The 69,030-nt window shown below is 52.8% G+C and overlaps 2 protein-coding genes across 2 annotated transcripts; both read left to right on the plus strand.

The window, feature by feature from the left end:
- Positions 1–1,601: 1,601 nt before the first annotated feature.
- On the plus strand, positions 1,602–29,661 carry LOC140657665 (uncharacterized). The gene is made up of 10 exons (XM_072875000.1): positions 1,602–1,721; positions 5,970–6,157; positions 17,691–17,809; positions 21,516–21,605; positions 23,456–23,570; positions 24,052–24,194; positions 24,334–24,524; positions 24,931–25,040; positions 25,387–25,528; positions 25,970–29,661. The coding sequence occupies exons 1-10, from the start codon at positions 1,681–1,683 to the stop codon at positions 27,819–27,821; spliced, it is 2,991 nt and encodes a 996-aa protein (XP_072731101.1). The 5' UTR covers positions 1,602–1,680; the 3' UTR covers positions 27,822–29,661.
- A 1,638-nt stretch (positions 29,662–31,299) lies between these two features.
- Positions 31,300–56,839, plus strand: LOC140657312 (aryl hydrocarbon receptor-like). The gene is made up of 11 exons (XM_072874137.1): positions 31,300–31,340; positions 31,436–31,623; positions 44,265–44,371; positions 49,174–49,263; positions 50,228–50,351; positions 50,634–50,764; positions 51,600–51,802; positions 51,928–52,037; positions 52,379–52,520; positions 53,202–54,828; positions 56,387–56,839. The coding sequence occupies exons 1-11, from the start codon at positions 31,300–31,302 to the stop codon at positions 56,540–56,542; spliced, it is 2,919 nt and encodes a 972-aa protein (XP_072730238.1). The 3' UTR covers positions 56,543–56,839.
- The last annotated feature ends 12,191 nt before the right edge of the window (positions 56,840–69,030 follow it).

A 69,030-nucleotide genomic window follows, 5' to 3' on the forward strand; every position in this document is an offset into this window, starting at 1 on the left:
TGAGCCGTGCAACTCGTTGCTCAACGGTGTTAAACGTTTACAGGGATTCAAGAGGAGCCTGGAAGAGCATTACTAGGTAGGAGCCATGTCTGGCTGAGGAAACCTCCTGGGCTGAAAGCAGTTGGAGGCCAGGAAAGTCCTCAGGAGAAGTATCAAATTTACTTGCACCATCCTTAGTCTTCCTGGGGCTTCTGCTTGTGCTGAATACAGGACAGACTCGCCTCTCACCGTACCACCACTCTGTGCTGTGGCTCATAGCTCCCTATACCACCACCGCAGCCATGAAAGCTCACGGTTGTTTACCATGCTTTCCTCCCACTGGGACATAAACAGGCTTGATTTTTAAGACAAACTATTTATGATAAAAAACAAACCATGGTTAGATGTGATGTCTCTGTGTCTGTTTTAACAGTCTTTCCTTTGTGTTCATGGTTGCCTGTCTCTGTCACCCCTGTTTTCACAAAAGCAGCTGAAGGTGGCTCTTGGGTGGAAGAGCAAAAGCTTTGGGCACCATTAACGCGAGGAAATGCAAAGCGAAAGGCAGCAGGCTGGCTGTTCCTGGATGGGGACCAGCAGGGAGATCAGGCTCTGGGAGGTGGGGAGGCTTATCTTGCAAAGCCCTGGAGTCGTGGCACGCAGGGGTACCTGCAGGGTTAAGAAAAAGTGGAGGTTTATTCCATGGAGCGGGACAATGAAGGATTTCATTGCATCTTTCTGCTCAGTTTTTCATTTTTCCCTGGTGACTGCATGACAAAACATCTCAGTGTTGAAACAGAGCAGTAATTCAGGTGCCTCCAGTTCCGCCTTGCCTCTCTTGCTGTGGCTGTCGGGCAGGACGACGTCTTCTGGGCTACACCGGCCTGGCTACCCTGGGAGGGACTGGGGCTGGCGGGTGTGCCACAGCCACACAGCCACCAAGCACGATGCGTGGAGACCGGCAACATGAGCCTGCGGGTGAACGTCATCCTGCAGGCACTGCAGCAGGAGAGAAGCATGGAAACTGCTCTGAAGCGGTCATCTTTTGCAGGAATAAGAGGTGGCCTGTAGGCATGGTGGCTCCCGGGATTTGGTGGCCCCCTGCACGCGGTGGCTAACAGGCACAGTGGCCCATAGGCACAGTGAGCTGTGAGCACGGTGACTTTTGGCGCACAGTGGCTCCCCAGGCACCGTGACGTTCTGGGAACAGTGACTTTCAGGGCACAGTGACCCTCTGGCAATGCTGGCCCACAGGCACAGTAGCTCCCTGGGCAGGGTGGCCTGTGGGCATGGTGGTTCCCGGGATCTGGTGGCCCCCTGGAGACAGCAGCCCGTGGGTGGGCACGGTGTTTCCCAGGGTTTGGTGGCTCCCTGTGGACGGTGACCCTCAGGACACGTGGTCCCTGCCCACGGTGGCAGCTGTCCCCTGCCCGCGGCGGCTCCCGCACGCGGTGACCCACGCACCGGGGGCCTCGGGTCCGCCCTCCCCCGGCCGGCGCATCGCCGGGGGCCGCCCCGAGGGCCCCGGGGGGGCGGGGCGGGGGCCGCGGCGGGGGAGGGACGGGACCGGGGCCGCCCCGCCGCCACCCTCCTTAAACCCCCCTTAAACCCCGCCTGCGGGTGCGGCTGCCCGCTGCTCCCCGCCTGCCGCCGGCTGCGGGCTGCGCGCCCGCCCGGTGCCCGGTTCCCGGTGCCGCCGGCGGGATGTACGCCGGGAGGAAGAGGAAGAAGCCGGTGCCGAAGAGGTGGGTGCAGCCGGGGCGCGTCGGGGTTCCCCCCGGTAGCAGCCGGGGTCGGCAGCTCGGCAGCCGCCGGGAAGGTGGAGGAGGCTGGGGCAGGGGTGTGGGACCGGGGAGGGCGGCGGAAAACCGGGCTGTGAGAGCCGAGTTGGTTGGGGGGAACCGCGTTAAGCTGCTCTGGTGTGAGCGTTGAAGAGGCAAAAGAGGTGGGGAGACAGCATGCTTGGGCTACTCTCTGTTTTAATTGGGGTTGATTGGGGCTACTGCTTTGTGGGCTCTGGCATGCTGGAGGGAAAATACAAATCCTGCTGCTGATTGTCCTGCATCCCCAGTGCTCCTGTGGGGAAGCTCTTCGGGGAGTTTGAGGTGCTTGGCTGCCCTCTGGGTTGAGTTGCAGGCTGGCTTGAGTTTCAGTGCCTGCGTAAATCAAATGTACAGCAATTGCTGTGTTCCAAAAGATCCCCTGCTTCTCAGTAATTAATTAGCGTGATGATCAATAGTTGTTACGTTACATGCTGCCCTGACGTGTCGCTGGAGTTGCCTGACTTTGGGACCCTTGTGCCTCCCCCCATACCAGCTCTGAAGTCACATCAGCCTGTTGATCTCAGGTTACCAGGTGTATAGGAAATAAAGGTATAGATATTTCTGGGAGCCACTGGGGGAGACAGATGAGCTGAGCCCAAACCTGGGATGGAGGAGGAAACATCAGTGTTATAAATGCATGGTGAGATGTTAAGCTGAGCCTGAACCTGGGATGGAGGAGGGAGCATCGATGTTGTAAATCTATGGTGAGAAGGTGAGCCAGAGCCTCTCTTCGTTGTTTATTAGGGAGTCTTAAAGAAGCGTGAAGATGCGATGGGTAGTTGCTCTGCCTCAAACCTTTCTCTTGCTCACCTCGGAGCAGCGATTCCAGCCCTGTGGTGGGGCTGGCGTGGCCAGACTGAGGGTTTGTGTAGGCTGGATTTGTGTGGCTCAGGGTGTGGGAGAAGGTGTCTCTTTGGAGCAGAGGGGACCTCATTCCCTGGTTACTGCAGGGCCAACCCTGGGAATCAGAAGAGATTATTTTCCTCTGTGACTGGGCAAATCTTGCAGCAGGGCCCTGCTGGGAGAGGCCAGGCAGAGCAGGGCTGGGAGCAGCGGGATGTGCAGCCAACCGGGTGGGGAGGGAAGGATGGGGTTAGGGAGTTCTCTGGTCCCTCTGCATTTTGCTCAGGGCTTTTTACGTATTAAAAAAATTAATAAATTTAGGAGACAATATATCAGCTTGGGCAACCTCAGCTGTTGCTAATAGTTAATATCACTTGGTACTTGCCAGCTTGCAAAAGTGGTGAACTTCCTGCTGGGCTCCCTGTTCAAAGGGCAGCTGGGGAAAAACAACGCTGCAGCAGTGGCACAGCCTTTGCCCTGCGGGGAGCAGAGCTTGCCCTGCGGCTCTGCTCCAGCCTGTCTACGCGGGGGTTAGCAGCTTTTCTCAGCAGCTTCACCATGAACTCTGTGGCACAGCCACGCTGAGCTTTGCACCATATCCATTTCATAACTGTGCCGCATCAGGGCTCTTGCAAACAGGATGGGGGCTCAGACCTCTTTAAAATGCCTTTTTCTTGCTTGTTGCATAGACGTTGAGCTGCTTCATTGACCACCGAGGTCTGGTGTGTTGTGCTCGGGTAGCAGCGCTTGCCGGGACAGCCTTGCACGGTGCCCGGGGCTGGCAGAGGCAGCCAGAGCTTTGCCCTGCAAAGAGGGGGCAGCTAGGCAATGGGGACAGGCCTAAGGGCAGGGTATTTAACCAGGTTTTGAACATCTAGACCAAGCTTCACTGTTTCTGTGAGTGGGGGGGAAACGTAGTTTCCTGTGGTGCTCACCTGTGCAGATTCTCTGGTGGCTAATAATGTGATTGTGCCTCAAGCCAATGCCTTTCCCTTGGTAATTATGTGTGATGGGGGCTGGTGGTTTTTCTGGCCCTGCCTGCTGGCTTGCACAGGGCTCAAGGGAGCTTCATGACTGCCTGGCAGAGAGTGAACAGATTTGTCAGCAATGAGCACTTGGAAGCTGTTTCCCTGTGGCATCCCTAAGGATGGAGAACTGTGAAGCCTCTGGCCCTGGGAGTTCCTGGGTGCAGGGTGCAGCATTTGCCAAAAGAGCTGCCCGGCATCACCAGGGCCCTTTTCCTCTTGGTCATCCTTCCCCTCGAGGGTGGCCGTGAAGCACCTTGTGTGCTGCAGCTGGGGACATGCAGGAACAGAGATGTCCTTTAGCCTTCTGGTGCTTTGTTGCTGGCTGGGTCACCCCATGTGTCTCAGCCAGAGCACTGTCAGTGCTTGGCCAGACTACCCAAGAGACCCTGTTACGCCTCTGCTTTTACCCATTCCCATAAAGAACAGCACTTCTTGCTCCTCTCCAGTCTCATTTTCTCTTCTTTCTGGCTGTTTGTGGGCTAGATCTGGATAGTGAGTGGGCAAAGGACTTTCCTTTAAAGGATATCTGAGGAAACTCAGAATAATTTTCTTCACCTCTCTCTTTTTTTTTAATCAGAGACAGAGCCAAAGGAAAACTATTTCCTTTTTTTCCTTCCTGATGAGTGACTGCGATTTCAAAAGTGTTTAAGCCACTGGCTAATGGAGTACGTAAAAGCACCGGTGCTAGTGTGTTTTGCCCAGCTTGTATGGACAAGTTTGGTGATCAGTTGCACCCAGCCTCTCTGAGAAGCAGGGTATATCCCTCCTGATGCTTATGTTACAAAACAGCATGATTGAGCTTTTCTGGAGAAATGCTGCAATTTTCCACCTGTGCTTAGAAGACCCCTTGGTAGCTCTCTGCAATGAAAATTCAACAGGCACCTCACTTCATCTCATTTAATACTCATTTCCTCTCTTGTCACACATGCAAGCAGTCCTGCCAGACAAGATTCGAGAGTGGTAGTAGAGGGGAGACCTTAGATTGCTGCTAAATACTGGCAGATCCTGTTATCCGAAGCTGCTTTATGAAGCCAGGATGCCTGTGGAGAGGGAGTTTGTGGTTAGACAAATTACATCAAAACAATATGAGTTGCATGTTAGGGGATGCAATCTAACCAAATACAGAGGGGAAGTCTGAAGGGTTTTTCTTCAAGCTAGAAAATTCAAATTGACATTAAAAACCAAAGGAGACAAGGTGACATCTCAAACTCATTAAAGTAATTAATTAACCTCTTACTGCTATGGCTGGGACTTCAGTTGTAGCTTGTGAAATAACTGCAGCTGATGGAGATGGGTCCCCATATGAGCTTAAGACAGACAAGAGCTGCTCTTGTGGACCCTACTTGTTCTGCAGACTCAGGGTTGGTCTTGGAGCCAAAGTTTGGCATCAGATGTTGTTTTAGGTTGGAAATGCCCATCTGAAAGGATCAGAAATCGGAAGAATAGAAGAAAACAAATTTTAAAAATCTACTGTTCTAAGTGCTGTTCCCTAAACCACCCTACGTAGTATCTCTTTGTCCAAGTGCTGTCATTGACTTTCACACGTGCTTCTTTTTGTAATATTGGGAAGTAAAGAAAAGGATTCAGGCTCTGAGCAGTCAGAGGAAACTTAGAAGCAGCTAACTGAAATAAATGCAAATAAACAAATCTTTTTGGACCTTCCCACTTTCCATTCTTGCTGTTTGTTAGTGTGCTCATTGCCAAGGGCTACTTGGTCCTGGGCAGGCAGAACAGCTGATCTGAACCCTCTGAGTGACTCAAGGTACTGCTTGCCATGGTGAGGACCTGGTGTGAGCATGTGGAGCGTGGCCAGTGAGCGACCTGCTGCGTGGGAAGAGTATGGGATGAGGAAGAAGAGGAGAAAGGGTGGAGAGAGCAGAGTGCAGGTGGAAAAGTCTAACTGGACCTCCAAGAGATGCTCTGATGGCTTGTAGGTCTCTGCCCTCGGTGTCCCTTTCCCTGCCAGGGCCCAGTGGTGGGAGCAGGGATGGGAGCAAGGCTGTAGTATCCAGCTGAGCTGCCTCAGCCAGGCTGCATGTTAAGGTGCCTGCCTGAGGATCACCCCACACTCCAGCTGGAGAGCATCATGCCTGTGGCTGCACAAGATGGCCAGCTGGGATGGCCATGTCTCCTCCACCCATTGCCTTGTGGGCTTGCTGTAGCTTGCTCTTGCTGCTGCGTGGCCTTACCTCGGCCACCTGATGTTTTACTGTTGTGGCTGTACTAAAGTCAATGCTGGGTTTGGAAAGAGCCTGTCAGACAGGCCCAATTTAATCAAACTCTCCTTTGCCTCTTCCAGCCCCAAACCACCACCCCCTGAGGGCGTGAAGTCCAATCCCTCCAAGCGGCACAGAGACAGACTCAACCAGGAGCTGAACAAGCTGACTGGCTTGCTGCCCTTCCCTGAAGATGTGCGTGCCAGGCTTGATAAACTCTCCATCCTCCGGCTGGCTGTCGGATACCTGAAGGTGAAGAGCTACTTGATGGGTGAGTGTCCGTGTCGCAAGGGGTGAAAAGCTCCTGGGGTCAGTCCCCACTGCATGGCTCACATGCCACCCCGAGCCATGTTTGCCTTGGGATGGAGAGTTGTGTCTCCTGAAGGTAGGACGATGATGAGTTGTGGTATCAGACCCTTGTTTGTTCAGTGTTGGATCTTTAGCTGAGGTACTGACCTGAAAATGCCCTGGAAAACTGGGGAGGAAAGTGCCATGTCTCTAGAAATGTGGAGGAGTTGGCGATGGTTGCTGAGAGGTGCTATGCTCATGGGACTTCTACCCCTCAGGCCTTTTGCTGCCACGACAAAGGTTTTATCCATGTCCCCTCTGGGAGGAGTCCCCTTCATTTTTGGGTGCTGCACACCCAAATCTAATCCTCTTGAGTCAGTTATGGGTGCTTGGTGTCTTGGAAAAGCAACATCCTTGGGAAAGTGAGACCACCTAGTTCGGTGTTGGAAACTGAGTCGCGGAGGTGGAGAGCAGGCAGACGAGCGGTTCAGGAGGGGCTGGGGGGGGTCAGGAGCAGCGCAGGGAGCAGAGGACCTTGGCCCCATCACTTTTGGAGGGGGTGTCTGACAGAGAAATGGCACTGTGGGAGGAGGGGAGCAGCTTGGGTGCCTGCCCAGCAGTTGAGACCTCCCGCAAAGCTCCTCCATCTACTTCTCATTAGCAGCCATGCCACCGCTCCTTTATGTCCAAAAACTGTCCTGTGTCTCGCTCTTGCCAGCCTGTGGTCAAGGGAGCAATAGGTAAAACAGTATGTGTCTTGCTGAATAGCCATGTTTCCCTCATCTAATTGGAACTGTGGCTTATAATTAAATTAAATTTAAAATCCCCAGGATCTGTGGGCTGCTGTCTCCTGGGCAGGCAGCAGTAGGAGGTGTTGCTGTGTTCGTTGAGGATGGCAGGCTAGACAAGGCTGCTCCTAAGGCCCTTGTTCAGTTTGGCATCTTGTCAGCTCATTTTTTGTCCTCTTTCCTCCCTGTGGGGGGGTCTCATGTTGGTGGTTTTCTGCTGTGCTTGCCACCCTGGCCCGGTCGGGCTCAGCTGTGGTGGGTCTATTATACTTCTCTAATGAGCGTTTCTGTGAGATTGAGGGTGATGCCTCATACCCAGAGACCCCAGTTTGTTCTTGCAGGATGGAGGGTTGAGCTGATGTGCCTGGAAAACTGATCTCCTCGTGTTTGCCTCTCTGCAGCCCTGCTACTGCGGAGACCTTGGGACAGGGCAGCAACCACATTGGGAGTGATTGTGGCTGGATATTGCTGCTTTTCTGCTTCTGCTCTTGGCACCAGGGACTTTTTGGTGTGTTTCTGCCTCCATGTGCGTGTAGCTCCCTTCCTCCTGCTCGCAGGTCACAGCTGCGGTTGCCCTCGATTTTCAGCAGTCATTGATGTATCTGAGATAGTTACTGCTGGTGAAAATACTTGTGCTGCGGGCTCCAGTGTTATTCTGCAGACCTTGGGTTTGAGGAGCAGGGATTCCTTGTACGCACTACACATCACCTGATATGGTGTTGCCTTTATAAGCAAGAAAAATACTGCAAAGAGGAGGCCAGCCGAGCTACCCTGGGTGCACAGACCTGCTGGCTGCCCTCTCAACCCAGCCATGGCCTGAGGAACTTTTGTGCTGATGTGCTCACACCATACCCTGCTGAGGAGCCTCTCCCAGGCCCAGGAGTTGTGGATGGTTCAGCTCCTACTCCTGAAGCTGTAGCTCACACATGGGGCTGCAATGGTCAAATCTGTCTGGCAGAGCCAGTTTCTCAGGTGGGAACCAGAGCAGCTCCCTCCTGCTCCTCCAACTTCCATCCCTGGGGCAGTCTTGGAGCATCACAACAGTGTGTTGCCTGTGCAAAGGACTTGAGGGTGGCTGGCGGACCACTCGGTGGGGCTGAGTGTGATGGACCCTTGTTCTTGCTCTGGAGATGCTGGCTGTTTGGCCCCAGACGCTGGCCTGACCTCTCTTGTAGTGTTAGCTGTTCCCTGAGCACCTCTGGCATGTCTTCCTAAGCATTGCTGGCTGCTGAAGGCTTTGCCGAGCCTGTGCTGGTACTGGCTAGGTCAGAAAGGCTGTGACCCAGGAGGTCCTTCCTTGGAGCAGGGTCCCAAAGGTTATGATGGGGGCATGAAGGGGCACCTTGCTGCGGAGGGAAAATGTCTTGAGCCGGCTGCCTTTGCATAAGAGGGGTGATTGCTGCATGTGCAGCATTGGATGTGTTTTGGATGCTGTTGGGCTCCTCAAAGGCAAGGTGGGACTGAGAGCGAGCCTTGCTGAGTGTCTTTTCCTCCATTGTCTGCTTTTTGGGGGACATACCTGGGAAATAAGATTCATTCCCTGCCTGAGATGCAGGGTGGGTAGCTGGGTAGGCAGCCTAATGCCATGATGGCAAGATGTGATGATTGGGGATGCAACAGGTCCTTCTATCCAAGGCAGTGCTGGCATAACATTAACCTGCATTGCTTTCTCCGTTGACATTCAAAGAAAGGCAGCAATCAGCCCTCCTTACTGATACGGCTGCACTCTGCGGCACCCAGCACATGTCTGGGCTCAGAGGGAAAATGGGGGTGCAGAGCCTGGCTGGAGGGGAGTCACCATGCCTGTGAAGCGCCACGCTCCCCTGCCTGCCAGCAGGACATAAAATGCAGGCTGCAGTGCAAATAAAGCCTGAAAGGCTGCCAGGGATTGCTTTCACAACCCACTTAAAAGCTGCTGCTGCAACACTGTGGAGCAGTGCTGGCTCCTGCAGCTGGGGGAGGCACAGACTGGTGTGTGCGCGCGTGGCACGGCATGGAGCGGGGTCAGGACGTATGGACAGGGACATGTTCCATCTCCAGTGCCTTGGGCTGGATGGACCCTGGTGAAGGCAGAGCGTGTGGAGGGCAGGAAGCCATCAGCATCTTTCTATACTTAGAGGCTCCCATTGCATCTTCCCCCCCCCCCCCCCCCCCCCCCCCAGACTGAATGAATTTGGCTCCCTTAGCTTTTGCCCTGTGCCCAGTCCCCTGGGGGGACTCCGCCAGGGCCCTTTCCAGCTGGGGATGCTGGTCCCCAGGAGGTGGCACCTATGCCAAGTTCTCCAGCTGGGACCCCTGCCTCTGAGCAGGAGCGGTTCCCACTGGATGTGCTCAGCACATGCTTCCCTGTGTCAGAGCTGCTTTGGAAAAGTAATCATCAATGAACAGGTTCATGTTCGGTGGCAGCCTTGCCCCTCCTTGGAGACCTGTTCTGCCAGGCCAATTACTCCCATTTGGTCACTGTGCCTGTGATTTCCAGCTCCCTTCCCTTGCTTTGTCTGTGTCTGCCCTGAAGTTCATCTTGTTTGACTTCAGATCATCCCACCGATTCATCAAGGTCGACCTCGGTTCGACCCCTGCCTGATGAAGACCTGTGTCATCCACAAGTCACAGCAGCCTGCTCGTGGTGTATCGCATCAGGCGTTTTGGGGGGGAGATGGTGAAAGCCCTTGTGCCGTGCTTTCTGGTTCACTTTTGCTATCATCTGCTTTGTGCAGGTTCTTCTGCAGCAGGAGAGTGTGGCATTGCCTGGCGAGCATCCCTGTCCTCTGCTGCCTCGACCTCTCTCTGTCAGCAGCCCAAGCCCATTGCCTTGCCTCCAGGCAGCTTTAATTGGTGCCTTATTGATAAAGAGTTGCTCTTTTCAAGCATTTCTATTGAGTCCGGGTACTTGCCCTTTCTCCTAGGCAAAGGGTTAATAGACTCTACCGAGCCAAAGTGCGTGGTTATAACCAGTCTGGCAGGGAGGCGGATGCCAGCAGGTGACCCTGGACATATGCCTGCCCAAGCTATGTCACAGGTTAAAAGCAAAAATCCCATGTACTGCTAGAGATGGTTCTTGCAAGAAAAGCAGCGTGTGCCAAAAAGCCCATCCAAGGCTCTGCCTCCTCTTGGCTTTGTGTCTTTGGAGCAGACATCCAACTCTTTGGGGCAGGAGGCAGACCGATTGTTTGTGAAAGGCAGGAGGAATTAGCTGCTGCCTGCTGTTTGGTGTCCTCCTGCTAGCTCTCCCTCCCTGCTTCAGGTCTCCTGTACAGCCTACCCTGTGGCAGTGCTTCTGGGAGTAGAGACGAACCAAACTGGGTTTGGCTTTTTGTTGCTGGTGGTGGGTTTCTTGGCTTTTTTTTTAACTTTCAGTTTAAATGTTTGGGGAGAGATTGATAACAGATGAGAAATGGACGATGCTTCTTCTGAACCTCTGCTCTTCCCCAACATGTCTGCATCAGCTGGTGTTTCCTCCTGCTGCCCCTGATACGGCATTTGCTGGTTTGGAAACTATCTCAGGAAGACTCTGCAGAGGTGACAGGTCTTTGGCTGGTTTCTTCTTGGCGGTGGTGGTGGAAGGATCCACACGCCTTCCTCTCCAGATGGAGAGGGTTAAACTGTCCTGCAGGGTGTGCAACACCCACTCGAGTTATCAGTGAAACTTCACTGGTATTTGGCCTAGGTTGAGCTGGCCAGGCTTTGTGCTGGTGTCCAGAAACTCGCTTTGGCTGTGCCAGATCTGCGTGTGGGCTGAGTTTGTCTGACTGCAGCCCTCAGTCAGATCTGTTGAGTTATTGCCTTTTGACCTGCTGCAAGGCCACCTGAAGCAGGAAAACCAGCGCACAGGCTTACTTGGACAGCTTCAGAGACCTGTGTAGGTCCAGCATGGAAGTTTTGCTGATGACTTCCCAGGAACTTCAGGTTTTCCTGGAGCCCTCCCCTCTGATGCCAGTGGACAGGGGACAGGGCTGCAGTAACCAGCAGGCTCAAAGATGCATGTGGCACCTGTGACACTGGCCCAGGTCAATAGAAATCTGCCACACAGATGCCATCAACAAGCAGCAGCTGGTGGAGAAGGATCTGTTTTAGAAATCTTTTATAAGACCTCCTCTAAGCAGGACAGAAATGGTATCAACTTCTGTGGATGGACTGAAAGCTCAGCAGGGATGGTTAGTGTTTTCTGACAAGCTTTTCTACAGCTCTTCTGATCCTTTTCTGATCTTGTGCTGGTTTGGGGGTTGACTACTCTTCATGGAAAAAATTACCAATTCCTGCTGTTTCCACCAGTTTGCATCTCAGACCGAGCATGGCTCTTGCTTTGAGCCCAGCTCCCCTTTTGCCTGGTGGATTCAGAGCTGGGTTTGCACTGATTTTCTTTTTGTGCATCCTGTAAATGTTTGCACAGTAACTCTTGTAAGGTTGCTTTATCTGATGGACAAAGCAAACAGGGTGATGGGTTAATATTAAAAACTCGGTGACCTAGAGTGAGGTTTGCAGCACCACGCAACTGAATTGGTCATCCTTCAGGAAACCATGCTCTGGGCTGGCTGTGTTGGCCTCTAAATCTGTGTGCAGGCTTGAGTTTATACCCAGCGTCCAAACTCGCCTTTCAGAAAGGAAATTGCAAGTGGGCTCAGGGTGATGCCCTGAGGATCCTTGTTTTATTACACTGCATTTCTCATGCTCACTCCGGCCATAGGACTGAGCTTCCCTGTGCTGTCTGCAACTTGCCTGGCTGCTTACACAAGCAAAAATGTGAGGAAGGGGTTTCCAACCTTCTCCATCTTCTCTGATATTTCCGATACGTGGGTGCTATGTGCCTGTGGCTGGGGGACAGACCCATTTAATGGGGTTTAGGAAGTCAGGCAGCAGGGTCTGGGGCAGTGTCCTGGGTGGGGCAGAGTGGAAGGCAACCCATAGTGGGTTTGGATGCTGGTATTGGTGCCTGCTTACACGGTGCATACTAGGGAAAGGGACTTGTCTCACGTCATCTGGGTGGGATCAGACCCAGGTCACCTGGGGCCTGTGCTGGATCTCTGCCTGCCCGGCCACCCTGCATAGTGGACTGGTGCTGAGCAGGGTGTGTTGGCTGGGGTACCCCTTCCTGCTGGTGTTTGCCCATCTCCATCAACAAACTCAAAGCAGAAAAGGAATCAATGGCCAAACTGTCCAGGAAATTTGCTCCCAAAGCTCAGGCTTTCTTGTGCCTGCCTGGTGTGAAACTTGCGTGTCCCCTCCTAGATATCCCTGTGTTACTCCTCCATAATGCTGTTTTTAGCTCACCATCACCTTCCTCGGGGGATGAGGAAGAGCTGGTTGGTGGGCACAGTGAGAGCAGTGGCCAAGGCCACAGGAGCCATGGGTCAGCAGCAGATGCACAGGAGCTTCTGCATCCTCCCCTCTCCCACCTGGGGAAGATCATGGTTAGCATGATTTATGCTTGGTGTCTTCAGTTGGATAAGCAGGCAGCAAGACTGCAGCTGGAAGCTCATGAGGATTTAATTTTTGAAAGTTGAGAGAAAGTGATTTTGGGATTTGTACTTGGTTCTGGAGCACAAGAGTGTTTGGAAACCAGGAGATGCTGTTGCAGGGCAGTGACTCACTGGATCATCTTTTAAATCTGCTTTACTTTTAAATGTTCTCTCTCTTCTGTCTGTGCTTTAACAAGAAACCAGAAAAACTTGTAGTTCGCTGGAAATGGCAACTTCAGGCACTGACAGGAAAGCTCTCAAAGCTCCATGCCTCTGTAGGCTCGTCTGGGGCATACACACATCTGCTGTAACTTTGTCCCCTGGTGCAAGTGCTGCAGATGTTGCACAGCTCTCTTCTGCCTGTTATCAGTCTTCCCTGTGCAAATAAAAAAATAAATGGAAATTTGGCATGCAAGTTTGGAGTCGGGTGTTCAGGGAAATCATCTGGACTGGCAATGCTTGTCAGCTCCTGAACCACTCCTTCCCCTGGGGTTGGGTGGGACTGGACTTTGAGATTGGTTGCTAAAATCTCAGCATATTTTAGCCAAGCTCTTCTACAGTATGGAAGTCAGCAGGATTGGTCTTCCTGCTCTCCTAGGAGTAGCATGGTGGTTGCATAAACCACTGCTGGTGAAGCTGAAGGCAGCACTCTCAGGCTTGGCGTATGGCAGATGTGTGTCTCAAGCCATGGTGGCCCTCCAGTGATGTGTGCCAAGTGCCAGCAGGATCAGAATCACAGAATCGTGTAGGTTGGAAAAGACCTTTAAGATCAAGTCTAACCATTAACCTAGCACTGCCAAGTTCACCACTAAACCCTGTCCCTCAGCACCACATCTACATGGCTTTTAAATACCTCCAGGGATGGTGACTCAGCCACTTCCCTGGGCAGCCTGTTCCAGTGCTTGACAACCCTTTTGGTGAAGAAATTTTTCCTGATATCCAATCTAAACCTCCCCTGGTGCAACTGGAGGCCATTTCCTCTTGTCCTATGGCTTCTTATTTGGGAGAAGAGACTGACCCCCACCTCACTACAAGGTTTTAATCTTGCATTAATTCATGTTAATTATCAAAGATGCACAGCAGGAAACTGAAAAAGCTGGACACAAACAGCAAATGTCCATCATCCTTCTCTCTATAGTTATTTCTTTTACTGTGGGTATATTATAGCTTGTATACACATTGGACCTGTTTCTTTTAATCCCATTAACTTTGTGGTCTCAGCTGCTTCATGTGGAAGTGAGTCTCAACATGTCATGGTCCATTACAATGAGTATCTTAACCAGGGGGTCAATTAGCCAGCTTTTACTATGGCTTGCCACCTGCTTTTTCCTGCCTTGCAGCAGACGGAGATCTCCCCTTCTTCCTGCCGTCAGTTACTTTCAGTGCATCTTCGCCATCGGCCCCTTGGAGATGTGACTTCATCATGCTGAGGGACCCAGGGCTCTCGGTGGGATTCCAGGGGGTGGCATCTCCCCATCACGTAGCCTGCTCTGCTGGGGTGGAGAACCCTGCCTGTCAGTCCTCCCCGCTCCTGGTAGCGCCGCCTCCAGCTTGACCTTGCTGCAAGCTCTGCTCCAGAGCTGCAGCGTGGCCCGGAGATGCTCTCTGCACCGCCTTCACCCAGCTGTGTTGGGGAGCCAGCAGGAGGGGAAGGAGGCTCCAAGCCACCACCCCATGTCATCGGGAGACAGAGCCAGCATTGCCTGTCATGGGGTGATCAGCCTGCAAGTTGTTTCTGGTGAGCATGGATTTATGTACTGGTGAAATCCCCCAGAGACTAATAACTTGTCTCGAGCAGATGGGGGATGTTTCAGGAGTGATCCCTCCCTCCCATGAGGTTACCTGTGTTGCAGATGGGGTGGGGAGGGGGTTTCTGCACTTTGATAAAAAGGATTTTTTTTACTGTTCCAAGTCAAAAAGTGACTGGGAATAGCCTCTGTACCCATGGTGGTTACATGGGCCTGGAGTCCTCTATCTGGATGTGCTCAGGCGTCTCTTGGGATTGCTCCCAGCCCCTGCGGTTCTTGGCAGTTTGAGCGAGGATGAGTTCAGAGACCTGTTTGGAGGGGGAGAGCCACAGGGGCACTTTGCTCCCGACGTGTTTGTTGAGGAGGACACCCAGTCGTGACGTGTTTGAACATGAAGAGGGTCACCACCTGAAAATGGGTACAGGAGGTCTCCAGATCATCTAGACCACTGAGGAATGGCTGTGGCTTCTGAGAGCAACCTCAGCCCTGCCTGTCTGCTGGATGCTCACTCCACCGTTGGCCATCCCCAGCAGGGTGGCTGTCTCTTGAAGCAGGGAGGCCCTCTGAGAACAAGACTGGGCCGCGGGTGTTGAAGTGATGATGAAAGTAAGGGGAGCTCATGTCACAAGTTCCTGGATTATTTTTGTGGGAGAGTGCCATGTGTTTTGCCTCATGCACTGCCCTCAGCATCTCCTTGGCCTCTGGCCGTGGATGGTGAGGACTGGGCTGCATGGGAACACCAGCTGCTCTATGCCACCAATGCTTAGAAGCACCACTTACAATCTATGCCCTGCAGTTAGGATCTTGCAACCCCAGTGCAGTGATGCTTGGTGGCAAAGCAGTTGGCAGACACATCACTTTGGGTTTCCTACCCTCTCTCTGTGCTCCAGGCCTTCTCCCCAAGCCAGGTCATCATAGTGTGTCCCATGGAAGATAGATTCTGCAGGATTTTCTAGCTCAGCCATGCAGAAATGGACCACTGAGATTAAGGGAAGTGAGCATCTCTGGGAGATTAAAAGCCCCTTGTAAGATTGGTGGGAGAATTGGAAGAAATAATTTTGCTGGAAGGCACAAAGTGAGCAAATAGGTGTTTCGTGTTGGATTCTGTAAGCCCACAGCATCTCTCCCCAGCTTGTTGCAGCTTTCCCTGCAGATGCTGCAGGTGGACACTGGAAGAGAGCTGGAGACCATGTGCCCTTGGGACATGCATCCTCTCAAAACATTCACTGCCCTTTTGGAGCTCTGTTTTAGAATAACTTGATTTCTTTTTGAATTTCCCTGCCAACTTGCCTCATTTCAATGCTTTAGAGAGGAGTCAGCCCTTCAAAAGAATTAAAATTTAAAAAAAGAATCAATGTTTCATTTTGAAACTATTCTGCTCCATCATGTGCAAATTGAAGCCATATCCATGATCCAGATGGGCTTTGGATGTTTTTCCTTGGGGATCGCTTGGCAGTCATGCGAGGAGCCTTTTTGCTTGGTGACTGCCTCAGACCTGCCTTTTGAAACTCCTGGGGACGTGCCTTCCCTTGACTGATGAGCAAACTGAGCACAGTGACTGCTTTCCTGGCGTTGAACCTCATCTTTCCCAACCTTTCCCAGAGGTCTTGCATCCCCTGGCCCGGCTGATCCGCCTCTTGCCGATTTGGGAAGTGTCTACGCAGAGGGTCATCCCCTGCGGGAACGGGAATGTGAGCTTACGCGGGGGGCAATGCAGGCTTGTGGCGTGGGCTAAAGTGACCCACAGGGAGCTGTTGGGGAGGGGAAGGCATGTCCCGTGAGAGTTGCCTACAAGCTGGGCTTTCCTCCGGTGAGTGAGGGCACAGGATGGAAAGGGCAGAAGATGCAACCGCTGCCTGAGCATCTGCAAGGAGCACTCAAGGTTTGGGGGAGGCTGAAGTAGCCCAGTTCTATCAGTGATAGCCATCAAGGCTAATTCTGCTTAATGGGCCCCGAGCATCCTCTCCACTTTTATTTAAACCTGTGTGGTTCCTCTGTGTCACCTTATGCAAGACCTTCAGCTAATTATCTTAACTACGCGCCTGGTTGCTGAAAGCCTGCATGGGTGGGTGCTTGTTGTCACCCAGGCTCCACATGTAAATAGATCTAAGTGATGTTTTGACCTCGAACTGGCTTTTAATACAAAAATGCAGATCTGTCAGGGAAAATCTTGTTGCATATTGATGGTTTGATGGAAAGCAAAATGTCTCGTATCAGCAGTTTCAGATTAAACTTTTTTTAGGTTTGGAATTATTTTGGCTTTGAACTTGGTGCTACTGGGGGGAAAAAGCAAAACCTTTAAAACAAACCAAACCTTTAAAACCTTTCAATGGTGAGGTGAGAGCTTCTACCATGGAGAAAATTAAATGTGTGGTCAGACTTGGGATGTTTAGGGGTTTTTCCTCATTTCCTGCCACTCATCCAAATTCAGAAGACATTTTGCCTTTGGATCGATCCACCCAAGGTCACGCAGCACCATCAGAAACCCAGGGCTCAGACGGGGCAGGCAGTGGTGCTCTGTCGGGATGTGGCTGTGCACGGGGCGTGTGAGTTCAGTCCGACCTTGGATGCTGCAGGAGCTCGTGGCAGCAGCAGAGGTGGGGTGGTTCCTACACAAGGGCTGCTTTGAGGTTTTCCTGCAGGTTTTTGGTCAAGTTGGTGCAAAAACATGCCTTGAAAATTGTCCTTTTGTGGAAGCTGAGTTTAGACTGAGGTTTTTCAAGGATAATTCCGCAGCAGACTAAGTACCACACTGGGGATGTCCCCAGAAGCCGCTGTCCTCGTTCCTGTTCCCTGAACAACTGGTTTTCTGTGTCCTGTAATGCTTGAGGTCCTGCGACCAGGGCAGAAGGTTTCATGTTGGCTGCACCCATGAGTGTTGCCTTGAAGGCATCTAGCGAGGAAGCATGAGGCAGCATGTGTATCAGCCTGGGGAGGTCACGGCAGCAAGTCCTTGGAGCAGAGAGCTGCTCAGGTGTCTCACGGAGTGCTGTGTCCACCAACCCTCTGATCTGCTTCCGAGCTGCCAAAGGCAGAACGGAGAAAAAAATATGGGTGCTTTGATGTCTTCTCAGATGGTTTGGGAAGGTTTGCTACTGTCTTTCGTCAGCCCTGAAGGGCAGGAAAGCAGGCATTGTGGCATCTTGAAGCCAACTCCAGCTCTAGCAGGCTCTAACCTGAAGACTTCTCGCTGTGTTGGGGGGTGTTTCCAAGCCTGGGGAGCCCAAAAATGCTCACCACCTCTCTATCCTTTGCATGTCTGCCTCAGACCTTGGCAGAAGCAAGGTCTCCCAGAAATGGGACCAAGCAGGGGCTATTATCTCTTGGAGGAAGTATTGGACAAGTTAGGGATGGCTCTGCAAAGGGTCTCTGCTCCAGCTCCCACTAGTCTTATCTTCCTCCGAGCTGGGTTCACGTGCATTGGGTAGCGTGGTGCAGCAGTGAGCAGTACTGGGGTGGGGAGGAGGAGGGAGAGGCTCCTGGCTTGCCCCTTCCATGCTGATTTCTTGCCTTCTCACTCACAGCTGCAGCTACAGATGTTGATGACTGTGTGCTGGATCAGCCCAGAACCCCAGGAGGGAATGGACGGATGGACCAGCATGCTGACAAGGAGCTGTTTCCTGAGGGGGAACTGCTGCTCCAGGTATCGTGCTGTAGCTCAGTTGTTCGGGGTCTTCCCTTGGCTCCTGCCATGCGCTCGGCACGACGGCTGGTCCCTGTCTGCTGAACCATACAGCAGCTATGGGGCATGGGGTCCCACCTGTGGAGCAAGAGGAGACCCTGCCTTGCCAGGAGCTGCTTTGCTGTGATTGCTGCAGGCACTGAGCACCTTGGGACAGGGCCCAGTGCCTACCGTTCCCTCCTACCCCCCACCGCAGTTTGCTGCCACTTTGGTTACGCTGCAGCGGCTGTAGGGGCTGTACCATAAACTGCATCCGTGAACAGAGCAGGGCTTGGGGTGGTGGGTTGTGTCATCCTTGCAAAGGCATTGGGTGATGTCTGCATCTGTAGCTTGCAGGTATTAGCTGTCACTGAGCCCAAACCTGGCACTTTTCCTTGGGACCCACTACAGCTCACAGACCCAATGTCCACAAGCTCATCCATCCCAACCAAGAGGTGCAAGGGTAGTATAGGGATTGATCCCTGATTAGTCTCGGAGGTGGTGGATTCCTTGTGCTCTAGGAAATGCTAAGAGGAGAATGGTGATAGCTGCAGGATAAAACATCCTTCAAGAACTGTTTGCCCTACCTGGGGCATTGCATGAGCTCCCTAGGATGAGTTCACAGCCTGCCTGGGATGGAAAAAGCCCAGGCTCAGTTGTAGGTTGTGGGTGGGGAAAGAAGGGAAGATGGATCCTGGAAGGCAGTGGTGGACAGAATCAGTGGGCGGTGGGAGCTTTGCTTTGTAGAAAGGCCAGTGTGTGTCTAATGAAATAGTTCTCAATGAACTTCAGAGAACAATGAGCTGGTGAATCAGCTGGCCAGAATGCTGTTTGTTTGGGCTGCAACTTATAAATGTAAGCTGGAAAGAAACAGGGTGGAAGGTCACATGGAAAGGCTGGTTGCTGTGTAAACATCTGGGCATGTCAGCTTCAAATGTGCTACTCCTTAGGGCTGCAGGGCAAGTCTGTGCAAGACCTTTAATCTTTCCATGGCTGTGTTCCTGACATCGCATGTGTCTCTGCTTTCTGGGCCTTCAGTCCTCTTCTCCCTTCTTCCACCTCTCCAAACACTAGCAGACGGATGCTTGGCTCTTCTTAAAGTCTGACTTTGGTGCCTTCAACCCTGCTCCTGCACAGCCGTACATGAATGCTCACCGTTATGGACAGGCAGGCAGGTGCGAGCAGAGCCCCAGCAAGAGCCCCCACCGGAGATTTTGCTGAGGTGGTGACTCCTGGGAGCCCAGCATGACTTTTGGTGATGAAGCCTGGACTGTATGAAGTCTCCCATGTGAGTTTCACTCTCAGGAGCGGTCTCAGCTGGCTGCAAGTGTGATAGTAGCAGAGGAACAGCTGGAATAATGTGATAGCCAGGAGGGAGACCACAGTTGCCCCAGTCCCATGATGGAGCTGCTCCTGAGTGCTCTCTGGGGGTTTGAGCTGGGCCATATGATGGCAATTTGTTGAGGCATCAGAGCATTGGCAGCCTTGGGTGATTGAAGGCATCTGGAGAGCTTGTGAGGTGTTAATGTGACAGAAATCCCCCAGCTGAGCTGCCCAACTTTTTATTCCCTCAAAGAGCATTTTAATCTGATACTGTAATTTGCAGAAAACTCTGACTCAGAGCCCCTCAGGGGGCTGCACTGCACAAAGGAAAGGGACTGGTCCTGCTGCAAGCTGGATCTGTGTGGTATCAAGCAACATGCTCAATGCAGCAGCCTCTCAAATAATCCAAGTGACTAAAAAAAGCCATCCCAGGCAAGCCTGAGTGTCGCTGTAAATGGGCAAATGCATGAGCTGTGTCAGCCAATTGCTCCTGCCCCCTTTTTGCATGGGGGAAGAGGGCGAGCAGAGCTGAAGGAGCAGCATGAGCAGCTGGACCCTTCTCTCCAGCCTGGTTTCAAGCAAACGGCATGTCCCCATGGTCCCCTCCAGGGGCAGCTCAGTGTGGCCGAGCTGGGCAGTGAGGGCAGAGTCCATATTTGTGGCAGGTCCTGGCTTGACGCTTATGAGACCTGCTGAGACGTCTGTCCACATCTTGATTAAACCCAGACTTCCACTTAGGATTTTCTTTTCCTAATTTCTCTCCTTTTATTCACTAGTAAATTAAATCTATTGCAGACAAGAGCAGGGTCAGGAATTACTAACTAGTGCAGTACTTTCCTTTTGGAGGAAATCAGCCTGAAATGGTCACCAGATATCTCTGGATCTTCATCTTGCCTCTTTTTCTGGGTATTCACTTGATGCATGAGCTCCCCTCCCTCCACCCTAGCCATGATCTCCCATATTTTTTTGAATAGTTTCTCTAATTTGGCATAGGTTTGGTCATTTCCAAGCAAGGAGCTACCAGTTGGGTATGTATTTAGCTGCAGGCCATGCGTATGTAATTGCAGAGTGCAAGGCAAGAAGCGAAGCTGGCAGATGGTATGAGCACAAAGATGTTTTTTATAGAGACTAGGTTTTTTGTGTTTAAAGCCTTATCTTCTGTCATCGAGAACATAAGCAAGAGGAGAGTAACTTTCCCAGTATGGTATCTCATAGCGGCAGTTCAATGCCAGGATGTGTTTGAGGGCCTTCAAGAGCAATGGGGCCTCTTGAGACATTTGTCAGGACCAAGAACAAAATCAGATGAGAAGAAAGGGTTGTGGTCCTGTGTAATGGGAGACAGATGAGAACGGATGCTGTTGCCTCCTCAAAGATGTGTCAAGCAGCCTGCATGCTTATAAGGACCAGGGGGTGTCACAGGTGCGATGTCAGGACCTTCACAAATCTGGGATCTGAATTTCCAGATTTTTCTAGCTCTTTTGCTTTCATGGTGGGTGTTGTTTTTAGCTGCATTGCCATCTTTGAATGATAGCAGTGACTGGATTTGTTCGTTCTTTGTGTACTTTGTGATGAGTTGTTCGTGTACCCTTGGAGCTGAGAGCAGGAGTCTGAGGGACAGCAATGTCCTCAGGTGCTAGGGATTAAAAGGCAGTTTTTGGGGGTGATTGGAGAAAGCGTGGGGAGAAGACATACAGAAATAAGCTTGTATAACCACCTAACTGTAAAATTCAAGGTGAGGAGCAAGGCCCAAAGTGTCTTCAGAGGTCGTCCTTAAAATGAACGAGTGGATAAATAGGCCGGGTCAGTGACTGTCAGCAGTTTAGTTACTGTCTCTGAAGGCTTTGTTATGCTTGAACTGATGGTAGGCTCCTCCTGGAGTCACCAGGTTCCTGCATGGCTCAGGACAGTCCTTCCTCCCAGCTGCCTGTTGGTGCTTGTTGTTGAAGTTGTAGGCAGGTTTGTTAGAGAAAATCAGAGCCATGGAAGAGTATAGCTGTACCCGGACGGTACAGCTGGAGAGGAGGTAACTAACTCTAGGTCATCCATGAAACCTCTCCTTAGCTGGTCCCTCCTGATGCAGGAGCTGCCCTGCAGTGAGAGGGCTTCAATGATGGGTCTAGAAAAAGTGGTCAGTCCACCTTTGATCATTGCTCATGCCAACCCTGGGGGGGAAAAAAAGGCCCAACTATCCAGGATTAAAAGTCTTGCATGGTCACAAGGTGCTTTCCTTTTTTGGGGGGTTCCTTGTGGATGAAGAAGGTCCGTTCCCATCCACAAATGCTTAAGAAATACCTGGAGAAGTTAATCTTTCAGCAGCTGAATTAAAGCTAGAGAGAGTAACTCTGGGCTCAACTTATGCTTTCAGGCACTTAATGGATTTGTCATCGCCGTGGCTGGAGATGGCTACATCTTCTACATCTCCCCTACTGTGCAGGACTACCTGGGCTTTCATCAGGTGGGTACTGTTTTGTCCTGACTGTAAACAGATGGATGCAGTCCAGGTCTGGGAAGGAGGTGCTGACAGTCATGCCAGGGCTTTCTTTTCTCCCCTCCCAGCTCCCTTGGGTTGTTTTTGATGTATGTTTTCAAATGAGTCATGTTCTTTGGGGACTGCGAAAGCCAACAAACATGCTTGTGACTTTAGTAGGAACAGATGCAAGCTGAGCAATGGCAGGCTCTGTATCCTCTTGTCTTTGTGTGTAAAAGGGTGTGAGATTTTTCTGGTGTCATGCTGCTGGGTGCATATGTTCTCACTTACAAAGAGCTGAGGGTATCACGATGGTGAGCAGTGTCAGTGCCCTGAAGTACTGTGGGTTACACAGGATACCAAGGAAAAGCAGGGCTCTCCCCACATGCACCCTGTTACCTCCTGTTCCCCTCATATCCAGGTCCTTTGGCCAAAGGACCGAGACAACAGGAGGACTGTGAGACTGCCAAACCCATTCGTTGCATGGGTTCCTGGTGCGCCTGCAGTGACTGTTTTCTTCTTTGTCCTCTCCTTGCACCCTTGCCCAGCTCATGGTAGAAGGATCCTCATGGGCTGAAGCCCCAAGTCAAAGCAGCTGTCAGAGACAAGGAGTGGTCTTCTCAAAGTACCTGTATGTCTGGTTAAGCAGGAGGCTCTGCTCTGGCATGTTTCTGAGGGCAGGGACATGGCAGTTGGTGGCCTGAGCTGCCCCTGGGCTTGGAAGGGTCATGCTGACCACCGCAGCACGCAGGGCCAGGATGGGAAAGGCTGGTCCAAGACATGGCCCTAGAAGAAGGGGGCTGTGCTGGGAGGCAGGTGGTGTGAGGACTTGCTGGTGTTTCTGCTGTGTGGCCAACCTCACAGCACAGCATCAGCGTGTCTGTCTGTCCTGGTGGCCCACTGAAGGAAGATAGCTTGCACTGGGATACAGATTCCCATGGGTTTGGAGTAAAAAAAAAAAACCTACAAAAACCTTTTTTAAAACAGCAAATCCCCCTGCATAAGTCTGAAAAAAAAAATTAGTTTGGTTTGGCCAAAATGTTTTGATCAACCTGAAATTATTTTTTTACATTGATCCTGTGGAAGAAACAAAACTGCTTATTTGCAGAGGGCTAGGGATGGCAACGCAAGAGATCTTGCATGCTGTTGCAGACTGGCAATTTGTGCCCCACAAACAAATTCCCCTCTAACAACTCACAGCCTTTCTGGCTCTTTGTCTGAATTTGGTCCTGAGAAGATACTAGAAGTTAAGACATGCCAGGCAAATGCTGCTTCTGCAGCGTTCACCCCACAGATGGTGAGCAAAGCTTCCCAAAGAGCAGGGGCTCCTGTGGCAGGGGAGGGAGCTGGAGTTTCAGCATTTTCCATGGACTGTGGTTAAGGATCAGGAGCCAGAGCCAGTGTGAAACATCTGTGGAACGGGTGGGTGATACCAGGAGAACCTCAGCCTTGCCGGTGTGGGGAATGGGGTGGAAAGCTGTGCTTAGCAATGGCCAGGGGACACTGGGGGAATGGGTGGCATTGACAGTCCTGAGCAGCCAGGGTTACTTGGACACAGCCATTTCTATTGCTTCTAGAAGCCTCAGAGCCGTTCCCACGATTTCCCCAAGCAGACCCACTCTCTGCTCCCTCTTCCTCCTTCCTGAGCCACCCTCCCTAAAAGCAGCCGGTTCCTGGTCCTTGCTCTCCACGCGGCACACAAAGCTGGTTGTGTTTTCTTTACCCTCAATCACTGCACTTTCAGTACCCACGAAGGAAAGCCTCCTGCCGTGTCCTCCTCCAGACATTCTGCCAGGCCGGGCAGGAGCCGACGCTCTTCTCCCCTTGTGTCATTCCAGTCAGATCTCATCTACCAGAGTGTGTATGACCTGATCCACACGGATGACAGAGCCGCCTTCTGCCACCAGCTGCACGGGGCCACGGCGTCCAGCAGCACCCAGCACGCTGCCGATGGTGAGTGCCGGGGCAGTCCCCAGCGGTGATCCCCAGGGACCAGCCAGCTGCCTCTGCGTGGCCACCCCATGCCGGAAAACCCTCCTGGTAGCATTTATAGCCACGAAGCACAGCCCTGTGCTGAGGAGCATCCCACAGCCTCCCCCTGGGACTCCGCAACCAGGGGTTGGCATGGCCACCTGTCACCAAAAGCAGATGTGCTGTCTTTGAGAGGGATGGGGACACTTCTTCCCAGGCCTTTTTGCTTTTCAGCGTTTGAAATCCCATTTATTTCAGTGGGGGCAGCTTGTTGTCTTGCTCATGTCTGGGAGGCAAGTTGAGCTTGCGGGGACCAGAAACTATCGTGAACTGGTAATTTCCCATGGCAAAGTCTTACCCCTTTTGTGAAGGTCATGGGTTCACTTGAGCAGCAAAGTCTCCACGAGGCCATGACTTCAAGGTGTGCAGCTTGGAAAGCTTCATTTTCCCTTTGGTTTCCCAGACCTTCCTGGTGACCGGCCGCTGCTGGCTGGATGCAGCACTGAGTCCAGCCCCCAGCACCTCTGCCCCGAGGAGCCCTCCTTCGTGGACAGGAGCTTCACCTGCCGCTTCCGCTGCTTGCTGGATAACTCCTCGGGATTTCTGGTAATGCAGCCCCACACTGGGACACCCCTCTGCCCCCAGCGTGTTCCCTAGGGGCTACTTGTGTCCCATAGGGGTGGGAGCACAGCCGGTTCCCATCACCCTGTTTGCTTCACGCCCACATTTTCTAATCCCCTCTAAGGCTTTGAATTTCCGTGGGCGTTTGAAGTTCCTTCTCGGGCAGCAGAAGAAGGCATCAGACAGGTCCCCACTTGTCCTCTTCGCCATCGCAACTCCCCTCCAGCCACTCTCCATCCTGGAGCTTCGGACCAAGACGCTGATCTTCCAGACAAAGCACAAGCTGGACTTCACTCCCACGGCCTGTGATTCCCGGTAGGGCATCTCACGCCTTCCCCGTCGCAAAATCCATGGCTGCAGGCGCTGGGCAGAAAGCCAGAGCCCATGGGAGCAGAACACTTCTGACCCAACTCCTGTGGCAAGTTGTCTGATGCTTTTGTCCATCTGCTGCTGGGCATTTCTGCAGCTCCCCAGTAACATGGGGAGCAGATTAACTGGGTGCCAGCACTTCTTGGCTGCTGTGTTTTAGCCCAGGAAACCCAGCGTGGGATTTTGTGGAAGAGGGGATGCAGCTCAGCCCAGGATGGACAGTTGCACCACCCGAAGTGGGAGGCTCTGGCTAGCTGCCGGGGTGCTGGGTAGGGGATCACATCTGGCTGGTGGGGTGCAATTGGGGGATCCCTCCCTCTGTGGTGTCACTGGGTTTCTGCCCTGTTTCCAGGGGGAAGGTTGTCCTGGGGTACACAGAAACGGAGCTGTGCAGGAGGGGGTCTGGGTACCAGTTTGTGCACGCAGCCGACATGATGTACTGTGCGGAGAACCACGTGAGAAGTGAGTCCTGGGGGGGCCATTGGGGCAGGAACGTTTGTGGGGGCCCTTGCAGCTCCCTGGCACCGGTGCAGCTCTGGCCGTGCCAGTACTCTTGCTTCTTGGTGGGCCAAATGTCCTGGCTCTGGAGCAGCTGTGATAAAGGCTCTCCCCTCCTGGGTGATACCTGCTCGGGGAGCTGGCAGGGGGACAGCACCGCACGTGGCATCGCGTGCTGGCTGCATCCTGCCTATCCGGCCCCCATAGCACGGGCGCAAGGTGATGCGCAACATCGTGGCATCTTGCCTGTGCCATCTTGCCCTTGTGGAATAACCGTGTCCGTGCTGCTGCTCTTCTCTCCCTGTCCCAGTGATGAAGACGGGGGAGAGCGGGCTGACTGTGTTCCGGCTGCTGACCAAGAAGGGTGACTGGGTGTGGGTGCAGGCCAATGCCTGGCTGGTGTACAAAGAGGACAAGCCTGACTGCATCATTGCCCGGCAGCGGGCCCTGTCGTGAGTATTGCTGGGTCTCCAGCTGTGTTCTCCTGCTCTCAGTGTGGGTGGCCATGGGGCTGCTCAGGGCACGCGGAGGCAGTGAGGGTGGAAGAAAAGGTGGTTGGGTTGCACGGTTGGCACTTTTGTAGCACGTGCTCTCCCATAGCAGGGGGGCATGAGCAAAACGGCTCTGAGAAGGTGTTTGCGGACATGCTTGCTCCTGCCTGGGGTGAGCCCTGGACAGGCAGGCCTTCCCTGAGCCATGCAGACCTCCCCACGGGCTCCCCAGAGCTCCAGTCCTCCACCAGCAGCATCGTAGCCAGCCCAATCCAGCACCCTTTTCTTGGGAAAAGCCAGGGCAGGGCTGTGAGCTCCCATCTCGCTGTTGGGAGGGTGGTTTTGTCTGGCCCAGAGGAGGTGCTCATGCTGTTTCCATCTCTTCTTCCCTCTGCCCTGAAGGAATGAAGAAGGGGAGGAACATCTGCAGAAGAGAAACCTGCAGCTGCCTTTTAGCTTTGCCACGGGGGAAGCAGTCCTATACGGGAACGACCTTCCTGAGTTCCTGGACTCCTTCCAGGCTAAGGAGGAGTTGCAGACACAGGCAGACTCCCGCATGGGGCAGCGCTCAGTAGACCCCAACTCTCTTCTTGGGGCCATGATGAAGCAGGATGCATCCATATACATCTCCCATGCTGATAACGTGCCTCAGTTCTCCTTGCCAGATCTCATCGCTGAGCCCAATGGACTGAGCCAGAATGAAGAAGGCAGTGATGCCAAGGAGGACAGTGACTCCCTCCTGGTCGTTATTGAAACCCTCTTTGAGAACAGCAAGGTGGACAGAAACATCTGCCAGATCCTCCAGACCCTCAACGTGAACAATGCAGAGCTGCAGCAGTGGGAGGAGGCTCTGCTCAGCTTGGGTGCAGAGGAGGAGCCACCACCTCAGGAGGTTGGTGAGAGGCTAGGGACCGAGGTGACCCCCTATGTGGAGCAGATCCTCCTCAGGAAGGACGCTGGGAAGAGCATGGACTTCCCACACTGCAGTGCATCACCCTGCAATGAGGAAAACAGTGCTGTGGCTCATTTCCAGCACTGCTGGGCAACTAATTCAGCATTTCAAGCCCCACCACAGCCCCAGGCACCTGGTACACAAGGCCAAGATGCTGTGGTCTCTTTAGTCTCCATTACATCTGAGGTCAGCTCTGCTCAACCAGAACAGCAGGTCCCATTTAACCCAGCCGGGCTGGTGGGGGGGACCGTTCTGGATGCCCTGGGCTCTGGCAGCAAGCCCTCTGTAGCACTTCAGCTGGCAAACCTGGGACAAGTGCTTCAAGCAGAAGTTACCACCTCTGCTGCTGTAGGTAACTCTATTCCTAATGATCAGAGCCAGCCCCAGTGTGAGCTGGTGGGCTCAAGCTGCCCACCTCCATTGGACTCAAATGCACTAATGACTCGGTGGCACAATGTCCCTGTCCAGGCAAACCCAGTCAATGCTTTGGGTCAGAGCGATTCTCCTGGAGGTTGCTCATTGGAGGCTTGGATGGCCACAGCTCCAAAACAGCTGGAAGCAGCAGGAACACACCTGGAGTCACAAACTGTGCTGGTTAGCAGCCCTGAGAGACGCCTGGGGTCTGGGCTGTGGTTGCTGCCCTCCCAACCTGCTCCTTGCCCTGCACGGGGCTTGCATGGGTCCTTGTTCTCGGGGGCTGGGGACCTCCATGGTGAGGAGGCTGCTCTCCCTGCACGAGCATCTGCACCCTCAGGAGTCACCCAGCTGCCAGGGGATGGTGGCTTCCCCACACAGCCCCCGATACTCCCCCCAGAGCCCAGCCTTTCCTGGGAAGGAGAGCAGGACAAGTGGTTCATGCAGCACCAGCCGTGGCTCCTGCAGGCTGGGGAAGCTCCTCAGAGATGTGGCGGGACAGGTCCAGTGCAACACAGTGGACTCCTGTTGGGGTCCAGCACAGGTCCCAGCGCTCACCAGATGGACCATGTGTTGCTGCCTGAGTGCCAGTACAGAAACAACCTTTTTGGATGTGAGAGTGCCTTTCTTAGGGATTCCTCTAAAATGTCCTGTCCCCAGCAGCTGGGTGCTTTGCCTTGCCCCAGTGAGAGCCACCCTGGAGCATCATGCTCCTCACTGGGCTCAGTTTTGAGGTGCTCAGCAGCTCTCCCTGCGAAGGTGGGTGCGGGAGCGCTGCCCTCGTCTGAGCGGGGTCCTGGCTTCCCATCAGCATCCTTCACGGGCAGGCAGCCGCTCTGTGGCTGCGAGGTCCAGCTCAAGGTGAGGTGTGAGGGCTGCAGGACCTGAGGGGTGCCCCAGCTCACATGGATGGAGCGAGGGGTGGTGCCGGGGGGATGCAGGCACAGCATCGGTTGTGGTCAGCCTGTTTTGAAGCCTCACTGTGAACTAGGAGCCACATTTTGAAAAGCCACCAGCAATTGTGAGTTGTTCTGGCCATGCACACCTGCGAGCGGTGCCCCATGTTTCCTGGTCACTCAGGATTTTGTCTTCCAGTGCCTGAAATGAGGTGCCGTAGCAGAGCTTTCAGGCAGTCTAGGATGAATTGTTTTGTGTGTTTTTTCCATGAGAAGTCTTTCAGGGAGGTGCAGCAATACCAGTGGGGAGGTTTGTTAGACTCTTGGAGTCCAAGAAAGGACACCCTGCTTGCTGGCCCATGCACTGCTGGCAGCCTCTTGCAGGTGGACCCGCTGGCCTTATAGGCACCACAGGACTGAATTGCTGTTTCTCGATGCAGCATGGTATCCTCATTACCTGGGTGTATGGACCACCCTTATCAGGTTGCTGTTTGGTCCCCTGCGTCATCTCAGCCTGCCTGAGCCCCTCTGCTCTGCTCCTTGCTCCCTCCGATGTTCTCCATCCCCTCTCCTCTCCTTGTGACCAAGCCCCAGGTGACCGGTTCCCTTAGAAAAGGGGATGTTACCAAGCACTTTGAGAAGCTCAGGGTTTTGGGCTCCTCAGCAGCCTTCCTGGGGAGTTTGGGAGAAGCAGGTACCAGGCTGTTGTGACCTTTCGGGGCAGCAGGGTGGGGAAGGTCCAGCCAAGCTCCCCTTGGGTTTGTCACTGGCTTGTCCTTGCCTTCCTCTCCTGTGCTCAGCAGTGCCGTCAGACAGAGGAACAATGGGGTTTGCTCCTGCCATTGCTCAGGATGGTGTGGTTTTGCCAAAGCAGTGACAAAGGCAGGAGGGGATGCAGTGCCCTCCTGCCTCTCCACTTTGTGCCCTTCAAACTGTTGTCCTGGAGACCACCATAACCACTTTGAATTCCCTTTCTTTTGTATTTTTTAACTTAAGATGTGAATTTTTTTTTTCCTCACCATGGGGCAACTTCTCCCAGATGTGTCAGGGAAAACCCACAGAAAAAGCAATGATTGGGGGGGGTGAAGGGTTTGGTTCAAGACCAGATGTGGCAAGCCAGGTCAGTCAGAGAGGTCAGAATGGTTGGGGACCTCCACATCTTCCCCCCCCTTGCAGCTGTCACCCTGAGCATTACATATGCCTCTCATACAAGTATTAAGTTTGCCAAGCGAGTAAAATCAGGTAATTAGTGCAGGGCTAGCCCAGCAGCAAGCCTGCATGTGTCCTGCTGTGGGGTGGCCTCACCTCCCTGTGTCTCTTCCTTCATGCCCTCCTTTGCCTCGCTGTGCCGGGGCTCCCAGGGCTGCTCCCAGGGCAAGATGGGGCTCAGGAAGGGTCAAGCTCCTGGCTGCAGGCTGGGAGCAGAGCGATACTGGAAACGTGCCAGACCCCTCCGAAGCAGCCTGGAGGAGCACCTAGGATGGGGCAAGGAGCTGCCTGGCCACTGTACGGAGCCTTACAAATCAGCGGCCCCAAAAAGCAGCAGGATGGACTCGACTCACCAGCCTTTGTTGTCCTGGCACCTGTAAGCCAACGTGAAACGGTGCATGGCACCAGGAGGGCTGCCGGTGCTGCAAGGGGTGTGCCTGGGGGGGACACCCCGCCGGGCTCTGCTGGTGGGGGCCGAGGCAGACCCCTGGTGCTCTGTTACTTGTGTCTTGCCTCTTCAGACGTTGTGTGTGTGCATGTAACATCTCTTTTTGTGGCAGTGTCTCATTTTACGCTTTGTGATTTCTTTGTGTTACTGTTGGCAGAGGGATGATGCTGAGGAGAAAAAGATGTCCTGAAACTCACCCCCTGTATTTGGTTACATATTAAAAGGCAATTTGCTTTGTATAGTGGTGATGGTTTGTTTTGACCTGAAACAGTGTCTTTCCATTTCCCTCTTGACTGAGCAAGTATTTGAAAAAGCCTCCTTTCAGCTTAGCCCCGAGACCGATTTCTCTGGGCTTTGGCTGAATGAGGACAGTTCTGGCTCACCCCCTCCTCCTGCACCGGCGGAGACATGATGGAGAAGGGCTGTACTTTGCCTTGAACAGAGTAATTTGGGGGAGGAATGCAGCCCTGTGGACACCCTCTGATGTTCCAGGCAGTGAAAACACAGGTTGCTGCCCTGTGTGTTTGTGCTCTGACCTTGCTTGGTGCCTGGCCCTGTTGCTGCCTGTGACTCAGGGGAGCATTTTGGAAGGACAGAGCTGGGGGGACCGTGGCTGGGGCATGCGCAACCCCCTGCCTCCGGGTGAGTGCGCAGCCGTGTGTGCCCAGCCCAAGGTGGGTGTGTGACACGCTTGTTCTCGCTGTCCCCAGCCACTGTGGGCATGCACAGCAGCAGAGGTGTGACAGTGTCCTCCTACTGCACCCCTTAACCGCCCTGTGCAGTGGTGGGGCTCAGGCATGGTTACGTGTGATGCTGACGTGCACGCACAGCTTGCTGGGTGTCACCGCCGTGCATGCTTGTGCACAGACAGACTTGCTGCCGCACACGCGGACGCGCACCCTGATGCGGACACGCACCCTCGCAGTGGCGTGCACGCAGTCGCGCTGACAGTCAGCCTGGCATGCCGACACGGCTGCGGTGACACAAGTGCTCACAGCCCTCACCCGCAGGGGTGGTGGGGCTCACTGCCCCATTTCCTCTCCTTGTCACCTCACTCCCCCTCACCCCCATCCACCTCTCATCACCCCCACATCCCCCCTCACCTCCCCATCCACCTTCAGCCCCCCCCATTCCTCCTTCACCTCCATCCACCCATCACCACCCCCATCCCCCTCATCCAGCCATCTTCCCCCCCCATCCACCCATCACACCCCCATATCCCCCCTCACCCCCATCCACCCATCATCTCCCCCACATCTCCCCTTAACCCCATCCCCCATTCACCCCCCATCCTCTCCCCACATCCCCCTTAACCCCATCCACCCTCCACATCCCCCTGCATCCCCATCCACCTATCACCCCCCACATCCCCCTCACCTCCCAATCCCCCTTCAGCCCCCACATCCCTCCCTCACCTCCATCCACCCGTCACCCCCACATCCCCCCTAACCCCCATCCACCCATCTTCCCCCCATGCCCCATCACCCCCTCCTCCCCCACATCCCCCTTAACCCCATCCGCCCCCCACATCCCCCCTAACCCCCATCCACCCATCTTCCCCCCACATCCCCCCCCATGCCCCCTCGCCCCCATCCACCAGTCATCACCCCCGCTTCCCCCTCACCCCCCATCCCCCTTCAGGCCTCAAATCCCCCCCACCCCTCTGCCCCCCCTCTGCCCCCCCGGCCCCTCCTCTCCCGGGGCGGAGGCGGAGGCGGGGCCGCTCCCTCTCCCTCTCCCGCTCCTCTCCCTGCGGGGCGGCCGCCGCCCGCTCGGGGCATGAGCTGAGCGCTGCCCCCGGCCCGGCCCGGCCATGTACGCGGGCCGCAAGCGGAGGAAGCCGGTGCCTCGGGCGTGAGTGGGGGCCGAGGGGAAGGGTCCCGGGGAGGGAGGGAAGGGAGGGGGGGCGTGACACGACCGGCGCCTGGTAACGCGGCTCTGCCCGGCAGGGTGCGGCCGGCGCCGGCCGAAGGCGGCACCTCCAACCCGTCCAAGCGGCACCGGGAGCGGCTGAACCGGGAGCTGGAGCGGCTGGCGGGGCTGCTGCCCTTCCCCGAGGAGGTGGCGGCCGGCCTGGACAAGCTGTCGGTCCTGCGCCTCAGCGCCGGCTACCTCCGCGCCAAGAGCTTCTTCAGCGGTAAGGGGCACCCCCGGCGGGAGCACCCCCTTGTTCTTCCCCCAGAAGTGCTCTTTTCTTCCCCCTACGATTCTAACGCCGGAGTTTCTTGCTTTGCGATCTCAAGCAGCAAGGGCTTCAGGATGGGTCGCGCCTCGGGAAAAGCGGCGAATTAGAGGGAGCTGGGCAGATGAAGTTGCCTTTGGTTGTGGGTTCTGCTGAAGTAGAAAACCGAGGTTTAGGCTGGAGGGTTTCGGGTTCTGCTGAAGTAGAAAACCGAGGTTTAGGCTGGAGGGTTTCGGGTTCCGCTGAAGTAGAAAACCGAGGTTTAGGCTGGAGGGTTTCAGCGTGATGCCCGGCTGAGGCTTTGGCAGGCAGAGCGGCGAGGGTAGCGGCGTATTGTGCAGCCCGGCTGGAAAGTTTCACGATGCAAGTCACTTCTTTTTTTTCCTTTCCCCTCTTCTAATAGACCGGTGGAATACTCAGAGTGCTGGTAATGAATAATAGTTACCCGTGATGTGGTTACAGTTTGTTTGGGAACCTTTTAAAATAGACCGCGTTAAAGGCATGGTCTGCGTTCCACTGGGCTGTGACTGGTGCAATTAATAGGAGCCCACAGGAGGGTATTGAGGCAGCCGGGATTTTCCTGGTGAAATAGCAGTGGCTTGAGAATGCTGCATATGACCTCAGAAACACCGTAATTTCTCTTTTTAACCCCAAATCATTGAATGTCCCCCCCCCCCCCCCCCCCCCCCCTTTTGCATTCTCTTAAACCCCGCTTGCAGGATTGGCAAGCGGGTGAAACGAAAAACGAATGGCCTCGGAGAGGAGTTGTTCGCCTTGCAGTGTCGGGCCGATTTGTCGGACGATAGCGGCTGTTCCCCGCAGTGTTTCTGCCCGGCAAGGAGCTCTGCCGCCTCAGCCTTCGCGACGCTGAGCCTGTTGCCCGGCTCCCGCCGTGGCAGAAGCCCACGGCCCGCGCGGAGGCTCTGAAGCGGAGGGCCGGCGTGGGGCGGCTGTTTGGAGCAGGCTTGTTCTTGCGCGGGGTGGGAGTCCGTGGGGCAGGGCGGGCCTGGCTCTTCCCCTGAAACGTTCATAATTTAAAGTTCGCCGCTTAAAGCTTCTAAAACGGAGGGGCGGTAGCGATTCCTCGAAACGGCGGGTTTGCAATGGCTGGTCTTGGTGCGACCGGGAGTCGCTCTGGGGCTGCTCGTCCTCTCCAGCGTGGCTCTGGGGGACGGTCCCCTGCCCTGCGAGCATCCTGCTAGGGCTGTGCGTCCTGGGGCTTGGTGTTCCTGCGTCCTGGGCGCGGTGGGGTACTTTGGTTTTGTATTGTGAGAAACTGGGAAATCCCGTTCTGAGATTCTCTCGCATTTTTTCTTTTCTCCTGTCATTCCATCTGGTTTGATTTCGTGGTGCCAACTTCCCAGCCACTGAGCGCGCGAGTTTGTCTGAAGCGATGGGATGGTACCCGCCTCTGTCTGGCTTAAGGCAGGTCACGGTAATTCAGGTGCGGGAGGGAAGGAGGAAAGCCTCATCCTTTTAGATGCCAAGTGATTGCAGACCTCCTTGAGTCTTTTCTGCAGCTTTAAAAAAAAAAAAAAATCTTTAAAAGGAGTTCTTCAAGCCCATCTACAAACCTAAATGATTTTAAGTGATTTTGGTCCCTTTCAGTGTGAATGCTGGAGTGATGTTGTTCTCAGACAAGCTGTGCTGGAGCTCAGATAAAGTTCAACTTTAGAAGGCTGCTGTTCAAAATACTCTGTTTATTCCTTCCTCGCCTTTTTCTTTTTCTCCCCCCCCCTTCTTTTTGGTCATCCACATGTTTAGGGTTTTTTTCCCTTGCTCTGTCAGGGAACAGGGTTCGGAGGGGCAGCTGGAGTCTGCCTGCTCTCTGCTGAGCTGGGTGAGCTCGTGTGCTCCCACTCCCGCTCAGCACCCTTGGATATGTGCAACGGGATCCCAGGGAGGCTGTTTTAGCTGCTGAATGCTGACAAGTCCTGTGTGAGATCAGAGCAGAAAACGCAAGGGGTTGGGGGTCTTTTTTTGTTTGTTGAGAGCAGCCAGCCCATCCCAGAGCTGTCAGAAGGCAGCTCAAAACAGGCAGTGCAAAGCCCCGTATGGACCGGGGAGGAAGGAGGAGCTGGCCTCTCCCTCGCTCATGTCCCTGCTTGAGCGCTCCCTGAAAGAAGACCAAGGAAAAGCAAGGGCAGAAACCAGAGCGTGGTGCCATGCCTTGTGAGGAGAAACATCTTGGCAGCTTGTCCTCCTGGGGCAGGTCTCAGGTGGTGAGAATGATCACTGACATCAATTCACCCAGCAGGTTTATGCCAGCTGCTGTTTCTCCAGCCCCCGTCTTAAATGATTCGTTGTATGTCTCCTCCTCCTGGCTATTTGAAAATTAATTATTTTTTAATTTTGTTTCAGCATCTTGATTTATGCGTAGCTTGTGTATGGGGAAATTTGTACGGGCATAAGTGATTAAAACCCAGGTGGGTTCTAGATCTTGGTCACTGGTAAAATCTTTGGGAGCTTCTCTCATTCTGTTTTGGGCTCCCAATCATCTTCAGGCCACATGATAAATTCTTCAAAATGCAGAGCAGGCTTCACAACTCTTGTTAAAGGTGTATCCGTGTTTACATTGCAGTGGCCAGTCTCCACAGGTCGGGGTGGATTGACTGAGGTGTGCGGTGGAAGCAAACCTGGTGCTTAGCTGTCAGGGATGGCCGAGATAGGGCGTGCAAGAAGCGTCTGTGCGTGCTTTTGCCTGAACAGTGGAGTTTTGAGCATTGGTTTGGGGAGATGTTGCCAGGTCTTTGATTTTTAACAAGACATGTTTTTCCTTCATGTATGAGGATTTTTGTATTTTATTTGGCCTAAAGTGACACTGTCCCTGCTCCCTTCCTGCTTGTTTGGGAGCATGGTTTTAGGCCTGCAGTTAGGTGATAGAAATCAGAGGACTTAAGGCCGTTCAGTGTTTTGTTCTTTAATCTTCGGAGTGATTTAGAGACAATCAGATGTTGTCGTTGTTAAGCAGGGTTATTTATCTAAACAAAGATTTCCTCAGGGTGACATGCCAAGCACCGGGTTGGGTGCGTCTGCTGTGAAGCCCCTGATGCCAGATTGTCTTCTTCCAAAGGACAAGAGCATCTGTGTGTGTGTTTGTCTGCTGATTCTGTTCCTTTTTTTGCAGTCTGGCAAATCTTTCCAGTTTAACAAAGCGGGAAGCAGTTTAGTGCCAGGAGTTTGCCACGTGAGTTCAGCATCTCTGGGGAAGGAGGACTCTTAGCCATGATAGCTCTTGGCCATGGTCTCCTCCTGGAAGGAGGCACTGCTTTTTGCCTTGTGCAGCAATAACGATATAACGCTGTTTAGACGAGCATTGGGCTGCAAGTTGGGCAGACAGGCGTCCTGATGTCAGACAGGAGGTTCTCTCTGATTCTGACCATCTGAAGGACCCTCTGGCTCTCAGGACATAAAGCAGCAAAGTGCCTTGGGATTGCAGAGTGCCTGCCCCAGGACAGCAGATTTTCCTGTGGCACAGTGCAGGGCCAATGAGGGTGGTGGGGAGCCAGCTGTGCCACCAGCCAGCACACCCCAGTGTGCCAGGTTTGATCTGTGGTGGGGTGGAAGAGGCTTCTCTTGTGATGGAGCAGCACTGCTCTCCTCTGCCGGGTGCCTTTCTTTCACCCTGTTGCCTGGCTTTGCAGCTCAAAGCATATACAAATGCTTTCTGTCCACAGGAACACTGCTTACCATGACAGAGGTGAACTTAGGTGCGGGAGCAGGGCCATGGGAGAACTTAAGACGTTGGGAGAGGTGTCCTGCCAGAGAGGTGGACTCCAATGAGGGGCGCAGCCCTGCCCATCCCACATCCCATCCTGCTGGGTAAAGCAGCACTGACCCAAACCCTGCACCATTTAGCCTGGACCAGGAGCGCTGAAAGGAGCTGAAGTTGGCTTCCAAATCAAGAGTCTATCCAAACGTCAGTGCAAGTTGACTTAAGGGCTTCTACCTTCTCCTTTCCTATCCAGGTCTCTCTTCTTCTACAACAGTCCCCCCAAATGTCTTACTACTTTATTCCCCCTTGGTGAGACAAATATTTTTAATTCTCGTTCCCTATCTTAACCTTCCTCCCTGTTCTGCGGGGAGCTCTTTCAGTGCATGTGGCTTGGTAGAGGTGGGAGCATGCTGCAGGGCCGAGGAGCCAGGCGCAGTGGGCTGCATTTCCCCCAAGCCCAGGAGCCGCCTCCTCTCTCCCCTTAACGCTGAGGACCATCCTCAGAGCGGTGCAGCGAAGCCAAGCTGCCGAGCAGCCTTGCTCCTGCCATCCTCCTCTCCCTCTCTTGTACCCCGTGGCCGGTGCCACCACGCCGGGGTCTGCATGGCACGTCATACCAGATGAGCGCCGGCAGCTTAGCCCAGCGGTGCCTGGCGGGCTGCTCCCCTCTAATCCCTCCCCGTTCCTCCCCTTGATGCTAGGGCCCGGCAAATGCTGCTGGCTTATGTGGGGGGTCCCTGTTCTTCTGCTTTCCTCGCCCTCTGGAAGGGGGGAGAGAAGAAGGGAAGATGCTCTAGGGGAAGGTTTGTTGCTGGGTCTTGCCCTGCATGGTGATTTGTTAGCAAAAAAGGAAGATGCCTCAAAGGCACCTTGTCGTGTGGCTGTCGGATAATGTCTGTGTTGCTTGGTCCACTTAAACACCTGGTGGGAAGTCAAATTAGCAGACCTCAAAATGGGCAAGGGCTCAGTTTGGAGAAGTATCTTTCACAGTTTGTTCCTGCAGCATGCTGGGAAGGTCATCCAAGCTGTGCTTCTCATCCTACACTGAGCCCAGCCCTTCTGGGGTGTGAGAGCTAGGTCCCCCTGAGCACGTGCTTGCCCTTGGGGGCCAGCTCGGCGTCCCCAGGGGGTCCCGTCACGGACCTGTGCTCGGGTGGCTCTGTTCCCAGGTGCCTGCACACCAGGGCTTTGCCAGGACTCAGTGGTCACCTGAACTGATCGCAGCTGGGCTTTCATGGGCTTGTGCTGTTTCAGAGGGCTATGACGCAGCACAGCTTCTCCTCAAACTGAAGCCCGAATCTCCTATCCCGGCTTCAGTTCCTCAGACTGAAGCCAGGAGGAGGGAGCATGGGGCACCACACTTCTGGGAACGCAGATGTTTGGTCGCTCGGCTTAAATCAAAATGTTCTTGAGGTCATTGTGGTTGCTGTGGCACTGACGTCCAGCAATTGACCTGCAGCCTTCATTTCATGTGGGGCTCTGAATCAGGTCTGGGGTTTATAAACCATGGGAAGAGGGGTAAGAAAAGCTTGGTCCATGGTGCCAAGAGGCGCGTGCTTGAACCCCACTGCTGAGCCTTGCTGTAAGCCAGTAATGGGCTAACTCTGCTTCGAAATGGGGCTCCTTGGGGATGCAGATGCACCTCTGCCCGTGTGCAGCATCCTACTCGGAGAGCTGGGCTTGCTGGCAGCGAAGGCATGGCCTCTGGGCAGCTCAGGTGCATCACTGGCTGGGAGGAGAGGAGGAAAATACCCTGGCACATATTGTGGCATTAGAAATTTTTGGCTCAAGATGGATTATGAGCTGCACAGTCTGTCATCGTGGATAGAGGGTAGATGTAGCCTTCATTTTGGGCTGTATGTGGTTTTCAGCTATGCATAGTATGTTATATACGGAAGGTTAGTGTTGTGTATCCAAAACCCAAGCAGTTTGCCTCTCCCACGTGTTTTAAAAAAATAACGTTCCTGCGGGTGTTGAGGGTTCAGGGGTTTTCCCGGAGTCCTCTTAAGATCTCAGGTGGCACCTACAGGATCGATGTGCAGCCTCAGGGTTGAGCCTAACCTTTTAAATTATGGTACAAATCCAGACAGTTATTGCTGGAGCTGTGATGGCCTAAAAAGTACCTAAGCTGCTCCCTGGCCATCAGGTCAGGCTGGAAAAGTGCTTTAAATTATATAGTTATTAATAGTTATAGTTATATAGACTGTATAACTGTGCCCCTGAAACCTCTGCTTAGGGGTGAGGACGTGAGATTGGGACATGCGTTTATCGATGTGCACTTGTTCAGAGATGACTAACGTTGCTCATTTTCTTCGTCTGCTCTCCCACCTCCTGAGTTGTTCAGCCACGTACTGCAGATAGCTGTAGCAATAAAGCCCAAGGGACTGTTTAAGAAAATAAAGCCTAGTCCTGTGATCACCCTGCTCTCTTAATTGCCTAGGTAATGAGCTGGCCTTGGAGGAGCAATTTAAGCTGGGAAAGTCTTGTGACTTCCCTTAGGTAGGCAATTTTCCTGCTGCGTGCTTTCCTTGCCAAATATTTCTCCCTGGCTCTCATGAGAGTAGCTGGTAGGAGGCTGTCGGGGATCCCTGGGGTTTACACTGGGCTCTCGGTGGCTGCCTGCTCTGCTGCCTACAAGCAACCGGGGTCTCTCAAGGCTCCTTCAAACGCAAGCACGGGAGCAGGGCTGTCAGGAAACTCCAGGTTAAGGTTTAGGGCTGGGATGACACACACCTAAAGCTCCTGGGGGATGAGTGGTGGGAGCAGGACGGTTCAAACCACTATTGATGCTGCAAGAAGGAAGGAAAGCCTGGCAGGTCCTTGTCCTCTTTGTCCTTGTTTAAACCTCTGCACATGCTTCTCCCTTTGAGACCCAAGTGCCTTCGGAGATGCAACAGAAAGCTATGTGTAGTCAAAGCCTCCTTGCTTTTAAAAGTGCAATTAGATCTTTTAACAGGACATCCATTATTCACCATGCGTGCTCATGGAAGGTGGTGTATCCATATTGTTCAGGCAAGGGATAAATAATTCATCTATTTAATGAAATTTGTGTCAACAGGGAGCTGTGGCAGGTATTATGAAATGGTAAGTAAAACTGTAGTATCCATTATGAATAAGCAAAGAGAAACTCAAGAAGTATTTGCCAGTTGCTAGAAAATGGGCTCTGTACAGCTCAGCGGTGAGAAACGAACGGATGGTTTGGCAAGCCGGGGAGGAGACTGCTCTGCCGCCCGGTTTCAGCAAATCTCTGCCTGCTTCTCTCAACGTTTCCGTGATGCTCCTTCCTTCTAATGCATTTCAAACACCCCACATCGGAGGAGCTGCTGGCTACATCCGCTAAATCTTCCTTGTATGTGGAAGTGCAGTAATTTTGCATTGGCTAGGAAGAGCTCAGTTCATGCTCAACAAGAAAAAAAAAAATCCCAGAACAGGATATACTTTACTAAGTGCATGTTCCTGTTCTTTGCTTCTTAAAATAGTTGGAGACATGTAAGCTTGCTGTAAAACATGTGGAATAAATGACAGAGCAATGATCAGATTTTGCGTGCTGACAGCATAGATGCCATTGGAGAAGCCGGAGAGGAGGCTGCAGTGCTTTGCCTGCCTTCACAACAGCAATTTAGCTTTCCACCGGTTTGAGCATGGCAATCAAGAAGGCATTTGGGCCAAATTTTGCTCCCTTAGCATCATGCTGTTCTCTGCATTGCACGCTCCTGCTGAGCTGTGGCTGTGTCACCTGCGGGGCTCCCACCAGTGGAAACGAAAGCTCTTGTGCTGGTTTCACTGGAGCATTGCAGAATTTGTGCGTCATGCTGGAGGGAGAGAGCTGGGCTCTTCCTTGGCTTTTTTTGGGTGGATACACTTGCTCTCATGGGTGGGTGGGGCAGGTCCTGGAGGATCTGCAAGCCCTTGTTAGCAGAGGGACCTTGCCAAGCCAAGGGAGGAAGGAGATAGGTGATGTCTGATATGGGCGACCCGAGGCTGCTGCGGTAGGAAAGGGAACTCACCTGCTCCCACGCTGCCAGCGGGTTGTGGCAGGCATTGCCTGCCTCCTACTTGGGACCCATGGGAGCTCATCAGCAAAACTTTTCTTATGTTAGGGGGCACCCATTTTTTTTTTTCTTTCTTTTTTTTTTTTTTAAGGAAAATATCATTCTTACTGGGTGGAAAACACTTTTCTGTGTAAGCAACTTCTAGATTAAAAATGAAACAACCTCAGTTTATTCAAAAGAAACCTGAAGAGGTTTTATTTTTCCCTAAGTTTCCAATATTCTGCTGCTTCTTTGCAATAAAGTGCAGGAAAACAATTTTGAGGGGCTATTTAATGTGAGGGTGTGTGTACCGAGCAGCAGAGCTGCAGGTCCCTCTGCCCGTGAGCGTCTCGGAGCTGGAGAGGTGGGTGCAAAAAGATCTGGAGATATCTCACGGCAAGGTTTTCACCCCTATGTGAGTGGAAGACCTGCTTTTCAGGGAACTGGCACAAATGACAGAAAGAGAGGTGAATAGAAGGCAATTTCATTAATAAATAAATCAACCAACCTCTCCTTCCCCCGGAGAGCGACTGATACACACTGGGGCATTGAGCCCTACAGCAGAATGCTTGCAGGGAGCACCATTACCAAAATGCTGCTTCTCTCTCCCTGCCCAAGACCTGCTCAGACTAATAATTGCCATAGAGATATCCCTGCCATCACTTGCAGCTGGGTTCGGTGTTTCCTCACCTTGTTTAAATGGTGCCAGCAGTGGTGGGGAGACACGACCCCTCGCTGCTCTTGAAGAGCCGTGAAGTGGTTGGGTTTCCTTCTGCTGCTTCTCCTGCATCAATGCCTGGAGTAGATTTGGGACCAAGTCATCTTATTTTCCTCCTTTGCAGCCAGGGGCTGATGCAAAACCCTGTTCCCACTTGGAGGTTTTGCTGTGTGGAGGGAAGGGGGCTGGGAGATATCCTCTCAAAAATGTTAATACCCGCTTGTTGGTGTAGAGATTTCTCAGGTCTGCAAAGCCCTGGCAGGTTCAGGAGTTCACTGGCAAACCTGGTAGGCGGCAAGGTGTCCCTTCAGCATCATGTGAAACAGCTTCCCAGGCTGGGCGCGGGGGAAGCGCCGTCCCGGAGATGGAGGGAGGAAACCCACCCCCTTTCGCCCCCCAGACCTCCTGCTCCCGGGGGCAGACAGCACAGGGCCGGGCAGCAGAGACCGGGCGAGCAACATGGGCACCTGTGCGTGAGGACCACCACAGTGCAGAAAGCATCCTCCTCCTGTGGGGAGGCAGATGAGGGCAGGGAGCTCATTCCCCAGAGACGGGGCCAGGTGGGGAGAGATTTTCTTCCTCTCTGCTAAAAGCCTTTTTGTGGCAAAATAGCCTGCAGGTCCTGGCAGAAGATATTTTTTTTCTTTCTTTGAAGAAATAGCAGGAAAAACATGCAAGCCTTGCTGCTTTCAGGTGACCAACTTCTCTCTCCTCACCTTCCTCCTTCCACAGCTGCTAGTGGCAAAGGTGATGCTGGTGGCCGGAGTGAGGGAGCCCAGGAAAAGCCACTTCTCTCTTCCCCCCGCCCCCAGCAAATACCTGTCCCCAGTTACACAGTGAGGGTGAAGACTGCACCTTGTCTGCCTGCCCTGTGCTGTGTTGGGAAGGCCACCCTTCCCCCGGTGCTGAGCTCGCCCTGTTCCTGCCTTTCCCTTCTCCGGGGTAGCTGGGCGGGAGGGGAGGATGCCGTGGTGGCTCTCCCGCTCGTCTCTGCTCCATCAGGCTGATGCGCTGCGACAATTCTGCTGAATTGCTGACCCGAGGGGCTGCGCGGGGCTATTTGTGGAGAGACAAAGCCAGGGGACACCAGGCGGGAGGCCAGCCTGAGATGTCTGCAGCCAAGAGCGGGTCATCTTTGGGATTACTTGCGTGGCTTGGATGGAAAACGCACCGTTTGGTGAAGGTCATGGGAAAACCCCCACGGGGATTCTGGTTTATATGAGAGCAGCCCTTCGTCCCCAGTGGTTTGATCCTGTTTGCAGAAGCAGGCTGGGTTTGGTGGCAGGCATCTGCATGGAGGACAGTGGGCCATCCTCTGATTTTAACTTGTGTTTCCTTTGGCCCCACAGCCTAGGAGCAGCCCAGATGCTGATAGCAAAGCCTATTTTTAGGCAGCAGTTGTGATCAAGTTTTCCTTTTGCGGGGAAATATCAAGCCATTAAACCAGACCTCTGAGTAGAGGGCAGCACCCTTTAGCTGCTTTTCTATCATCCAGGTTTATTTTTATCTTGCACCTCCAGCGCAGCAATCTGGGAGCTAGGAGAGGAGGACTGAAGACCTTTAATAATTCATAGCTCCTACGTTTTGCTCCCAGGGATCAGAGAAGCGCGTTGCTGGAAGGGCGCTGCCAGAAACCTGCTCCATGCACACCACGGGACCCTACCTGGGCGATGTGGCCGCTGTGCTTGCACGCTGCTCTGCCTGATGGCCTGCCTGTGCCCGGGACTTTGTGCAGGCTTATCAGGCTCTGACCCAGGCAGGGGACCCCGGGCGGTCCCTGGGCAGCAGCGCTCGCAGCAAGACAGCATTCAGGGTGGAGGAGCAGTCGGGACGCGGCAGCCTGTGCGTGTCCACCCCAGCACGCTTGTGACCGACCCACTGTTGTACAAACACGTGCCGCAAACTTAATCCCAGGCTGTCTGCTCCTCGGTATTCAAATAGCTCCTGAAATAATCTGTGCAGACTGAGCCCGAGGGGAATTTCCCAGACCTCCCAGAAGCAGGGGTTTTGCTGCCATATCAGTTTTTTTCCTTTTGATTAAAAGCAATATTAGAACCAGGACATGCTTTGCATTTGGTTACGGAGCAGAATCAATCTTTGAGATGGTCCTGTGTCTGGTGGAAGTGCATTTTGTCCCCAACGCCTCACATGCGTACCAGTGAGGCTCTGCAGACCACAGCATCCTTCCTTGCTCCCACCTACCTCTAAGCCAATGCTTGGCAAATGCCCACGGAGGATGCAGAGGACTTTGGGATAGAAGGTGAGCCCTGGCAGTGGAAGAGAGCAGGTCTGTAGGGGATGGCATGCCTTTGCGACGTACTTACCTATCCCAGCAGAGAGATGCTGACAGATGGGGGAACTCCACTTTGGAGACTGAACTAGCCCCTCTGCTCGTGGCTGCTGTGTGAACGTGGGTGCTGCTGGGTTCAGCTGCAGACCTCGTGGTCCTGGAAGGCTCAGAGATGAGTCTGGAGCATCCACCTTTCACAGCGGCTGGGAAGCTGCTTGCCCACGAGCTTCTGCACGCAGGTGCTGAGGTCCTTCAGGATCTGCTGCATGCGTATGGAGGAGCTGAGTTTCAGCAGCCGCTTTGGCAAAACACAAAGCGAGCCGAGCGTTACAGAGCCTGGTTTTGTTTACGCAGTGGTGGCTGGTGCCTTGTGCCTTCTGACTTGCTGCTCTGTCTCGGCTCGTGGCTTTGCTCCTGTTGACAGCTTTACGGGGTGTTAAATTACTTCCAGGGTCCACTTGATGCTCCTGTCACATCTGAGCGTGGCAGCTCCTTGGCATATGTAGCACAAAAGCTGGGAAAAGCAAATTCAAAAGAGCTTTTGCTCTGCCTGAGCAGGAGCAAAGGCAGGCTGCAGTGGTAGCTGGTGCTGGTGCCTCACACCTTTCCTCCCAAGTACCGGTGGGAGCAGCTGGTTTAATGGTGGCCAAATGCTGGCTTCTGTCCTTGCGGTGCTTGCAAGAAGCTTCCCGGCTTTGCTACATTCTCTGCTGTCTCCTGGACAGGTCTGCCATGCACAGACTTGTTGTCATCTTACTCTTTCAATATTATCTACCCTAAAATATCCCTGGGATTTGTTCTCTCGGGGAGCACAGTACAAAATTTACAGGCACATCTTTTAGTTAAACTGAGTGACAGATTTCCTCATCCGTATTTATTGTGCATCGATCGCTATTAGGTTGCCTGCGATCTCGGGTGTCCACATTTGTATCCATGTCTGCGTTTTTCCATGTTGTTTTTCTCCCACTGTGAGCTGTGGCTTGCCTTTAATTTGATTGAATAAACCCACTATGTTGCTGAACTGTAATGAGACATCCTCGACCAGACTATCCAGATTGTACCCTTCAAAATGGCATGTTCGTTATCCTGGAAGAGAGGGGGGTTTCCCGCAATACCTTTTGCGTAGGGCAGGCTTTCGCTGCTGTTGGTTGGCTGTCCTTCGCAGAGTCAGGGCATGCATGAGCTGATCCGTTCTGGTTCAGCGTCGCAAAGAAATGCTGGGTGCAGTGACTCCCCCAGCAAGAGCAGAGCTGCTGCTGTGCCCCGAGAGCCAGTGGGGTGTGCATGGTGTGGCACTGACGGCTGGCTTTTGCTGTTTGCAAGGAGTGGTGTGAGGATTTCACCCTGTGTCCACAGCGGGAGTGGGGACCTCCATGGTTGCTATTGCTAAATGATAAGAGAGATTTCCAGCTAGTGAGCTCACTAAACATGTCCTTTTGTGCTACTGGTTGCAGGTAATTGCTGCTAAACACAGGACCTCATAGTTATTCTGCTGATGCCTGTCTGATCCCTGCCTTTCACTGCGCTTTGCTTGTAGGTTGTTAAAGGTCTAGGGGTGGGGCGGGCGGGGAAGGAAGTTGAGGATATTGGTTGTTAAAGGTCTAAGAGAAAAAAAAAAAGGAGGAAAAAACCTAAAAGTTGTTGAGGGTATTGGGTGGGTGAAAAATGTCCTGTTAAAATCAACTCTTTTGAGGGGTGAAGCGAAGGGCTGGAAGTACATCACAGCTTCCCCTGGCAGTGCATTGCCCAAGCTTTGCAGCCAGGTCCACATTTTGGATGTTTGTGGTGGCGACTTGCGTGTGTTACTGCAGCACTGAAGTCCCTTCCCTTTGCTTCATGCAGTTGCTCTAAAGAATCACGGTGCCAAAGAAGTGGAGACAAATGGAGACCGCAGCAACGGACCAGCTCCGGGCTCAGCAGCGGTACCAGAGGGTGAGCTGCTCCTACAGGTTAGTGCTCCTCGCTGGCCACCTCTCCCTGGCAGATGCCTTCAAGGGATTTTCCTCTTGTGCCCTTTCCAGCTCCTTTGAATTTTGCCCAAAAAGCAGAATGTTCTGTTATTGATTGCAGGATGTTTTGGTGAAGCAGTGATTTCCTGTGGTGTGTCTCATAGTGCTTCTGACTGAGCAGAGGTTTATGACCCCTTCAGGTCCCTGGGTCGGAAACTGTGTTGCTTCTCCTCTCTTTTTCCCATCCTTCCTGGAGAAAATTGCCACCTGTAAATTGTTTGGGTGTCAGAATCCCCTCCATCTCGGTGGAAGCAGTGCTAAACTTCTGACCACAGAGATTCAGCTCTTCTGCTTTTCTGCCCTCGTGTGTAAATGGGCTATAGGTGTGACATGGGAGCCAAGCAGAGCAAGACGTTTTGAGTGTGGTTTTCAACATGGGCACACTGGTCCTGACTCAGGGATATTGTCCAAACACTGGTGAAAACAGGGAATGAAATGTCATGGAAGTCTTCCCTGGTTTTCGGGCAGTGATGCATGACACCAAGTACATAGATAGGTGCTGATGGGCCATATGGTCAGCCCATATACACAGGTTACGTGGATGTATCTTGGGAGCTCTGCGAGAGGCATATAGTTGACTCCTTTGGTGATGCTGGAGGCAGCGCTGGTGACGCTGGAGGCAGCGCTGGTGATGCTGCAGCATGGCTGGGCTGAGCCTGCTGATTCCATGGTTTATTCAGAGACGCCAGGAGATGAATAAAAACCGTGTCTGTCTCCTGTCTCCAAACCGTGCATGGTGAATAGGAAGAGGTCAGGCTCCGGCAGCATGAGGTCCCGCAAGGACACGGGTCTCCCCTTCCTTCCACGCCTGGCACCTGAGCACGGGCTGCAGCACTCTCCCCTGCCAGGCTGTTGTCCAGAGCAGTGCGAGCGTGCTGGTCAGCCCCAGCTCCTTTCCAAAAGCTTGCTCAGCTCTTAACAGTAAGTATAATTACTGTCCTGCTTGAGAGCAGGGGAGCCAGGATCTCAGTGTCTAGTGAGAGAAAGGCTAAAGCCAAGGTGGTTAATAACCAAAAAACTGAGGGTTTTCCGCTGTGAGTATAACAAAATTGTGCTCAGCAGGACTTGCTGGGGATTGATGTCCTGCTTATCAACTTGATGCTATCTTTGTAGAGGTACCAAGCTGGGTCTTAAAAGCCTGGGTTTATGTTTGGCTTTTCCAGGGGCCTGTCTGTGTGATGCTGGACACAGCAGGGGCTCAGAACCTGTCTCCCTGCCACAAGGAAATGCTCCTATGTGTTTGAAAAACCTGCTTCTACCTGGTCTGTCACCTTTGACATCCAAAATTCCTTTGTCTTGTCTCAGTCTGCCCTGATTCTTCCCTTCCCCTCCTCTAATTTTTCAGCCTTACTTTTTTGGCCTGTCCTTTTCTACCAAGTCTCTCTCCAGCAGCAATATCAGCAGAGGAAGGTATCTTAAACTGGGGTTAAGCCTGAAAATGCCTCTAAAGGGGCCAAGGCCTTGGCAAGGCTGAGAACTTGGGTGGACCACCTCTGCCCAGGTGCACAGCAATGCAGGTCCATGTCGCTGGCTGCAGGATATTAAATCAGCCTGCTGGTCAGTGCAGTTAGGGAAGGACAGAGTTCTGCAAGATGTTGCTTGCTGCTGCTGTGGCAAAGTGATGCCTCCGAAGCTGCTCAAAGGGTTAAAGTGCATTTGTCAACACTAATTAACCTCTGCAGCAGATTCCCACACACTGAGATCAACCCCAGTAAATAGAGAGAGTGTTTGTGCCCAGAATAAAGGGAAGGAGAGGGGGGAGAAACGCAGACCTGGACAATGAAACAGGAGTTGGCAGCAACAATAGCTGGACTTGGCTGAGACTACACACTAGACCCTAATTAATCCTGATGTCTATACATTACGAAGTGGAGGAAGCAGGCCAGGGTTGGCTACTGTGGCTTCCCTGCCTGCAGCCATGTTAGTGGTACAGGATGGTTTTGGCTCTGGACAGCCATAGGGCTTCTGGGGTCCACGCTGCAGGAGGACTCCTGCTTCGAGCTGGCAGGAGTGTCCCCACGGGGACCTGTTGCCCTTAGGGAGGGGTGGCCAGGTGGTGCTGTCACAGCTTTCACAGCTGTGAAAGCTGTTCAGCTTCTGGGGAGCTAAACTGGTCATTTTCTTGGGTTTTCATGGCCTTTGCTCTTAGGCAGCACCATGGGCTTGAAGGTGTTTACTGGAAGTCTGTCGGGATCATTTCAGAGCTGGGGAAACTGAGTCGCAGAGCAATGCCTGCCACTCAGGGTCAAGGGGAGGCTCCTGTGGGCCTGCCTCCAGTCCTGGCAAAGGGATGACATGGTCTTCAAAGCACTGGCTCTGCGCCACTGGGGCTTGCCCCCCATGGTTGGCAAAGGCTGGTGCAGTGCCTGCAGTGCTTAGGAGCACTTCGGGGTGCTCCCCTGGATCCTGACGGTGCCTGTGTTAGCAATGCTGTCCTGCATATCAGGTCCTGCCTGGAGCCAGAGAGCAGGGATGAAAAGCCAGGACTCCTGGGACAGCAGCCGCACTCCCAAACTGGTCAGGAAGCTCCTCTGCACCTTCTCATCTTCACAGATCTCCAGGTGCAAAGGACACTGCCAGCCAGCACCCTGGTCCCTTCTCCTGTGTTCTGTCCTGCCAGCCCTGGGGCTGCTGGCTTGGAGAAAACTCCCAAATTACTTCCCAAATTTGTTAAGCTGATGAGCTCCTCTTGAGGAAGGTGGAGGCTCCTGTCAGCTCAGCCCATTCCTGCCTGGGAACGCAGTGCTCCCTTGGGTGTTGACTTTGCAGTCCTGGAGCTCGAGGAGAGGATGGAAGGGCCAGTGAACTGTAAAATATGTAAGTTGTGTAGCATTAAAAATGCATCGGAAACTTTGGATTGATGGCTGCATTTGCTACTTTCTGTGGGGATGGCTTGGTGCTTTGAGCCTGCACGGGGAAAGGAGCTTGAGTATTTATTTTGTGAAAACAGAGCATGGTGTTCAGCCTGTTTGGGTGGAGGGCATGCACGAACAAGCACATGCTCCAGGACGGGGTGTTTGCGTTGTTTAAATCTGTACACCATGCAGGGAGAGAGCTCCAGAGGAAGAGGAGCGTGGCTGAGAGCATCTTGTGGCTAATGTGTGCATCCCAGGTGCGGGTGGCTGCAGACATCCCTTTCCCCCATGAACACCGATGCTTGGTCCTTTCGCTGCCATGTGGTGCTTTGGAAGGATGGTGCTGTGCAGGTTGGACGAGTGCCTTGCAGCAGGTGGTTGCCGGGTGTGAGTTTGGGGTGAATCATTTATTTGCTGAAAGGAAAAGGTACTCCAAGGTCAACCAACAATTCTGTGGTTTTCCCCCAAGTCCAGGGACCAGACTCAGCCTGTCCTCCCTCCTGCTTTGGAAGAAAATGGCTTTTCAGAAATCAGATGTTTTCGCTACAGTTTCAAAAATCAAACTCTTACGCTTTAGCTTTCACCTTTCCAGTTTTCTCTAGTTAAGGCTCTTTGCAGCATTGGGTTGGCCACCTCGACCACAGGGTGAGTGATGTGGGAGGAGGGAGTGGGCAGTGAAGACAACACCTTTCTAGGCCTTGTTCCTTGCCCATGGACAGTCCAGGCAGGCACACCATGGTCCTTCTCCAGGCCTCTCCTCTGGCACCTGGGGAGGACAGGAGGGATGCAAGCGGGGCCAGGAGCTGGGCAGGTTTCTCCCGAACCAGCAGGAGTATCCCCATCCACATGGGCCAAGCAGCAGCAGGGAATGCCCAGTCAACGCTGGCAGCGTGCAGTGATCTGCAGTGGGTTTGCTCTCCGCTGAACGTCCCCCGGCTTTTCCAGCCTCACGCGCAGCTGCCAAGACCCTTCCGGGCTGTGGGGAGGATGGGAAGTACGTGAGCAGAGCCACCCAGGTAGATGCGGGTCAACATTAAATGAAGCTGACATGAAAGGCTGTTTTGATTCAAGGTTGTCAGAAAGGCTTGTTTCTGCCGGAATACCAGAATGGACCAGTTCCTGATGGTGTCCGGTTCTTTCTGCAAGCCGTTCTGAGATTTTTATTTGCTCTTCGCATAGGATGAGTATAAATGTCCAAACCTGAGTCTGAGCGAATGCTCCCGGGATGGAAGCAAAGTTTTCCATCAGTTTGGATTAGGGTACGCTCGGGCAGCTGTATGGAAGAGCTACGTGACCTCAGAGAAACCCAGCAGAAGGTACCGTCTGTTTTCTTGGTGAGCACAGCTCTGCCAGTGTTGATCCCCATTTTTCTCTGCCCAGCCTTCAGTGGAGTTTGCCCAAGCGAGGCAGAGTGGAGGATAATCTGAGAATGAGCTGCGGGCCTTGACCTCTGCTAGGTAGAGCAGGCTCATCAGGTCTGCGAAAACCTGTGTTCTGGCTGCGTGTGCTCTGGCACGGTGGCAAGGTACATGCATAGAGGCAATTGCAAGAACGGAGGTCTCTGGTGCTGTTCCCTTCCTGCAAGAAGGGTATGAAACCAAGAAGCTGCTTGAACAGTGCATCGGTGGATTTGGTGAGAGCCAGGGCAGTACCCAGTGTTACGACAGCGAGATGCCATTGGGAAGAGCTTCCTTTCCTTCCAGGTTTTCTCATGATTTGTCTCCTGCCCTACACCTTTCTCTTGGTGGGGCAGTGGCTCAGCTGCCTGCTAGCTGGGACCAGCCAGGACTTGAGTGATCAGTGTCTGACCAGAATGAAACTCGCCATCCAGCTAGAAAATGGTGATGTGAACGTGGCGTGTACCTGTCAATCTCCTCTCTCCCCTAGGCGCTCAACGGCTTCGTGCTGGTGGTGACGTCGGAAGGACTGATATTTTACTCCTCACATACGATTCAGGACTATCTGGGATTTCATCAGGTTGGTGGGACACCTCTGACTTGCTGTGGTGGGTTTGCAGAGTGGATTTTTCCTCGGTGGTGGTGAATAGCCACAAGTTCCCTGTGAGGAGGAGGCTCTGCAGGGATCACAGGGTCTTGGGGGACTGCGTGGGGCTTTTTCTTTGTCTGGTGAGTTTGGACCCCATGTTGCCAGACATGGTCTTGGGGAGGTATCAAAGCAACTTTGCTAGCCCACAGATGCTTTCCACCAGCCATGTTGACAGGCTATAGGTTCATGGCCCCGTTGTGTAATGCCATGGTGAGATGCCTGGGGTTCTCTGCCCAGTGTGCCTTTGGGCACCCACTCCTCTGGGTGACCCCTGGCAAATCCCATAAGGCTCCAATGCTTTGTAGTTATCAGAGCACCCAGGTAACCTGGAAGGCACTAGGTCAGATTTATGGGAAAGTGGGACTTGCCTACAGTCCTTTAGTTACTGTGGTTTGGTGTTGCTCCCACACAGCTGGCTTTCCCCAACATCTGGGGTAGATGAGGACTGTCCACCTGGGCAGAGGGAGCAATTCCCAGAGCAGGTGCCTTGTTCTCTTGGTAACAGTGTAGGGCTGGGGTGGCTTTCCTGCTGTTTTGTTCCCATGTTTCATCTCATCCTATAAGTCAGCACTAGGATTTCGAAGGACACCATGTTACGGGGATGAGCTATTAAGAAGGGAGTGGTATTGCTGATGGCAGTGGCTCTTTAGGATGGGGCAACGGGGAGGTCTGGCCCAACATAGGCAAGGGGTCCTTAGAGCCAGATGTCTGTTCCCACCAGCGTCAGCTCTGGTGGAAGGTGTCAAACCTCATTCAGCCAGGAACTTAGTTGAGCACCAGGGAAATTGGGCGAGATATGGCCAGTTGGGGCTGTGACAGCCTGTTTCCAGGTGGGACGTGAAAACTGATGCCTGGGGGCAGCCCACAGAGCTCCCGCGTTGCTTTTTTCCTCTAGACAGATGTCATGCACCAGAGTGTCTTTGAGCTGATCCACACTGAGGACCAGCAGGAATTCAGGCGCAACCTCCACTGGGCACTCAACCCACCCCACGCTCCCGAGGGTGAGCCTCCTGCAGAAGGTAAACGCAGGCTGGGAGCGAGGCATCCTGGCTGGCACAAGATGTGTAGCCCCCCGTGTACGCTGGGGAGCCCAGCTCCCTGCCATCACTTGCATGGGGCTCGAGTCCTTGTGGCTCAAGCCATGGCTTCGTCCAAACATTGTGGCTTTCCCTGAGTTTCTGTTGCTGTGCTCTGCAAACTGCCGCAGCCCCCGATGCTGGGGACCTTCAGCCCTTTCTCAGGACTTCCAACCCTCGCTGGGCATACTTGCGTGCTCCTTTCCCAGTCCCTCTCTCTTACAGGGGGGAAGAGTCTCAGCTCTTCTGCTGTTGCCTACAAGCCGGAGCAGCTGCTCCCAGAAAACTCCTCCTTTCTGGAAAGGAGCTTCGTGTGCCGCTTTCGCTGCCTCCTGGATAATTCCTCCGGCTTCCTGGTGAGTACAGACCCACACTGCGACCTCTACAGCAGGAGGGGTGCAGGGTCACCCTGAGGGGTCCATGTCACTGCTGGAGCATAAAAGTTGGCCTTGAAATACCCAGTGCTCCTTTCTTCCATGTGCAGCACCTGCTTGTCTCAACAAGGAGATATTTCTGCTGTTTTTCATAGGTTTGGTCTGTACCTACAACCTCTCCATGTGGGTTTTGTTCCTCTCTTCTCAGAGATGCTGAATCTTGAACAAAAGTGCTTTTCCTCCACACATTTTGCCAGGTTTTTGTGTTAAAGGCGTCTCTTAAGACCAAGTAGGTGGTGTTCATCCCTCCTCCTCTCTGCTGCAAGTTAACAGGGTTAACTCTTACCTTCATAACCACACGTGTAATAATGCTGTTTCTCTCTCTCTCTCATCCTGCTTCAGTTTAGAAACTCAATACGAAGACAAAGTCCTGGTTGTCTGTTGTTTAGAAGCAACACTACGATCCCTGACGGGGCTGTGATACAGCTCAGTTAAAATGCAAAGCAGCCCATGCATTGCGCAATGCCCTGATGCAACTGCAGCATGTGCTCAGTCCTGCAGCTGCTGTGCATCCAAGCCCTGGGCTGGCTGCAGGGGGAGAAGGCAGCAGGCTGCTGCTGCAGGGAGCTCAGCATAGCATCACTTTGATCCTCCATCTTATTTTAGTAGGGAGCACTGGAATCACAAGGGACAAGTTGCAAGGGATTATTTGCATCAACTCTGCAGCAAGATGGCTTGCTTTCTGTGCAGCTCTCCACCCTCTCTTCTCTCTCCACCCAGTTTTCTGTGTGACACTGAGTTTTTCTTCTCTTCCCAGGCTTTAAACCTTCAAGGCAGGCTGAAATTCCTTCACGGACAGAACAAAAGGTCTGAAGACGGGTCTGCACTACCACCCCAGCTTGCTCTCTTTGCTATCTCCACTCCCTTGCAGCCCCCATCCATCCTGCAGATCCGAACCAAGAACATGATCTTCAGGACGAAGCACAAGCTGGACTTCACCCCCTTGGCGTGCGATGCCAAGTAAGCAGCAGAGCTGATTTGAAGGGTGATGCTGCGGGCTTCCAGTGTGCCGGCCCATACTCTGCCTGGGTGATGTCCCACTGCAGCTTTGCCTCTGAGCTGAGTGTGTTCTTGGTCTCCCACAGAGGGAAGATCGTTTTGGGCTACACCGAGGCAGAGCTGCGGATGTGCGGCACCGGCTACCAGTTCGTCCATGCTGCCGACATGCTGTACTGTGCCGAGAACCATGTCAGGAGTAAGAGTCCCTTCCCCGGTCCCTCATGCCCACCTCTGAGGCTGATGAGTGGGCTGGGTTACGGGCAGCTCCACTGGCTGCCGTGTCAAGCCCAGCAGCTCTTTCCCCATAGGATGCTTTGCTTTATGCCTTGCTGTGATACTCTTCTTGTCACTGCAGGGAGCTTGGGGTGGTGTGTAGTGAAGGGTATTTAGCTGGGATGGTGTTCCCTGCGTGTGCCAGCTGTGCTACTGCTGTGACCCCACCTGCTTATCCCAGCTGGAAACAGCAGCGTTGCTGGAGGCAGCCCTGCCTCCGGTGACATGCTGACAGCCCTCGGCACACATGCTTCCTCCTGGCAGTGATGAAGACGGGTGAGAGCGGCCTGACGGTCTTCCGCCTGCTGACGAAGGAGAACCGCTGGAAGTGGGTGCAGGCCAATGCGCGGCTCGTCTACAAGAACGGCAAGCCCGAGTACATCATTGTCACGCAGAGACCCCTCGTGTAAGTGCCATCCGGGTCAGCCGAGGCTGGGATGGGGACAGGCTGGCTTTTTCCATTGGTGTGGGCTCTGGGATGCCCCAAGCAGGGCAGGATGTTGATTCGTCATTGCTTCTTGTGCCTTTTAAAGGAGCAGCCATAAAATACTGTGCTTTGATGCTGTTCAGCCACATCCCCCTCTCCAAGGCTACCCTGCAAGTAGGGGAGAGTGCTGAGCAGTGCCCTGCAGCTCTGGTGTCTGGGTACAGGTCCAGACTTAGCCTGGGGAGACTGGTGGCTGCTTTCCAGCAGCTGTAAGGACAGGTGGGTGCAGGTATAGAAAGGACCTCAAATGTGTCTGCTGTACGGCAGCAGCCCGACATCCCTGTTCTAAGGGGTGGCTGCAGCATAGATGAACAGGGCAAAGCTGTGACTTCTGTCTGGCAGAGCTCTATTACCCTTTGCATTTTAAGTATCCTCTTGGTTATGCTACAGATGTGTGGTTTTTATGTGTGCGTATATATCAAAATATGTGTGTGTGTATTTTTACGTAAATGTATATGGGTGTGGTTCTGCTTGGTACATGGACACTGGTTGTAGCAAAGGGGCTTTGGCTTGCAGGAATCACAATTATCCATTGCAGAAGCAGTTCGCGGCATGTGTTTGTGCATATACAAGCCCCAGTCTCCTCTTCCTGCCCTGCAGAGATGAAGAAGGAGGAGAGCACCTTCGGAAACGGTCCATGCACCTTCCCTTTACCTTTGCTACAGGAGAGGCGCTCTTATACCAAAGTGCTTACCCTCTCTCAGGCTTCCCTGACCCTTTGCAGAGGAAAGGGAAAACCAGCAAGTCCAAGAAGACTTCCCACAGCCACGGAGGGCACTCCCAGAAGGATGGCGTTGACCCCAGTTCTCTGTTGGGTGCCGTGATGCGACAGGACAAGGCGGTGTACGTCTCCCATCCAGCTCCCGCGCCTAACCACTCCTTCAGTAGCAGTTTTGTGGATCACCTCGAGGACGTGTCCTTGCTGGATGCAGGAGGAGATGCTTGGAGTATGGGTGCTGCTCCAGGTTCTTCAAGTGGGGACAGCCAACAAGCAGACAAAGAGGAGCAGACAAAGGTGGATTTGCAGCAGGAGGACCCTCTCTTGGCCACCCTGGACTCGCTCTCAATTAAGAGTGATGAGAGCTGTTCCAACAATGAGCTGTTCAGTGCGCTGGAGGGCCTGGGGTTGAATGCCGAAGACCTGGAGCTCCTGCTGCTGGATGAGAAAATGGTGATGGTCAATATGGACCCTGACCACACCCCGTCCCTGAACGACTGCCTCGCCAGCAACAAGATTCTCTCCTACATCCATGCCACTCTGGTGAACAAGCACGAGGGAGGACAACAGGTCTGTCCCCTGCCAGGCATGTCCCCAAGGCCGCGTGGAGGCACCACTACGTACCAAGCCCACGTGGAGGACGAGGACTTGCAGTGCCTGCCCCAGCACGTGGTGCAGCCCAGCATTGCCCCGGGCCGGCCCCCTGCTCCGCTGTGGGAACAGTCCCTCCGCACCGTGCCAGGGCAGCTGCCCCCGCTGCTGCTGGAGCCGGTGGAGGAGGAGGAGGAAGAGCCGTCTGATGGCTCACAGTGGAGGCCAGCTGGGGAGGAGGGTCTGCTCCGCTTCCTCCAGCCAGCACGGTGCACCCCATGGGACAAGGTGCCTGCCTCACCCCCGGAAGCCCCCTGCCCGCAGGAGCCACCCAGGGCTCAGCAGCTGGAGGGTGACTTCCTGGCCATGCATCCCACCCAAGAAGATGCTCGCCAGTCCTTCTCCCTGCCCGGCCAGTGCCAGGGCTGCATGGGACCACCCAGCCAGCCGAAACACCGTCACTTGCTGATGGATGGGTTGTGCGGCCACAGCCCCGACTCCGCTCCACACCTCCTTCCCAGCAGCAGCCCCAGCCCCTGGCAGGACTATGTTTGCCCACTCCTGGGGTCCCCAGCTCAGCCTGGTTTTTATGGCATCAGCCAAGACTTGATCTCCCAGCACCAGGGATGCTTGAGTCCAGGGCCTGGCGTGCCGGCGGTACACTTTAACCTGAACAGCATGGAAACTGCAGGCAGCAGGGCGTCCCAGGAAGAGATGGCTCCATACTCTGGGTTTTTCCCCCCCTCCTCATACCAGCTTATTCCCGAGAAGCAGCCGAGCCCTGTTCCCTGCATGTCCCAGCACCCTTTTCCAAGCTCATCTGCAGAGTGCTTCAGGAGAATCGGCAGCCCGCTGGAGACTCCCTTGAGCTCCTATGGGACATACGCCTCTGCGCTGAGCCAGGAGAGCAGGCTCAGGGTAAGGGCTTCTCTCCGCTCTTGTGCTCAGTTTTTTCTGTGCTGGAATTTCCTGGGGGTCTCAGCACAGGGAGGCATGCGCTGCCTGGTCAGTAGACAGGAATCACCTTGCTCTAGCTGGTGCATGGCCAGAAAGGAAGACTTTAGGGACTTTTCTTTGCGCCAAGAGTTGAAGAGCAAAAGAGCAGAGTGTGGGTTCTTCCCTTTAGGAGGTGGCTGTCTCTGGGTCTGATTTCCACATGGTTTTTTTAATTGCCATTTCTGTACAGGAATTCTGTACAGGAATCTGTACAATTCCAGCCATGCACTGGTAAACTTTGAAGGGTGGTACAAAGCACATGTGAGATGAAGATCTGCTCTATCACAGTGTCTTTCCCTTGTGGAAATGTCCCCTGGCCTGTGCACAACCCCTATTGAGAGCCCATCCGGCTGCTGCTAGCTCTCCAGCATCACAAGGCGAGGTCTGCAGCATTGGATCCAAGCATCACGGTGCCCTTCAGGGCTGTCCTCACAAATTACTCTCTGGGGACTGCAGCCAACAGCCCAAAATGGAGCTGCTTGGGGAGGGCATAGGGAATGAAAGCTGCCTGGCCCTTCCCCCTCTCCCTGATGCAGATGCCATGCATGTCTGTAAGGGCTGTGAGCTTGCTGGGCTGGGGCTGGTAGGATGGAGAGCTGGTGTAGGTCCTGGAGGAGCCTGTCTGCAGTGATGCTTCTCCAGCCTGCAGCACCACCAGGCAAGGTGAGATGTCTGGGATGGGTCTGTCCTGCCTCCCCGCTTATCCAGCTCTGCCCTGGTGAGTAGTGTCCCCAGGGTAGCTTGTTCCTCACTGACAGACATCATCTGCTACTGGAAGGGTGCCCTGCTGTCTCACAGGGATCTCTGTTAACCTCTGGGGCCATCAAATGCTGTCAAAGCATCTTCTGCTTCTTCCTGAAGGCCATACCTTGCACCTCAGGTCCTCCCATTCTCAGTCTCCTCCAACTCGATACACCAGGCACCTTCTAGCTCTGTTGAAGAGCTTGACTCTGGTCCTGCCTAGGGATTTGGGAGCTTGTAGGACCAGTGAAGAACAGCCCTGACATCTCTAGAGCTCAGTGGCTACCCCATGTGGCTGGCATGTTTTTGGCTTGCTAGGAGTGCAGTAAGGGTGCAAGACCCAGGTGCTTGCTTCAGATGCAGTCCAGGTGCCTGTGACTTACAGATAGGTTTCAGGAGTGAGCTGCAGGGCTGTGATACCTGGTCAGGCTCTGCAAAGGTCAATTAGCAGCTCAGTAGGTGAAAATTAGTGCCAGCTGAGGAGGCTGGATGCACTTGCCCTCTATGTACTTTCAGCCTCTTGTCAATGAAGTGACGGGTTGCCATTAGCAAGAGAGGACCTGGGGGAAGGTGTGGGGATGTGTATGGGGTCGCTGCTAAGCCCCTGTACCACCGAGGATGGTAGGGCAGGAGCAGACCTGTTCCCCCTCCTGCCAGCCTCCTCTGGGCACCAGCCTGATCAATACTAGTAAAACGCTGCAGAATGCCTCAACGCTGTGTTTTCTCTCTCTTCTCCTAGCCTGAAAGCATCTGTGTTTTACCCAGTGCTCCCATGGGACTCCCCAGAGGCTGCCCGGTGCTGGGGGAGAGCCCAGTTCCCCCCTGCCAGCTGCACTCCGGGGCAGAAGCGCTGCCAGATCACCCTCACGCCTCCAGCAGCGACTTCTGTCTCTAGGAGAGAAAGACTGGACTTGGACAAAGCAGGAATTCCTTCCTGAGCTGCCTTCAAGTTGCAGATGATAAACCTTCCCCCTGCCATGCTCTTGATGTTGGTTGCTTTGGCTGGGCTGGGTTTTCTTGCTTTTTTTTTAATTATTTTTTTATCAACTTCCCCACTGTCCTGCCCCTGCTGAGGCTGCATGTGCCAGTCCCGTGGAGGTGTCCCTGGCCTGGGGAGGGCAGTAGCCCGCAGCAGGGCTGGAGGGCAGGTTTCCCCAGGGCACAGGAGCGAGCTGGGCTGCAACGCGGTGGGTCAGCTGGTGCGTGGAGCCTCATCTTTATCTCATGGTGTCCAAGAGTTGTGTGGCTCTCGGTCAGTTGGAGGATCTCAGAGCACATTTGTCACTTGCTGTCTCTCATCCTACCCGTGTCCTTGCTTTTGTTTCCCTGGTGGGGCGAGTGTCTGCCCATCCTGCCTGCATATCTTACTGAGAGTCAACTTCGAAATGTTTGGGCCTTTTATAGCTGCAGCTGTCTTTTAAATGGCGTTTGGAGACTAACTGTGGCTCTGGAAAGAAAAAAAGGATTGCCCTCTATTGGCAGCCAGGCTACTGTGTTGAAGGTGTGATTTTTCATGTGGCAAATCCCACGCTTTGCCAAGAAGCCAGGGAGCGAGTTCTCCATCACACCAGTCTTTGCAGTTCTGCCGCTAACAGAGTGCATTTTTTTTGGTGCATTTTGCCAGGCTTTTGGAAACTCAGGCTGCTTCCATGGCTGTCGCTTGGCTCCCATGGTTTGGTAGTCCCCAACAGTGTCTGTGGAAGGCAGCCCTCACCCCAAAGGATGGGTGGGTTTCTGATGGCTAATGTCCTCCAGCTTCACCAAAGCTTTGCAATGATCCAACACAGATGTAAGACTCGTGTGTCCAAAAGAAAAAAGAGACGGGAAAGATTTTCACCTCTGGTATTAAATTTCCTGCTGTCCCAGCCAGGCACCTGTGGCTGCGGCCATGTTGTACAGATATTGCCTGTTTTATAAAGAAAGTGAACCCTGACTTGTGTTCTCATGTTGCACTGGTCCTTCCCCACCACCAGCTTTCCCTGTGTCCTAGGTGTTCCTGTTTGTTAGGATCCAGATTAGATGTCCTGTAGCAAACGCCATGGGTTTTGCTGTACTCTGTATGATGTGCCCAGGTTGTCTGATAAGCAGTTTTTCTCCTGGGTGATGGGGTCTGAAGTATCTGAGCAGGCAGCAGGAGTCATTCTCAAACAGCAGGAGCACGCTGGCATATAAGCCATACCTTGCATCTGTGCCTAAAAAGATTGCAGATAAGTAGTGGAGCTGCCTAACTTAAGAAGATTTCAGATTTACTGTACAAAAAAAAAAAAGTTTTCAGTAAGATAAAGAAACTAAGAATAACGATACTTAATTTTAAGTACTGATAGAGTGCTATTTTCCCACAGAAAATAAATACAGCCCATACATATGTATATAATATGAGCTGACAGATTTATTTTTATGCCACTTCAGTGAAGGAAAAAAGACCTCTTACCTTCCCAAAGTAGCATCCTACGGAATGGGACAAAGAGGCTGTTCAAAAGATCAGAAATACAGCAAGCCTTTAAGAAACCTGACAAAGCAGCGTCCCTCCTCCTGCGTGTCTGGCTTTGCTTTCATGTGAACTTTCTATCCTTTTCTTGTCAATAAATGGTTTTTGGACCTCAGCCCCTGACATTTCCCTTGTTGGTTGTGTCTCTTCCCCATCTCAAGCATGTCAGGGTTTGGCTGGCTGCAGCGTTGAAGCCTGGGTCCTGCCGCTGGGAACCCGGGATGGCAGCCGTGTGCGAGGGAGGCAGGCAGGGCTCACCCCTGCATGATGGAGGCGGTTGCAAGCTGTGCAGTCGAGGTGGTTAAAAGACCTTCTTCTGTGTGTTTCCCCCCCACCAGAGGAAGGCAGAGCCCCTCAAAGGCTCCTACAAAGGAGCTTTCTCAGCTTGTACCTGCTTTTCCTTGCTCCTGTGAGCGCGCTGAGGTCGTGCAGTGGAGAGCGCCCAGCCTGGGGACCTTTGTCCGCTGCCTTTGGTGAACAGCTGAGATTTACAGGGCTGGAGAAGGGGGCAGCTGAGCTTCCGTGTGAGTTTGGGGTGCAGTCTGGCTTGGGCACTAGGCTCTGGCTCCTGCTAGCCCTGCCTGTAAAGAAGCCTTCTGTTCAGGGAGATCCGAGCTGCTGCTGGGTGCTGTTCAGCCCCCGGAGAAGAAAATTTGCTCTGTGTACTATTACTCTTGGTTCTGTATTGTCCCCTCTGATGCTGGGGACTGCCATGTGCAGGATGCATAGCCTGGAAGAACTGGAGGCGAAGCCATCGTTGGGATGGCAGGCAGCCAGGAGTGCAGCCAACTCACCCCAGAAGCACTCGCAGCCTTTGGCATGCCAGGCGCACACCACCCATCTTCCAGCTCCTGCCATGGACGTGCCTGCAGCCCCACGAGTACCTGGGAGACACTTTCCAAAGTGCTGGAGAGGCTGGTGGGCTGGGCAGGGCTGGACTTGTGCGGTGGGCACAGCCACTGCCTGTCTGGTTCATGAGCATCATCCCTTTAATGCAGGAGTATCTTTGGCCAGCTCCAGTGGGTGATGCCACCTGGTCTTCAAGATGGGTTGTGGATTTATAAACCCTGGTGATGTGGCATTTCAGAGGGCTCGTGGGACAGCCTGGAGGTTGTTTGAGACTTCTCTCTAGAGAAAGCAGACTTCATGCACCCATTTTGTCCTCTGGGAATCAACAGGTATGTGGAGAGAGGTGATAGGGTGGGATGGTGAACCCCAGTCTCTCAAAAGAAACAAGCAGGTTAAAAGCAGCTGACAATGTGAATATTTAAATCTCAGTAGGTTTGGAGAGCTGGTACCCAGGAATATTAAAAGAATCAACTGAATCTCTGATCTGGTGATCTGAGTATCTGATGACTTTAAAGGAATGGGAAAAAAGCAAATATTCTGCCAATACTTAGAAAGAATCAGGTGCGATAATGGGAGACCAGCAGGTCAGATGGGTTTATATGGACCAGGGCAAATGCTCCAGGACAGTCAGTTGCTCTAAAGTGCAAAGGTTATTCTTATTATTCAGTGTGATCCTTATGCAAAATAAAATTTGGGTCATTTTGGTGGGTGGTGGGGTTTTTTTTTTATTTAAAAAAAATTATCAGAAACAATTTTGAAATGAACTGAGAAATTTGATGGAGAAGGGTGAGCACATGGTTATGACAGACTTCTGCAAGAGCTTTTTGCTCATCCTGCATGACCTTCTGATTTAAGAAGATATGTGCAATATGCAGAGCCAGAAGCCTCCTCTCAGCTGGGCCAGGAAAGCTCTCTTTCATACAGGAGTTTGAAATGGGAGCTTTGCTCAGGTTTGGGGTAAAAGTGCAAAGTTTTCTATGAGATCACTTGTGCAGCCCTGTATATATGAAAAAATAGAGATATATCTAAATATAAGATGTATATATATAAAACGTCTATATAACATAAAATGTCTTTTAAGATAAACTAGCTGATGCTTTCCACCATGTTGTTTTTTCAATCTGGAAATTAGACACAGGTTTGTTTTTCTGAATATTAAAATTTTAAAACATTCCCACCCCCACCTGGCACCTGCTTTTCCATAACAAAATAAGGTGGTATTGTAACATTTCTCAAGTTTGATGGAGACATGCTGGAAGAATTAGATTTCTATAGTTTCTGTGCCCTGCTCTGCTTTTTCTCCCTTTCTCTTCTGAAGGAACAGGCTACGGGATGGCATCACGCTCACTGATGGGGATGGAGGGATGGCCACTGTCAGCGCTGCGGCATGGGCACAGCAGCATCCTTGTGGCTGCAGGTCACTGACTTCCAACAGTCCATTGAATCCCAGGTGCTGAGAACAACTTGACCACTAGCAAACTTTCTTCTTGAGCCGGGTCCTGGATGTGTGAGCGATCATACCATCACCAAATACCCTGACTGGTTTCTCTTCTTCCTTGTCACTTGTCTCCACAGCCACAAGAGCTTCCCAGCAGCCAGAGAGACCTATGGAGGAGTGCACTGCTCCTGGCTTTGTCACCAAGGTGCTGTGCTTTACTTGACCACAGCATCAGGTTGTCCAGTGCTGTGTTTCTGTGAAGTCTATGGAGCAAAAGCCATCATCTCTGCAGTGGGAGGTGCCCTGCAGCAGGTGCCCTCTGCTCTCCAAGGAGGCTGGCACATCCATAATTCATGCCCATCCTGACACCAGCTGCTGCTTGTCCTCCCCTCGGTCTTATGGCAAAGACTTGCAACGCACTGGGCCAGCCCGGGGAGTCCGGCTGGAGCAAAAGCTCCTGCGTGAGCTGCAGCAGAGGAGAAGCCACCATTTGGCATCTGGGCGTCCACAGCCTACTCTGAGCCATGGCGGTAGAAAAGGAGGGGTCAGGCGGATGTGCTTTTGCGCTCTTGTTTGCATGCCTGGGGTGAGCGCTGTCTTGTGGGATGTGTTCACCCCTGAAGAGCTGGATGAGCCAGAGGAAGGTGTGAGAAAAAGAGTATAGAGAGATTTGGGGTTGCTTGTGTAGCTCTGGGCTCGGCTCTGTCTGGGTAAGGGCAGGAAGAGCTGTGGTGCTTCCTGGCTTGAGCCTCCTTGCAGCTGGGTAAGATGTGTTTGGGTGGCCTTGCTCCAGCTGTACTGGGGAGGTGAGAGTCCTACACCTGGCACTCTGCTCTGCCTACACCCTCCTAGTCCTGCACCCACCATGCACTCTGCTCTGCCTCCTTGCCCCGGGTCTGCTGTCGACTCTGCCGTGTGGTTGTGGGCAGCCAAAAATACATGACTTACGTGTGGATCCAAGAGAACTTATTGTTAGTCAAGTTAATGTTTGAACAGCCCAAACAAAGGCTTATTTAAGTCCAGTTATGGTCCAGTCAGGTGCCTCTCAGGCACTGATGAGATGCAGCCTCCTCGTGTGGGGAGATGGAGGTCGGCGGTGAGGAGGGGCTGAGCCTGGGTGAGCCCCATGCCCTCTCAAGGAACAGCCCCTGATGTCCCCTCACCCATAGCAGGGGATGCAGCTGACGTGGGAGTGATGGCAAGAGCATCGGGGCTCTACTCATGCCATGATGGGGTATAACTGGGGAAGGAGCAGATTTAGCACTTCTAACAGCATGCATGCAGGGAAGGAGGAGAGCAAAGGGGGTTTATTTTTTTTACTCTGCATCTTTCTCCTTTACCTTCATGCCCACCATTTATCCAAGCTGCAGCAAACGTCAGCCAGGGCAGGGGTCTGTGAGTTGCAGCCTGCAGCAAAAGGAGGTTCCGGGCTCGAGCCAGCTGGGAGAGGTAACATCTGATGCTGCCTGCAGCCACAAGGCTGAAAGCACCAGTCCCCAGGCGGCATTGCGGAGGCCGGGAGCAGATGTCTCCCAGGGCCCCAAGGCAGTGGAGAGCAAGGTAAATATTTCTATAAAAGCTCAGCCTGGTGTTTGCCCACACCACCTACATGCACCATTCATTATACATGGGGGCTGGAGCTGTGGGCAATAGAGCAGAACACTTTCTGATGGTTTGTGCATTAAATAGAGATGAAGGAGGATGTGGGGAGGTGGTGTTCATTCACGCCTGGCCCATGTCCTCTTTGCTGGCTGTGGCTCGGTGCCAGAGCAGTGCCGAGCTCCTGTGGTGGGCAAGAGGAGAACCACGGACCAGTGCTGCATGCTGAATTGGGACACCTGGGACAGTGGGTGTAAAGTTAACTAGTGCATTCCTGGGGAACAGCTGAGACATCTTTCACTTAAATAATTAAAAAAACAACTTAGACGAAGTGTAAAGTTTCTTCTAATACACAGGCACTTCAGCACATCTGGAATGCGCAATGCTTTGTACCCAATACTGAGTTGAGCAGCCAGCCATGCGCACAACCTTCAGTGTCCATGATTTTCACATACGATGGGCTTTAGATACCAGTCATCTGCCCAAAGAAAGACATTTGTGTATCTCTTTGATAGGTCCAAAGGCTTTCCAAGCCTGGCTGGTGATATAAAGAATGATGGAGCACATCAGCCATCATTCTGGAAGGAATGACCAGCTCATGGCTAGGAGGTACTTTTGAATAATGGGGTGGTGGTGGTGGTGGTTGTTGTTGTTATATAATTATTACCATCTTTATTATTATTTTCTGGACCTAGGAAAGTTGGATTTGGATTGGCTGAAACTTTTCATGTTTGATAAATGTGTGTGTCACAAAAAATAGTCTTGAATCTAATGTGAAATCTTTCTAAAGGAAATGTTTTCAGCTCACCTGTTTAATTATTTCATACTGAAACTTACTTCAGTTTACTTGACAGGCTTTAGAAAGCTAGAGTCAAAGCCCAGTGCTGTGTTTAACCTCTAGTGAAACATTTATTTTCAACACAGAGCATGTTAGCTTTCATTTTATATTTCTTACCTTCTGCAAAGTTTGAGGACACTTTAATTTTAGATGGGCAGGAGGAACACCTATATGGGAGTGATCTAAATCACCAGACATGCCTGGGGACAGCAACAGTGTGTCCGAGACAGGCAAGGACCCAAGCTGCTGACATATCTGTAGCCAAAGATGGCAAGAGGGTAAAGTCAGCCTCTCCTACATCAGTCTTGCTGGACACCAGCGCAGCATTAGTAGACTGGGGAGGCCAAGAAGGAGCATCCATCTTTCTCTGGCATTGATTCACGGATGAGCACTGTCAATTGGTCCTGCTTGGCTGATGTGCAGCTGTGATGGGCTGGTTCCTCAGGAACGCAAGACTTGGCTTCTGCAGAGTCACCCCTTTTTCTTAGGGAGGTGAGGGGGGCTGCATTCCTTTGCTGATTTGTACCCTCACAGCGCCACTGTGTCTGTTGGATCCCTTCTCCTGAGACTTTGTTGTCTCAGGACAGAACAGAATTAGCTTTATGCTGAACTCTAACTAGCATCTGCCGGTGTTGGAGTCGCCTGTCCCTGGTTACTTTAACGCTGTTAAAGTTATGGCTATGACCATGTATTGCTGTCCTTGCTGCTTCTCCTGACATATGGGCAGCCTGTTGTTGTTCTGCAACTGTGAGAAGCTCCTGCCTTTGCCAACAGATGTACTACTGTTGTTATGTTGCTGATGTCTCCCAGATGTCTTTCCACTGAGCAGAGAGGTGCTCCAGGTCTGCTTGGTGTTGTGGTGTCCCATGTCTGCTTTGAATTCCCCCACTCTCCCCCCCAAAAATATTAATTCCCCTCTTCCTGGCCAGCTGCCAGCAGTGGTTGCTAAACCCTCAAACACATCTGAGAGGATTTCCAAACTGAACAGGTGGACCAAGTGTCATGTCTACCTTGCGCAGTCCTCTGCAGAGGTGCTGGGCTCCAGCCCCAGCTGTTCCAGCCATCTCTAGCAATTTTGGCTCTCTGAGGGAGGAAAAGGCTCTTGCAAGCTTGCCCAATAACAGTTTGCATCTCTGCACTTGCTGCCTTTTCACAGGACAGTTCATGCCAGGAAAACCCTTGTCTTGAGTGTGAAGTAGCATTAGTGTTAAAAACCCCAGGCCAAGCTGACGGTGGCCTGGCCACATAAGGGAACTGCAGCTCTCGAGGGAGAAGAAAATCTGTTTGCACATTGGCCCTCAGCAAAATCAATAGCTGGAATTACTTTGCAGAAAGCAGAACCCAGCAGTTAAGCATCTAGCAAAGAAGCAATGCAACATCTGCACACAAAGCAGAGGAGCTGAGAGGTGGGTTGAGCTCTACATCAATCTTGGGGACAGAAGTGACACTGAACCTGTCATCCATGCTGCTGGTGAAGCCAGCACAGTGCATAGTGTCTTTGGAAGATCCTTGCTTTTGCTCAGATCTTGTTGCCTTCGTGTGGGATCAGTGGGTAGAGGCTGTAGAAGGCTCTACAGAGGGATCTGGACAGGCTGGACTGATGGGCCGAGGCCCATTGTATGAAGTTCAACAAGGCTCAGGGCCGGGTCCTGCACTTGGGTCACAACAACCCCACGCAATGCTACAGGCTTGGGGAAGAGCGGCTGGAAAGCTGCCCAGCGGAAAAGGACCTGGGAGTGTTGGTCAACAGCCGGCTGAATATGAGCCAGCAGCGTTGCCCAGGTGGCCAGAAGGCCAATGGCATCCTGGCTTGTATCAGAAATAGTGTGGCCCTAGACAATCTCTAGGGAAGAGATTGTCCCCCTGTACTCGGCACTGGTGAGGCTGCACCATGAATGCTGTGTTCAGTGTTGGGCCCCTCACTACAAGAGAGACATTGAGGGGCTGGAGCGTGTCCAGAGAAGGGCAACGGAGCTGGGGAAGGGTCTGGAGCACAAGGCTGATGGGGAGCGGCTGAGGGACCTGGGGTTGTTCAGCCTGGAGAAAAGGAGGCTGAGGGGAGACCTTATTGGTCTCTACAGCTACCTGAAAGGAGGCTGTAGCAAGGTGGGTGTTGGTCTCTTCTCCCCAGTAACAAGGCACAGGACAAGAGGAAATGGCCTCCAGTTGTGCCAGGGGAGGTTTTGATTGGATACTAGGAAAAACTTCACCAAAAGGGTTATCAAGCACTGGAACAGGCTGCCCAGGGAAGCGGTGGAGTCACCATCCCTGGAGGTATTTAAAAGATGTGTAGATGTGGTGCTTAGGGACATGGTGTAGTGGTGGTCTTGGCAGCGTTACGTTTATGGTTGGACTCGATGATCTTAAAGGTCTTTTCCAACCTAAACGATTCTGTGATTCTATTTGAGCTAATTTGTGGAGCATAACAGACATGTTGGGCTGGACTCTTCTGAGGTGCTCTCTGAGTTACAGTGATCCCATCTGAGTACAGTTCATCCCCAAAGGGAGATCAGCTGCATTTTGCCAGGTCAGCTTTACCTCTGAATAGGAGCCTCTGCAGAAACAGTTGTCTTCTCTCCCGCCCCTGGAGAAGGAGGGTTTACGGGTTTGATCCTGGGGTTTATAGATTTGATCTTGCTCTTCAAGTATTTGCCTGCAGTTAATTTTGGAGTTGTTTTCCCAAGGTATCCATATGCCTGCAGCTGACTAGGGGATCTTTTTCCCAGTGCAGGCAGGAAAGGAGCACTCCCGGGAGCATGGTGGGGTACAGGTGCTGCAGAGGGACTGGGCAGCCTCTGGCAGCCAGGCAGCCGGGCATGGAGAGGGGCCCTCTGGAGGCTGCCTGCAAAGCACTCCCCATGGGACACGGCACCCGAGGGAGAGCAGGAGGAGGGCGGCAGGGAGGAAGCTCAGCCCTCTCTTTCCCCTCAGCAGGAATAAAGTTCCTGCAGTGAAGGAGGCTTTGAAAAAAGGTGGAAGGGATGTCAGGCAAGACTGTGGCAAGCTGGGAATGGAACAGGCCAAGCATTGTATGTGCTGGCTGTGCCCCTGTGGAGGTAATCTCATAGTTATTTTAGACTCCAGCTGGGAAGCAGCTCTGATCCCAGCTTTTGCAATATCCTGCCAAGTCCGTGCTCCAAATCTGCTCTTGCTGGCTCTGAGCAAGGCAAACCGCATGGCAAGAAGCTGCCAGCATCAGTCGAGGTGAAAGACCTTTGCAATTCTCCATGCTGCTGGGTGTGCGTTTGTGCTTTGCTGCCCATCTCAGAGCTTGTGGGAAGAGGCTGTGGAACCTTGATCTTGGTCTTTTTTTTCCATGATATGCAGATTCAGAGACAAAACCGGAGCAGTTGGATCTGTGCCTCCTGATACTGAGGAGTTCCTTGCTCCCCAAAACCATCCTACACAAACACGGGAGCTCCCTCTCATGGGAGATGCTTCTAACCAGGATTGACAGCAAAAATAGACAGCATTTTAGGGCTTTCTAGTGCTAATAATACATATGTCAGAGCTGGTTCACTTTCTAAACCTGTGCAAACACAAGCAAAATCCAATCCCCTGTCTCTGTGTGTTTCACTTGAGTTCCTTCACACACAAGGTGTTCAGAGGGGTCTAGCATCACTCAAGAAATGCAGACTAGGTTGCACCTTCTGCTTGCTTTTGGTCTGTGGCCTGGAAATACATGGGAAATGTGCAAAGAAGCTCAAATCTGAGCTCCTCCCCATTTATCAGCAGTGATGGCTGCTCCTTCAGCAGTATTTCTGTACCATCATTAGGTCTGGAGTAAATTACAGGCTTGCACTGGGATTTCATAGTTGTGGATCGTATCTCCTGGGCACACTGGCTACTTGCTCAAAGCATGCTTTGGGGCCGTTCAACCTCACTGATTTCCTCAGCGATGCTCCTGAAGCAGCAAGACCAGGTTGAATCAACTGCATAAGCTGCTGGTCCTCAGATCCCTCAAGGACTCGAATCCTTACACCTGTTGCCGTTTCAACTGTATCATGCTTTGATTTGGTGGATCAAGAAGCACTTTCTGGAGTTTGGTTTTCTTTGTTTTCAGGATGAAAAAGCAAAGCTCAGCTGTTTTTTGGGGGAAAAGAGAGGATGGAAAGAACTTGGTTTAAAGCAAGCTTTGCCTTCCTAGCCAAATTTAAACAAGATAAGTCTCTATATCCCTTGAAATACATTTAGGGTGGCTCTAGGGGCCATTGTGGAGACCCAGCACTGTAAAAATGCAGATTTCAGGGAAAGCCTTATGTACTGTGACAGTTTAAAGTACCCCCGAAGGGCATTTGCTCAGGCAGAAGCACACTTTATTTGAAGCATATTATGAATGGGACAGGAAAACAATTTGTTTGCTGGAGATGGGCAGTGGATCAATTAAGCAGAGCAGAGTGCACGCAGCAAGTCAAATCACAAATGGGCAAAACACAGAGGAGGTGGCTACATTGTATCTGGATTCCAGGGTGTCCTGCTCTCCGCTGAGATGGGATTGAGGAACTGGGCTTCAGGATCCCGAGTGTCTGTGGCTTGTGGCATCCCTGGGTGCACGTGGAGACTTGCCTGCCCTGAGGTAGAGGCTCACCGTCGTGCAGTGAGGCCACCAAGCAGTGGGCACCCTTCCAGGGGCATTGGGGCATAACCTTGGCTCTGCTTTTCCTCCTGGTTATCCTGATAATTGGGGCTGGGGGCATTTCTGAGTGTGTTTTGTCAGTTGCTGTGCTGTGAGTCAGCTGCTATGGTCCAGGACCTGGTCTCCAGGTGGTAGCAGCTCACTTAGGGCATACTGTTATCTGCATGTAAATACTGGGAAAGCAAACCCTATTAATCTATGGAGAAGGAAAAAGGAATGGTGCAAGCACATTTGTGGGTTTTGGGTTGGGGGGGAGGCTGACTGCATGGGGTTTTAATTTATCTTCTTTTTGAGGGGAAGGGACTTGCCTTTGCTAAGGTAGAAGGCAAAGTGCTCACAACTACAAAATCTTATTGGATGCCAAACCCAGATTTTTTTAAATAAGAAGAGGAAATACCTGAAATCCTCCATCTGAAAAATAAAGCAGTTTTTATCCCCCAGAGCCTATCTCAAAGTGGCTAGAAAAAAAAGCAAGATGATGGTCTTTCAGTCCAGCTGCTTAAAACTCATTGAGTGTGCATGTTTTTCTGCTGACTCTCTGTGTGGAAGAAATGGGATGTGCGTGAGTTAACATCATGACCTCAAGTATGAGCTCAAGGACTGACTGCATCCTTCTGAATTTTGAGAAAAAATGAATCCAGCTGAATGCTCAGGAGTTAATTGTAATATGAGAACAGATGGAAAACCCTTTCACTGTCCAGTGGATGGTGTACAACCTAGAATGGCCTAGGAGCTCTTCATGTATGGGCAACACGAACACCACAGCTCAGTCAGACACAGCCAACCTGAACTGACCAAACGGATATTCTGTACCATAGGATGTCATGCTCAGCAATAAAAGCTCAGGGAAAGGAGGAGGAAGGGAGGACATACTGCAACTGCTACGCTAATGCCCTGCTTCCCAAGCAGTGGCAGGGGATCTGCTTGCTGATGGGTAGTAGGGATTTAATTACTCTTTTTGCTTTGCTTGCCCATGCAGCTTTTGTTTTCCCTAAAAAGCCATCCTTACCTCGATCCATGAGTCTTCTCACCTTCCTTCTGTTTTCTCCCTGTCCTGAGACAGGAAGTGACCAAAAGGCTGGGCAGGTGTTGGGCTGCTGGCAGGGCTCAACCCACCACACCCAGGTTCTGCCCTTGGTTTGATGTCTTGGCATTGTCTGCCACGGAGGGGAGCGTGTGACTTAGTCTCCCTAGAAATGTAGTATCTGCTGCGAAGCCTGTTTTTGTGCACCAATTAACTGCACGCTGGCTTGAGAGATGCTTTGTGCGTGCTGAGGAAGTCATGTCGTTAGCAACCATAGCATTAGCAGCGTGAACCAGGAGAAATGAGGGCTTTCAAACAGTCCTCGTGGTCAGCCTTATCGGCCCAGGGGCAGCCTGCTATTTAATCACACCGTATATTCTGCTGGGAACAACTCCAAAGAAAAACACCCATTGCAGAGATGGGGTTTGCTTTCAAACAAGTTGGCCGTCCCCTGTATCCTCTTCAGTACTGACTCCCGTTGGTGCAAACTTGGCTGCCTGCGTGAGGATCC

This window comes from Ciconia boyciana, chromosome 10 (assembly GCF_034638445.1).
Source record: "Ciconia boyciana chromosome 10, ASM3463844v1, whole genome shotgun sequence".
NCBI lineage: Eukaryota > Metazoa > Chordata > Aves > Ciconiiformes > Ciconiidae > Ciconia > Ciconia boyciana.

Coding starts and splice junctions, on each gene's coding strand:
- LOC140657665 (XM_072875000.1), top strand. CDS start 1,681: ATGTACGCCGGGAGGAAGAGGAAGAAGCCGGTGCCGAAGAG. Junction 6,158..17,690: donor GGTGAAGAGCTACTTGATGG/GTGAGTGTCCGT, acceptor TCTCACTCACAG/CTGCAGCTACAGATGTTGAT. Junction 25,041..25,386: donor TGCGGAGAACCACGTGAGAA/GTGAGTCCTGGG, acceptor TCCCTGTCCCAG/TGATGAAGACGGGGGAGAGC.
- LOC140657312 (XM_072874137.1), top strand. CDS start 31,300: ATGTACGCGGGCCGCAAGCGGAGGAAGCCGGTGCCTCGGGC. Junction 51,803..51,927: donor CCCTTGGCGTGCGATGCCAA/GTAAGCAGCAGA, acceptor GGTCTCCCACAG/AGGGAAGATCGTTTTGGGCT. Junction 52,038..52,378: donor TGCCGAGAACCATGTCAGGA/GTAAGAGTCCCT, acceptor TCCTCCTGGCAG/TGATGAAGACGGGTGAGAGC.